This window comes from Mesocricetus auratus, unplaced genomic scaffold (assembly GCF_017639785.1).
Source record: "Mesocricetus auratus isolate SY011 unplaced genomic scaffold, BCM_Maur_2.0 Super-Scaffold_100691, whole genome shotgun sequence".
In the NCBI taxonomy this organism is placed as follows: domain Eukaryota; kingdom Metazoa; phylum Chordata; class Mammalia; order Rodentia; family Cricetidae; genus Mesocricetus; species Mesocricetus auratus.
In genome coordinates, this window is record NW_024429267.1 from 51,569,243 (window position 1) to 51,639,918 (window position 70,676).

General features: G+C 46.1%; 2 protein-coding genes across 2 annotated transcripts; both read left to right on the forward strand.

The window, feature by feature from the left end:
- Positions 1–5,591: 5,591 nt before the first annotated feature.
- Dync1li1 (dynein cytoplasmic 1 light intermediate chain 1) lies at positions 5,592–41,737 on the forward strand. The gene is made up of 13 exons (XM_005075030.4): positions 5,592–5,755; positions 5,939–6,012; positions 25,203–25,319; positions 25,967–26,197; positions 28,470–28,639; positions 31,699–31,792; positions 33,212–33,347; positions 33,842–33,953; positions 35,468–35,527; positions 36,825–36,869; positions 37,478–37,598; positions 38,863–39,015; positions 40,807–41,737. The coding sequence occupies exons 1-13, from the start codon at positions 5,610–5,612 to the stop codon at positions 40,917–40,919; spliced, it is 1,572 nt and encodes a 523-aa protein (XP_005075087.1). The 5' UTR covers positions 5,592–5,609; the 3' UTR covers positions 40,920–41,737.
- Positions 41,738–51,371: 9,634 nt separating this feature from the next.
- Positions 51,372–68,775, forward strand: Cmtm6 (CKLF like MARVEL transmembrane domain containing 6). The gene is made up of 4 exons (XM_005075032.4): positions 51,372–51,574; positions 58,491–58,667; positions 59,450–59,548; positions 65,796–68,775. Exons 1-4 carry the CDS (start codon positions 51,437–51,439, stop codon positions 65,931–65,933), a joined length of 552 nt encoding a protein of 183 aa, XP_005075089.1. The 5' UTR covers positions 51,372–51,436; the 3' UTR covers positions 65,934–68,775.
- The last annotated feature ends 1,901 nt before the right edge of the window (positions 68,776–70,676 follow it).

Sequence of the window (70,676 nt, forward strand, 5' to 3'; positions counted from 1 at the left end):
GTACAGTGCTTGCTAGGCAAGCATGAGGACCCACAGTGAAGCATGGCAGGTGGCCCAGCCCTGGTAGGTGGAGACTTGCTGATCACACATTCTAGTCAACTGGTAGGGTCCAGGTTCACCTAGAGACCCATCTCAACAAGTAGAGAGCAACTGAACAAAAGACATTGGCACCACACATGAATGCATGTGTGAACATGTCTGCATACATGCACACACACACAAAGAAAAATGAGGAGTCATTGCAGTGTTTTGGGCAAAAAAGTGATACCGTCTATATAATGTTAAAAGATCACTTTATTGTGCTATTTTTGAGCAAGGTCTCTGGCTCAGGCTGCCCTTGAACTCCCTATGTAACTGAGGATGACCTTGAACTTCTAATCATCCTGTATCCACCTATAGAGTGCTGGAATTACAGGTGAACATGTCTGGCTGACGCAATGCTGGGGGTCAAACCCAGGGCCTTCTGCATACTAGGCAAGTGTTCTACCAACTAAGCTACATCCCCATCCAAAGATCATTTTAGATGCCATATTGGAGACTTTATAATTGAGACAAGAGATTAGAAGTGGTCCACACTTGTTATACAAACACCTGATACAGAGGCAGATCACATCAGGCCAAGGGTAGCCTTGGCTACATAGCTACATAGTAAGTGTAAAGCTAGCCTGTGCTACACGAGAAGCTGTCTCAAAAACCACTGCCAATAAAACACCCCTCCACTCATGCTCAATCAAGCAACTGTAACTAAACTCAGTGGGTAGCAAAAAACAGTAACAAGACAGGAAAGCCGGAGGGGGGGACTTTCTGGGGAGAGCACTTCAGCAGAAGAGGGAGAGAATCAAAGAGGGGAAGAGTTTTGTGAAAATGGCCAAATCCCATTATAAACGTGTATGAGATCAAAGAACTAAAAAAGGGACGACAGCTCAGACCAAGCGGCTACAGCAGATGAGTGGTAAGAAGTTGTATTGTGAGCCCAGTGGTGGTGATGCACCACTTTAATACTACCACTCGGGATGCAGAAGCAGGCAGATCTTTGTGAGTTCAAGGCCAGCCTCATCTACTGAGCGTGTTCCAGGATATTCAGGGCTACACAGAGAAACCCTGTCTTGGAAAAAAAGAAACCACTAAACAAAAACCAACCAACCAAACAAACAAACAAAACCCAACCAACCAACCAACCAACCAACCAACCAACCAATCAAACAAAAACAACCAACCCACCAAAAAGTTGCACTGTGGGGTTGTCGAGTTGCTCCGGGTGGGGGTGGGGAGTAAAAATGCTTGCCATGCCAGCCCAAAAAGTAGAAGAAGAGAACCAACTCCATCCACAAAGCTGTTCTCTGATCTCCATATAGGTGATCACACACACACACACACACACACACACACGCACGCACTCACACACAGAGTTATTGTGGGTATTTGTTGAAGGTAGGTAGGCACAATAAGATTCCTCATAGTTTCAACTTTCAGTTTGAGGTTTGAGAGAAATAGAGAAGTTAAAAATGACTCAGGTTTTGGGCCTGAGCCCAACAAAGGGCTGCTCTATAATGGAGAAGCGGGGTAATGAAGCTTTTGTGGGAAAAGGCTAGTTTCATTTGGGGTACGTTGAGTTTGAAATGCCTATTAAACATCCGAGTGGAGATGTGAAGTTGGCAGGTGGGTATATTAATCTGAATTCCAGAAGCTCTGGACTGGAGAGAGAAATGTAGAAGCCTGTATCGAATGCAGATGTCCGTGGTACCTGTATGGTGTGAGTGAGGGTTGGTTCCAGGACCCCCTGTGAATACCATCATCTGATGATGCCAAAGTCCCTGACATAAATACCGTATTTACATATAATCTCTGCGCCGGGCGTTGGTGGCTCACACCTTTAATCCCAGCACTTGGGAGGCAGAGGCAGGCGGATCTCTGTGAGTTAGAGGCCAGCCTGGTCTACAGGAGTTAGTTCCAGGACAGCCTCCAAAGCCACAGAAACCCTGTCTCGAAAAAAAAACAACAACAACAACAAAAAAAAACATATAATCTCTGCATATGCTCTCACATACGTTTTTTTGCTTTTACACAGAGCCTTGCTTATGCTGGCCTTGGCCTTTCAGTCTACCTTGCCTGTCTCAGCCTTCCTACGGCTGGGATTACAGGCATGTGCCGCCACATGCAGCCCATATTCTTTAAATCTCAGCCTCTTCCGTTGTGGAATGTGATCCTACATAGGATCTCATAACTGAATTGGGATTTTGAAAAATTTGGCAACAATGAAGGGATTCTGAACAGGCAACTCCAAATTAATAAAAAGTCAAATGCATAAAGAGTAAACCAAGCCGGGTTTTGGTGGCACACGCCTTTAATCCCAGCACTCGGGAGGCAGAGGCAGGTGGATCTCTGTGAGTTCGAGGCCAGCCCGGTCTACAGAGGGAGTTCCAGGACAGCCTCCAAAGCAATACAGAGAAACCCTGTTTCGAAAAAAAGAGTAAACCAGGCTGCACAGGCGCAGTACCACGGACCTGGACTTCCTAGAGTGCTCGCAGCAGCGTTCTGCTCCTTCCGCAGCCCCGCCCCCTAGGCCCACTCACCTGTGTAGTACCCAAGGACTCCACCACAGCCATGGTTTTGAACACACATGTACTCTGCTTGGTGCATGCTGTTATACTATGTAAAGCTAATGGAAGCTGCCTAAAACACCTCAGAAGATATACTCAAAGAAGTGGGTGTGTGAGTGTGAGTGCACACATACACAATCTTTTGAAAAATCACTAAAGGAGGGGTTGGAGAGATGGCTGCTCTTCCTGGGAACCCGTGCTTAATTCCCAGCACCCACATGGTGGCTTACAACCATGTGACTCCAGTCCCAGGTGATCCAACACCTTCTGGCTTTAGAGGCACCAGGTACTCATATGGTATAGATACAAATATGTAGCAAACATTTATATACATAAAAAAATCTTAAAAACAAAGGTGAAGACGGAAGATCACTACATAGCATGCAGCTTGGTACATGCTAGGCATTTGTAAGTAATTTTTTTTTTTTTTTTTTTTTTTTTGGTTTTTACGAGACAGGGTTTCTCTGTATTGTTTTGGAGGCTGTCGGTCCAGCCCGGCCTCGAACTCAGAGATCTGCCCGCCTCTGCCTCCCGAGTGCTGGGATTAAAGGTGTGTGCCACCACCACCCGGCTCTGTAAGTAATCATTTTTATCAGGTGTCTTAATAGAAGAATGCTACAAAATCACAGGAATACAACTTCCCTTTTTGTTTTTCATTTTCTTTTGGAAGTGAGGTCACATGTATTCCAGGCTGCCCTTGAGTTGACTCCATAGCTGAGGATGACCTTGAACTTCCCATCCTAGCCTCTACCTCCTAAATGCTGGGATTATGGGCCTACACCACCACCCCTGCTGTATTCGGTGCTGGGGATTGAACTGGGGGCTTCATGCATGGGAGACTGGTACTCTACCAACTGAGCTACATGCCCAGCACTATAGGAATACAACTTTGATCTCATCTTAAGTCTTAGCCATCTGAAGGTTCGACGTTGTTATGAAAATAAACTCTTAGACTAAGTAAATCCGAAATGGAAACCACAACTCTGCATAAACACCGTTGAGAAGATGCTGTGAGGAAAATGAGTGAAGCAATATGGTAGAGCAGAAGGTGAACCATCTATCTCTTGGAGGGGCCACCGCGCTGCAGAGTTTCCCACTGCAGCTGTGACTTGGGAGGCCCCAGGTTGTTTGGTGTCCCTGGAAACCCGGGATGCATGGGAGGGCTCTGGTTCCTTCTCTAATCACGATGACATGAATTTTAGCTCCAGGAGTTCAGCAGGGCCACCTTTACCAGGCGTTGGCAAGATATGGTTTGAAAGGCTACGACGATTATTAATAATAATTAACTAGGAGAGGTGGTTTTCTTTCTTTTTTTTTTATGAGACAGGGTTTCTCTGTATTCTTTTGGAGGCTGTCGGTCCAGCCCGGCCTCGAACTCACAGAGATCCACCTGCCTCTGCCTCCCGAGTGCTGGGATTAAAGGCATGCGCCACCAACGCCAGGCCGAGAGGTGGTTTTCACCTGTGACCCAGCACTTGAGAGGCAGGAAGATCAGTGGCTCCGGATCATCATCATTCACACAACAGAGCCAAAGCCAGACTCGGTCTCACACATCGGGAAAATGGGTTGGAGAGGGCTCTGTGGGTGAAGTGCTTGCAGCTTGAGGGCGTGAGTGAAGAGGCCCAGCACCCACATAAAGCCAGGGGAGCAGTGTTTCTGCCCCCAGTGGGAGGCAAAGGCTGAAGAATCCTTAGAAGCGTCAGGGTCAACTAGCCTGGCAGATGTGCAGTGGCAAATCACAAATAAACCAACCGCACGAGACCCTGTCTCAAACAAGATGGGGGAGTGGTCCACGATCAACGTTGTTTTCTTGAGAATGCCGCGTGTCCGCGCGCACCCGGGGCTGGAGAGATGGTTCAGTCGTTAGGAGCACTGGCTAATCCCCATAGAGGACCCTGGTTCAATTCCCAGCACCCACATGGAAGCTCACAAACTGCCTTTAACTCCGGGATCTGACACCCTCACACAGACATGCAGGCAGGCAAAACACCAATGCGCATAAAACAAAAGTAATAATTGAAAAAAGTTCTAACAAAGAATTACCTGGGTGCTAGTTTAGGTTCTCCGTGCTTGCTGTATTACCTATGGTGATGGAAAGACGACTCGTGTCGGGGCGGGGAGGGGGAGGGTACTCTTTTCAAATCTCACAGGGGACATTTCTGACATCAAGATCAGAAGTGGACACGGTGATGTGCACCTGGTAACCTAAGCGCTTGGGACAAGCAGGCAGGAAGATCAGTTAGAGTCCAGCCTGGGCGATATGAGAGCCTCACATGAAAACAACAAACAAAACAAAACCAAGACACAAATCCATCAAGACCACTAATTTTAGAAGTGCTGACAACATTTATCTGTCAAGCAGCTTCATAGAAACTGGAAGAACCGGCTCCACATGCGCGGGTCCAGCTTGAGGTACTCATCGTCCCTTGAGACTGCATAGAGGAAAGGCCGGAAATCCAGGACGTCAGGGCGACTCCAGCCCGGCGGCGGGGACAGGGACAGCCGGTTTGTACCTGGGCGCGGTTAACGCTGCGGATCCCGCTTGGACCGACTGAATGGTGGGCAGCGCAGGGTTCACGCCGGTCCCAGGTAACCGCCCCGCTGAAGGGTGGGCGGCTGTGCCGCTCACCCGACCCATCCTGCCCGCCCTGCCTCGGCAGCCGGGGAGACAGGTGATGCACGTAGGGCAGCGTTTCAGCTCGGGGAGACCCAGGGAAAAAGCCTCGCCGCCACAAAGCAAAGGAGTAAACCAGGCTGCGCACGCGCAGTTCCGCGGACCTGGACTTCCGAGCATGCGCAGCGGCGTCCCGCTCCTCCGGCAGCCCCGTCTTAGACCCGGCCCCCGGGCTTGGTCCCCGCCCCCGCAGGCGCGGTCAGCGCCAGAACCCCGAACGCCCATATCCGGGTTCCCTCCTCCTCCTCCTCCTCCTCCGCCGCCGCCGCCGCCGCCGCCGCCGCCGCCGCCCCGCTCTCTCAGCCCTGTCGGGAGTGGTGTGATTCCCGACCAAGATGGCGGCCGTGGGGCGAGTCGGCTCGTTCGGTTCTTCTCCACCCGGGCTAGCCTCCACTTACGCCAGCGGGCCCCTGGCCCACGAGCTGGCGTCGGGCAGCGGCGGCCCCGCGCCGGGCGACGACGAGGACGGACAGAACCTCTGGTAACGACCGCACCCCTCTCTGGTCCCCCGCGGGTTATCGCCTCGCCGGGGCGGACGCCTCCGGGATCCCTGAGCCCCGCGGGAGCAGGGGAGTCGGGCGGGGCCTCCCGGGAGCCCGGGCCGGCGGTTCCCGTCCTCGCCCGGGCCCGGCCTCAGCTTGCGCCTTGCTCTCCTCCCCGTTAGGTCCTGCATCCTCAGCGAGGTCTCCACGCGCTCGCGCTCCAAGCTCCCGGCCGGGAAGAACGTGCTGCTGCTGGGTAAGTGGTCTCCGCCGGAGCCGGGGATGCCGGCTCACCCATCCGCTCGCCCACTCCCTTTGTGCGGACAGCGGGCCCGGCCGCGCCCCGCCTCCCGGCCTGCGGCTGACAGCTGGGGGACAAGGGGACTCCGGTCCTCCAGGCTTGGACCCTCCCGTCTTTTCTCCTCCCTGGGTTGTGGGGTGGCCCTGTCATCTCCCCCTGGGAGAGACCGGATGAACAGAACTAGGATCCGAGGGAATCCTAGTGGTCTGAGGGTCTACATAGACGAACCGGGACAGTTTTTCCTTTCATAACAGAGATTGGTAGCAGGAGGGCTCCAGCGCAAATGCATGCCATTAATATTTAATAGCTGACTCTTTTGTTTAACTGACAGGAGCCAGAGACTGGGTCGTGATGGGTGTTATTTGAATCAACATTCTCCCGGCACTGTGTACTCGGGTTGCAGTTGCCTTTTTAACTGTCACCTAATAACTCTGAAATTTGTAAAGGGCAGTAGAACAGCCTTCCCATTTAGTCCCTTCAGCCGAATGGCTAGAATAAGGGAGGCATGTCTCTCCCCTTCTCTTAGGTATTTTTATCTCTACTGGCTGGAAATGGGGATAGAGGACCGAAGGGCAGCAAGACAATCCCAGCCTCACAGTTTTGCAAGTTTTTTTTTCTAGCTCCGGGAGAAATTTCTCGCTTTTTTTAAATATGCAAGATATTGGAGTGTATAATAAGATTACAGCTATATTGTAAAACGTCGATGTGGGTGTCTCAAGACTCTTGAATTTTAGACTGAAGAGTTTTTGTTATGTGTGCCTAGGGATTGCTACCTGCGAGGCTCCACAGTTGACTGTGAATGGGTAGGTAGGAAGAAATGACTCGTTTTCTATGACCTCCTGTCTTTGTGTTGAATAAAGCTGTGGTCCAGCTAGTTGGAAAGATGAGCTTTGTACCTTACCTTGGTTTTCGTGTTATTGAAGGCGTCATGTGGAGATAGCTCCTGCCACATACAAACCGTGTGATCTTAGGCAAGTCGATAGAAGTCTGTAAACCTGGCTTCCTTCATCTTTCAAATGAGAGCCGTGGAAATAACTGTGGCTGCCTCCTGGAATTGTGGGAGGGTCAAATGAGGCACGGTGGGAAGCCAGGCCGGGAAGACTAAGCTATGGCTTGACTGGATAACTAAACACTCCCGAGAAGACTTTAACAAGTGAATTAGAGTTGCTGTTGTGTCTGCTGCTCCCATTGGGGTGTGCCCAGTTAAAAACAAGACAGCATCACTGCCTACATAAGTAATATCGATAGGGCAGAGATAAAGTAGGGTCCCAAAGCAGCGAAACCAAACCAGTTCCAGAGAAAGTCTTTAATTGCTAATGTAGACAGATTACTACTAATTGCTACAGGAACTTAAGACTGTATGACCACCTTGAAGTGGATTCTGTTTTAGCTATGTGTTAGATAGATTTCTTTTCGTTCCAATCTCATCAATAAAAAGCGTTAGTCTTGTTCCTGTCCGGTGTTTTCTGGATCATAAGACGTGGTGGACTTGGAGGATCCACTCTGCATCACCTCTACCTAGGCTAGGTTTTCTTTCTTACGAACTTACTAGTTCAGAAAGCTCCGTCTGGTGTCGTTATATAAGCTTGAATGTCATGTTTTTCTTTCAGTACTATTAGCGTTTTCCTGAGTCCTTTTCAGCTTTGGGAAAAGCAATCATTGATTTTTAGACACTTTATGCAAAAATACAGTTACTTTTCCAAAATTCCTCTAAAGAGTTCTTAGAGCTATTTAATTATCAACTATTACGGCAGTGTTCAATCTGTGGCGGTTGAGGAAGGAAATACAGTAGGTGTCCAGTTGTCTTTGTTAGGAGTTGGAGGCTGTCAGGCAGGCCAGGAGGTAGGCGCTTGGCTCTAATACGTCATTCCTGAGTGAGGTGCTGTTTTGGAGTCTCTGTTCAAAGAAAAGAGAAATCTGAGTCTGCTAACAAGGCTTTGTATTTCAGAAACAGTCCAGTAAGAGGGCTGCTACAGGCCTTTGCCTGAACCCCTGGAATAGCTACCCTGCATACATAGCCACAGCTTAATCCTGAGCTCAGTACTTGACCTTTCCTGCAGTAGGATGAGAGTCCCAGCTACATGTCAAGGATTATCAAAAGTATTTGCTTTGTGTGTGTGTGTGCGTGTGTGTGTGTGTGTGTGTGTGTGTGTGTGTGTGTGTGTGTGTGTGTGTGTGGTGGGAGGGTTATATACATATGCATGCAGAGGTATCAGATTCCCCTGGAGCTGGGGTTACAGGCAGTTGTAAGCTGCCTGATGTGGATGCTGTGATTCGAACTCAGGTCCTCAGCAAGAGCACTGTGCTCTCTCTCTCTCTCTCTCTCTCTCTTGCTTTTAAAGATTTATTTATTATGCATATGGTGTTCTGTCTGCATATATTCCCAGATGACAGAAGAGGGCACAAAATCTCATTACAGATGGTTGTGAGCCACCATGTGGTTGCTGGGAATTGAACTCAGGGCCTCTCTCTGGAAGAGCAGTCAGTGCTCTTAACCTCTGAGCCACCTCTCCAGCCCCACTGTGTGCTCTTTTTTTTTTTTTTTTAATGATACAGGGTTTCTCTGTATTGTTTTGGAGGCTGTCGGACCAGCCTGGCCTCGAACTCACAGAGATCCGCCTGCCTCTGCCTCCCGAGTGCTGGGATTAAAGGCGTGCGCCACCACCGCCCGGCCCACTGTGTGCTCTTAACCACTGAGATATCTCAAAAACATTTTCATACACATCTCATCTACAGTTCTGTCGCCTGATCTGGAGGGTAGATGGTAGCACCAATTTATAGACGAGGTGATGGGATTTAGATACAGTTGAGTAGGTTCTCCAAGCTCATACTATTGTTAAGGGTCCTGTGGTGTGGCACTGGTATAACTTTCCAACTGGATTGAAGTCCCTTCAAGGAAGACAATGCCATATACAAAACTCTTTTTTTTTTTTTTTTTTTTTTTTTTTTGGTTTTTTCGAGACAGGGTTTCTCTGTGGCTTTGGTGGCTGTCCTGGAACTAGCTCTTGTAGACCAGGCTGGCCTCGAACTCACAGAGATCCACATGCCTCTGCCTCCCGAGTGCTGGGATTAAAGGTGTGCGCCACCAACGCCCGGCTATATACAAAACTCTTACTACTCAATGGTTATTTATGACCCAAAATACCAGTAATTATTTAAAGGAAAAAATGTGGTCTTAATGGCTAAAGGCTACAGCGCGAGAAACACAAATTCAGGAGCTGTATAGGGAGACCTGTCTTTAAACAGAAGCTGGATGATAGGTGATAAGTGCCTGTTGTCCCAGTATTTGGAGATTCAGGCAGGAGTGAAAGCAAAGCCATTCCCAGTTACAAAGTAAGACACAACAACAATCCAGAAACAAAGCAAACTGAGAGCAAGGGGCTGCAGAGCTGGCTCAGCAGTCAAGAGCATTTGCTCTTGCAGAGGGCCCAGGACCACATGGTGGCTCACAACCTGTAATTCCAGGTCCAGGAGATCTGATGCCCTCTTCTGGCTCCTCACCAGGCACACAAGTGGGGCACATACACATGTGCAGGCTAAAAGCTCATAAACATAAACAAAACATAAACAAACAAACAAAAACAACTCATAAAAACAGCAACAAACAACCTAGCGGGAAAAGATGAAGAAAACCCAAGTACTTATTGGGCTTTGGGATGTGGCTCATTGAGGGATATAACTGGCCATGACACTTGTGGATAGGCAACCTTTAGTCTAGCTGGGCCTGGCTCACAGTGAAGTCCAGAAAGACTGACAGCACTGGATCGTCCTTCCTGTGTCTGTGTCTTTCTCCTCCCCTAGTGGGTGAGGTGGGTAGTAGGGATTGAACTGGAGCTTCACGAGTAATAGGTAGGCACTTAGCACTGAGGTGATCCTGAGCCCCTGACTCTTTTTTTTTTTTTTTTTTTTTGGTTTTTTACGAGACAGGGTTTCGCTGTATCGTTTTGGAGGCTATCGGTCCATCCTGACCTCGAACTCACAGAGATCCGCCTGCCTCTGCCTCCCGAGTGCTGGGATTAAAGGCGTGTGCCACCAACGCCCAGCGATTAGCATAAAATTATGTGTTTCGTATGTTACTATTGAAAAATACACCAAATTCAAAATGTTATGAGGATCAAATGGCATATTGTTATCTTAAAATAGTCAGGGCTGGTGGTGGTGCACGCCTTTAATTCCAGCACTAGGAGGCAGAGGCAGGTGGATCTTTGTGAGTTCAAGACCACCCTGGTCTATAAAGTGAGTTCTAGGAAAGCTAGGGCTACACAGAGAAACCCTGTCTTGGGAAAGAAACAAAAAGTCAGGGCCAGTCAAGTTTTCTGTATAGGATCAGATACTAAGTGATGTGTGCTTTGTGAGCTGTGTAGTCTCTTGCAACTCCTCAGTTCTGCTCTTTAGTCCCCAAACAGCCACAGATAATACATGCACGAATGAAACAAAGTAGTGTTTCAATAAATCTTTATTTGTAGAAATAGGCAACAGGCTAGTTTTGGTCTATGATCTGAAATTGGTAAGTTCCTATAATCCCTTTGTTGCCATAGTTTTATCCCTAAGCAAAGATGACAGTTAATGGAGGTTTTATTGAATGGGTTATGGTATTTGACATAGTAGATACTCAGTGAGTATGTGTTGCATGAATGATGAATTAACTCTCAGTATGGTTGAGTAGAGACTTAAGAATTAAGAGTAAGCCAGGCGTTGGTGGCGCACACCTTTAATCCCAGCACTTGGGAGGCAGAGGCAGGCGGATCTCTGTGAGTTCGAGGCCAGCCTGGTCTACAAAGTGAGTTCCAGGACAGCCTCCAAAGCCACAGAGAAACCCTGTCTCGAAAAAACCAAAAAAAAAAAAATTAAGAGTAGTAGATACATTTTCCCCAGTGCTATTGTCAGAAACAGAAAGCAGAGCTTCAATAGTGATAGATATAGACTGGTAAAATGGCTTTTCAGCTGGAGTGAAGTCCACCGAAAGAGAATTCCAGCCAAAGCACTTTGAACATTCAGGAAAGTAGCTGGACATGGTGGCACATAACCCCAGTACTTGGTGGTGGAGGCAAGAGAATTGGGAATTTAGAGTCATCCCCATTACATAGTGAGTTAGAGTTCAGCCTGGACTACATGGGGCTTGTTTCAAAGAAACTTTAAAAAGCCAAACAAAAAAGCCCTGCATTGATGGGCAAGCCTGTCTTCTCTTGCTTAATAGAATACCTCTGTATTCATTTCTTCAGCAGTTTTAGAGTTACACTGTGCAGAATCATCCAAGGAAAACTGGGCTGAGATTCCCCCCTTCTGCCCTCCAGGAGCTTGTAAAGTCCTATGGGGGGACGACAGAGTAACACAAGTCCATGAAATGTCTGCGTGAAGCAGCACCCGTGAGAAACTGTTGCTGGAAGCGACTGGGGAGGAGGTTCTGGGTGAAGGACAGTGGACAGGTGTGAGTACTTGCTGAGAAACGCTGAGGTATCTCAGGTCTGGTGGAAGGAGTCCCCCTCGAGGCCAGGCAGCTGGGAGTAGATTCCCTTCCTGCCTTTGGAAGCTGAAGCATTGTGGACACTACCTCCTGACCTATACATTGAGATAATTTCATACTTCATGGTATTAAAAGAACCAGAAGACATTGTCTAAAAACCTTTGAAGTTGGAAGTCACTAACTTAAAAGTTGTGCATGTTTCATGCCAGAGAAAGAAAAATAAAATGTTAAAAAAAATGAAGCCAACTGCCAGGCATGGTGGCACATTCCTTTAAATCCCAGCACTTGGAAGGCAGAGGCAGGCAGATCTCTGTGACTGAGGCCAACCTGGTCTACAGAGTGAGTTTCAGGGCAACAGAGTGAGGTCTTATCGGAAACAAAACAATACACCTCCCCAAAACTATATGTCATATAAATTATTTATATGAATATGCATTTAAATATGTATTATGTGTGTGGTGTGGAGTGAGGACAACTTTGTTGAGTTAGTTTCGCCTTACACTTTTCAGTTTGAAAATTGACAACCTTTTTTATTATTATTTGTTAAAAGATGTTACATCACAACCAAGTTTTGTGTTTCCTATTTATGATCTTAGCATTTTGTAGACTAAGGAGTTTAGTTTGAGATAAAAAATAATGAAGAAATGAGTTAAAACAATAGGAACAACATAAGAAACAGGCTATGACATGTTTTTCTACAAAACATTTCTAAACTGCATGGAAGGAGGTATTTGTTGGAAGTACTAGTCATTAAATGAAGCCCTTGAATTAGTTCATGTATGCTAACGTATTTGCACATCTCTGTGATGACCGAAGGCCTAGCAGAGCGCTATGCTTGAGCATGCGACATCAGTCTGGTTGATAATGAAGCTAAAGCTCCCAGAAAGTCTGCAGGGGTCTCCACATGGGAAACCCCTCCAGTACTGTGTGGGTCCAGAGATCAAACTCGGCTACCTCACCATCCCACCTTTTATCTTCCTTATTGAATAATGGTATATTTGATTGTATTGTAATTATGCTTGATTATAGGTCATTGTTACATGTTACTTTCCATGTACCCAGTATTATCTTTGGGATAAACTCCTACGAGTGGCACTGCTAAGTGCATACCATAGCTGCTGATAAAGTCCTTTAGTTCAGTGGGACTTTGACCTGTGGAGCAGAGGAGCTGGTGAGCCATTGGGACCAGCATTTATTGGCCTTAGTGTTTATTGAATTAAACTGATTTCTAATTCTCTTTTAATCAGTCTGTGAGAGTCAGAAAAATAACTGAGAATAATAGGTTCTACTGTTTTCATGTGATGGGGATTGCTAAGTGGTGGGAACTACCCTGTTAAACCAGCTGCTTGTGCTGAAGTTCTCCCAGAGATGTGTTGTGTAGTGTTTCTGCTGTTTTACAGACAAGGGCTTTGTGTCTCAGGATTCACAGTTTCCTCAGTGTTCAGAATTGGCTTTGTCATTTTGCTCTGAGGAGGATACTCCTTGATGCTTCTGAACATTTAGTCTGAACAGGTGTGCATAAAAGTTTCCTCATGGCACCAAGTCTGCTGGGAACAACCTGTTCCCACTGTACCTCACCAACAAGGGAGATGCCCACTGAGAGACGGGAGCAGGTCAGAGGCATCCCTCTGGACCCTCCACGTAATCTGTGGAGGGCTAAGTGGAAGATCTGAGCCAAAAGTAGCTGCATGAAGATCCCCTGTGAGGCTGTGCGTGGAGGTGCACACCAGCCCTTAGGATGCAGAAGCAGGTAGATCTCTGTGAGTTCAAGGTCAGCCTGGTTACATAAGGAGTTCCCAGATAGTCTCTTGTCACTAGAACTTTCAGGTGAAACGTGCTGGTTTATGTTATATCATGCAAGATCAAATAAAGTTGAATCTTGTTTTTATATGGCAGGTTGTGTGCCCTGATGTATCTATCAGTGGTGTGGAGATACCAGTCAAAGCTCTGCAGAGAAGGTGTGTAGCACCAAACCTATGCTAAGCAGGAGTAGTGTCTCGGCAAAAGAGATGACAGAGAAAAAAGAATTCAGTACTGTCCACTTTCTAGCTTTGTGAGCGTGGTGTGCAGTAACTTCTGTGAAACCCTGGAACAGTGCTATGCTTTAGTGTTTGGGATAGCAGTTACATCACATGCTGTGTGTGGCTTCTCACTGTCACCTGCTTCATGTTTTCATAATGTTCTTTTTAAAGTACTGCTGGTGGTCCTACAGGAGTTTCATTCATTCTTTTTTTGTTTTTTGTTTTTTTGTTTTTGTTTTTCAGACAGGGTTTCTCTGTATTGTTTTGGAGGCTGTCCTGGAACTCTCTCTGTAGACCAGGCTGGCCTGGAACTCACAGAGATCCACTGCCTCTGCCTCCCAAGTGCTGGGATAAAAGGCGTGTGCCACCAACGCCCGGCTAGGAGTTTCATTCTTAAAATGTCACGGATACAGCGAATAATAATAGTAGCAGAATTTTAGTCCACCACTGTGGACATGGTCCCTGAAAGTTCAGATTCACACAGCTGGTGATGGGATGTCACAGAGGTCACATTCAAATCTTCACATTCTTCATCTGTAAATTGATGTTACAAAGTATCTTAATATGTGCCGGTGAGAAGGCTCAGTGTGTAAAAGCTCCTGTTGTCAAGCCTGATGATGACCTGGGTTAGATCCCTGGCATCCACATGGTGGAAGGAAAGAACCAAGTCCCTGACACCACACACACGCCACGGCACATGCATCCTCCCCCTCTACAATAAACTAATATATACTAAGAGTAATTTTAGTACCACATCTCTTTGTTGATTAGAGATCATCTTTCAGGAACTTTATAAAGCACCAACAGCACACATTTGTCCTCACACACTTCTGGTGATCTTGTAGATCTTGAGAGATCTTTGTGAGCCCTTTGGTTTTTCTGTTTTTTTTTTTTTTTAAAGATTTATTTATTCATGTATATAGTATTCTGCCTGCATGTATGCCTGAAGGCCAGAAGAGGGCACCACATGTCATTATAGATGGTTGTGAGCCACCATGTAGTTGTTAGGAATTGAACTCCAGACCTCTGGAAGAGCAGCCAGTGCTCTTAACCTCTGAGCCATCTCTCCAGCCCCTCCCCCTCTTTGTGTTTTACATTTGCACTGAGGTATAAGAAGTGATAGCTGTGGTTGCTTTAGAGGAAACTGAAGTCTGGTAGGTGCTGGGTCTTGTGAGTGGCTTATGTGAGCAGCGTGTGGACAGACAACATGGAATGCAGGCTTACTCACATGGAGAGAGAGTGTCACTGTAGTCTGTAGCAGTGACCAACAAGCCCCAGCACCTTTGCTCATGTGTGGTCAGACAAGGCTCTTCCCTCCCTCAGGCTCTTAAACTTGGCTAGGGCGAAGCAGTTCCCAGCCCAGCTGACATTTGGGGATTGTCCATGGCGATTTTGAATGGCCAACAACCTAAGAATGACTTTTGTTTCTGTTTTTTTTTTTTTTTTTGGTTTTAAAGCTACAGGGGGAGGGGCAGTGAGGCGGCTCAGCTTGTAACAAGGCTGATGCTTTGAGTTTGGTCTTCAGGACATGCAAAGTGGAAGCAGAGAAGCAGCCTCCCTGCACACTACATGTGATTAGACTTTTATAAAAGACTATGTGTGGGACCTATGTGGCCTGTAGCTTCAATTGATTTTCTAGCCATTTACATTAAAAGTTTCCAGCATCCATCTGTATGTGGACATGAAAATAACTATTATAATAGTATTCATCCAGGCACACTTTCTTCTTTTCCCGTCCCCACCTTGGAAGACAGAGCCTCCATATGTAGTCCAGGCTGACGTCAAACTTGGGACCCTCTTGCTTTTGTCTCCAGAGGAATTACAGGGGAGTGGGACCACACCCAGCTTTCTTTTGTTTTAAAGAAAGTTTAAAGTATGCCTCCTAGGACTAAGGATGTAGCTCAGTGGCAGAGTGCTTGCCTACCTAGAGTATATGAGGTCCTTGGTCAGTTCCCAATGCTGCAGGAAAAGGAAAAGTGAAATCATGTTCTCCTTAAGAAAATCTAGTTTATAAAGATGTACATTTAGATAAACTTATTTTAACATCATCCCTGTAGGATTCTTGACTTTACAGGGCTTTCACCTTGGTTTGCCTACATAGGAACTCTACTATGAAGAACAGGCTGGCCTCACACTCAGAGGGATCCTCCTGCTTCTGCTGGGATAAAAGGAGTGTGCCTCCACGCCCAGCATATGGCCTCAAGTTTTGTAAGCATGAGTCACGGGCAGTTTTAATAGATGTGGTAAAGGCCCAGGACAAGCAGGTACAGATGAGACACGTTATGAACAGAGAATGTGGTGGTGAGTAATTGGCATGAATGCTGGTAAAGGAAGGGTCTCCAGTGCCTAAGACAGGGTTTCTGTTTTGGTGAGCAAGTAGCTAGTTCTGCCCGAGAAGAATGGGGTAATTTCTTGTCTGGGACCTCTGCAGAAGCAAGTCCTTTATGTCCTGTGTATGGTAAGGAGCACCTGCCTACGGAGGCTTTGTCGTCTTTGTTGTTTGAGACAAGGCAACCTAGACTGGCTTGGGACTCAGTGTGAGTCCCTAAACTCCAGATCTCCTGCCTCCTGTACCTTCTCAGTTCTGGGATTGTGGTGCACTCCACTGTGTACTGCTTGGACCATTAAGATTTAATTACAGGAGGCTGTGAGATGGCTCAGTGGTTAAGAACACTGACTGCTCTTCCAGAAGACCCGGGTTCAATTCCCAACACCTACATAGTGACTCAGAACTATCTGTAACTTCAGTTCCAGGAAACCTGACACTCTCACATAGACATACTCGAAGGCCAAACACCAATGCACATTTAAAAAAAAAAAAGGATTTCATTACAAAGCCCGAGAGATGGCTCAGTGGGCACAGGTACTTGCCCTCAAGTCTAATGACCTGTGTTTAACCCTGGGACCACAGGTTGAAGGAGAGAACCAACTCCTGCAAGTTGTCCTCTGACTTCCACATGTACACCTTTGCATATATGCCTATATACACACACAGAAAATAAGTAAGTGTAAAGCGCAATTTTAAAAAAGATGGAACTACATTTGTTTCTCTTTCTGTTGCTGGAAATCAAACCCAGTGCCTTGTGCACTTGAGGCAAACTCTCTGCCATTGAGTCATATCCCAACTCTGCCTCTATAACGAGGCTATATAGGGAAAAAACAATATATTTATTTATCAGGGAGAGAGAGAGTCGCACATACCAGGAGTTAGAAGCGTGGCTGGCTTCCAGGAGAAAAAAGGGAGGCCCCTTTTCCTTTTACTACCTTTTATCTCTACCTTGACCCCGCCCTGTTGGGCGGGTAGCTTTGTGGGGTTCACTCCTACATGCCTCATTAGTGTCTGTCTGTCTGTCTGTCTGTCTATCTGTCTATCTATCTATCTATCTATCTATCTATCTATCTATCTATCTAGGCAGGGTTTCCCTGTGTAGCCCTGGCTGTCCTGAAACTTGCTCTATAGACCAGGCTGGCCTTGAACTCACAGAGATCCACCTGCCTCTGCCACTAGAATATTGGGATTAAAAATGTGCCACCACCACCCAGCATAAGTTTACTTATTTTATGTGTGTGTGTATGTGCTTCAGTATGTGATGGATGCCCTTGGAGGCCTCAAGAAAATGTTGGATCCCTGGTGCTGGAGTTACAGGTGGTTGAAGCCTCCTACGTGCATGCTGGGAGCTGAACTCTAGTCCTCTGCAAGATCATTAAGTGCTCTTAACTGCCTACCCATCTCTCTCATCTCATTTCCCGGTTTTTTTTTTTTTTTTTTTTTTCCCCGAGGCAGGGTTTCTCTGTGGCTTTGGAGGCTGTCCTGGAACTCACTTTGTAGACCAGGCTGGCCTCGAACTCACTTGTGAGATCCACCTGCCTCTGCCTCCCGAGTGCTGGGATTAAAGGTGTGTGCCACCAACGCCCAGCTCCTCATTTCCCAGTTTTATAGAGTCTGTTTACCTACTTTAAGATTAGTATTTTAAGCCGGGCGGTGGTGGCACAAGCCTTTAATCCCAGCACTCGGGAGGCAGAAGCAGGCGGATCTCTATGAGTTCGAGGCTGGGCTGGACCGATAGCCTCCAAAACAATACAGAGAAACCCTGTCTCGAAAAACCAAAAAAAAAAAAAAAAAAAGTATTTTAGGAAATGGAAGTATATGTGTTTTTTTTTTTTTTTTTTTTTTTTTGGTTTTTCGAGACAGGGTTTCTCTGTGGCTTTGGAGGCTGTCCCTGAACTCACTCTGTAGACCAGGCTGTCCTCGAACTCACAGAGATCCGCCTGCGGAAGTATATGTGTTAACATTCCCATCATGTCATCTTTTTGCCCTAGCTTCTCAATATTTTGGTTTTGAGACCAGTTAACAGTGAATTTTGTTTTTTTTTTTCAAGACAGGGTTTCTCTGTATAACAGCACTGGCTGTCCCAGGACTTGCTTTGTAGACCAGACTGGCCTCTCAAGAGCTGAAATTAAAGACATGCTGATGTCATCTAGCCTAAATGATTCTTTAAAATAGGAAAGGGGATTTGTGAAACTCACAAGAATCAGGGCCAGTACTGAGTTGATGGCACCTTTCAGTGGCCACTCTATGGAAGACTAGAGATGGCTAGATACTTTTGTCACACTTTTTAGGCAGTGGGGCAGTGAGCAAAACAGTCAAAATACTCAACCTTCTGTAACTTCCATTTGGAGATGAAGTACAGCACAGGTGTGCTAGTGAGTTCTGTGGAGAATTATTGTTGTCATTGTTACTGTAGAGGGTCCTCTTTTTTTTTTTTTTTTTTCTTGAGACGGTTTCTTGGAGTAGCTTTGTAGACCAGGCTGGCCTCGAATTCACAGAGATCCACCTGTCCACATGTCTCTGCCTCTTGAGGGCTGGGGTTTAAGGTGTGCACCGTCACTGCCCGACCCTCCTTTTGTTTTTAATTAATTTGTTTGGGGTTGGGGTGGGAGAGTGCGCTCATACGTATGTGTTTACCACACACACACATAAGTGTGCATGCCCTGGCATGGTGTGGAGGTCAGAGGACAACTGAGAGGAGTCAGTTGTCTTTTCCTTCCTCCTTGTGGTTCCCAGGCACTGAGCTCAGGTTGTTGGGCTTGGTAGCAAGTGCCTTTACTCCTGCTGGCCATTCTAGTTTTGTTTTTATTTTAGATAGGGTCTACAGTTGCCTGGGTTGATCTTAAACTCACTTTGTAATTAGGACAAGATTTGAACTTGAAATATTCCTGCCTTAGTCTCCTGAGTGGGTACAGACTTGTGCTACTAGGCCTGTCCCAGACGTAATCTTTTTTTTTTTTTTTTTTTTTTTTTTTGGTTTTTCGAGACAGGGTTTCTTTGTGGCTTTGGAGGCTGTCCTGGAACCAGCTCTTGTAGACCAGGCTGGCCTCGAACTCACAGAGATCTGCCTGCCTCTGCCTCCCAAGTGCTGGGATTAAAGAAAGGCGTGTGCCACCAACGCCCGGCCCAGACTTAATCTTATACACATCTGGCTTCTGCCACCAGGTCTTTCTAAAACATCTACACTGCTGGTGGCTCCCCATCATCATGAGGACAGTTTGTCTTTCTTAGCCTGTCATGCTGGCCTCAAGCCTCAAGCTTGCCCCCTTGATCTCCTTTTTTTTTTTTTTTTTTTGGTTTTTTGAGACAGGGTTTCTCTATGGCTTTGGAGGCTGTCCTTGAACTAGCTCTTGTAGACCAGGCTGGCCTCGAACTCACAGAGATCAGCCTGCCTCTGCCTCCCGAGTGCTGGGATTAAAGGCGTGCGCCACCAACGCCTGGCGATCTACTTTTTACGTAGCCCAAGCTGTTTTCAAATTTGGGATCCCACACACACAATGCTGGGATTGTAGGCTGTGCCACCGTGCCAAGTGTTTATTTGTCCTTGTTAGAAGGACACTTCCTTTGCCTTGGTCTCTGCACCCGTTTTCTCTTCCTGAAATGATTAACTCCATGGTTAATTAATCCTGCAAGGTTTGGCTGAAGTGTTGCCTTAGGTGCAAAGCTGTCTGACTCCAAGCATCACTAGTGTCCTTTCTTCTTAGGATAGTGACTGTGGCAGGTGGAGTTTTATATTTCTTTTCTTTTTCATCTTTTGAGACAAGTTTTTTTCTGTTTAGCCCTGGCTGTTCTAGAACTCACTTTGTAGCCCAGGCTAGTCTCGAACTCACAGAGATCCACCTGCCTTTGCAACCCCTCCCAAGTGCTGGAATTAAAGTTGTATACCACCACTGCCCCAGTGATTTTTTTTCTTTTTTCTTTTCCTTTATTTCTAGTTCATGGTTTATAGACAGGCACAGTTCTCTTAAGCTTTCCCATAGCTCCTCTTAACATGCTGATTCAAATTATTTTTAGTGTGAGAATCTACTCTAGCCTCCTGAGGTGATAGATAGAAATTTTCTTCCTTACAGCCCTCAAGCAATTTCAGAGCTATAAGTTAAATGCCGTAGTGCTATATAGAGCTGAGAGAATTCAAATTGCAAGACCGATACAGCAAACTCTTTTGACATATCCTACTTTGCAGCAGTTAGCTTTATTTCCAGCTTTTAAGCATGGTGGTTTATCATGGGAATTACTGTTATTAACATAGATATTACTGTTTTTAACCTAATCTGTTGTTTTGATGGCTAGTTTAATAGTATACCATAGAAGTAGCATGGAATAGTCATTTAATTGCCACATTCTTTTTCTTAATTAGGTAAAATTATGCATGCTTGCTGTGCACAACATACTGTACGGGACATATGCACCCTGGGCAATGGTTTGTCATGTCATATGTTGCCAGTCTTGTGATGAGACGCCTCGGTGTGCCCTGGGCAGTCCCCACACACTGCAAACTGCTGCAAATCCTGGTGCTTAGAGCAGTGCAGGAGACGACTGACACCACTTTCCCTTTCTACCTGCCTGTGGTCTGTGTGAGCTGTGCCCCATCAGTTCCCAGATCCTGGAACCAGCCCTGCACACTCGGTCTGTGGGCTTGTCTGTAGCTCCATATAGAGGGAATTCCTGGGGAAGTTGTCTTTTGTGCTTGGCTTATCTTACTTAACATTGTGTCCTCGAGTTCATTGTCTTCACAAATTCAGGGTTTCCTTTATGACTTTGTAGCAAGCTGCTGTGTATTTGTTTCTTCTTTCTTTCTTTCTTTCTTTCTTTCTTTCTTTCTTTCTTTCTTTCTTTCTTTCTTTCTTTCTTTCTCTCCTTCTTTTTGAGGCAGGCTGTCATGTAGCCTAAGCTGGCTTCAAACTCATAAAAGTTTAGGTAGGTTTTCCACTTCTGCCTCCAAATCCTAAATATTGATATTATAGATATGCACTACCATGCCTGGTTTCACTGAATTTTCTTTATCCATATCTGATAGTTGGGTTTCATATCTTGGCCTTGTGGATAATGCTGCAATGAACAATGGAGTGCAAATTCCTTTTCAACATACCCATCGGATTTATTATGTATATACGTATTATGTATGAAGTATGGATGTATATATGTATGTATATAATGTCAAACTTCTGATATTTATGGTTATATTACTAATAGTGAGATATTAAAAATGATTCATGAAAATAACCAGTCTTCAACTACAGGTGAAATATGGTAGTGAATGTTGTGAGGTGCCTTCTTTTGCTTATAGTATATATAGTCTGGTTTTGAATTAACTGTGTAGTCCAGGTTAGCTTCAAGCTCTCAATACATTGCCTCAGTCTAGTAAGTGCTGGGATTATAGGCATGTACCACCACTTGTGGTGTGTGTCAGTTAGGTTTTTTTTTTTTTTTTCCTGAGACAGGGTTTCTCTGTATTGTTTTGGGGGTTGTCCTGGAACTCACTCTGTAGATCAGGTTGGCCTCGAACTCACAGAGATCCTCCTGCCTCTGCCTCCCGAGTGCTGGGATTAAAGGTGTGTGCCACCAATGCCTGGCATCAGTTTTTTTCTCTACTTGACACAAGCTAGAGTCATCAGAGAAGAGGGAACTGCAACTGAGAAAATGCTTCCATCAGACTGTCCTGTAGACAAGTCTGTGGAATGCTTTTTTTTTTTTTTTTTTTTTGGTTTTACGAGACAGGGTTTCTCTGTTTTAGAGGCTGTCGGTCCAGCCTGGCCTCGAACTCACAGACATCTGCCTGCCTCTGCCTCCCGAGTGCTAGGATTAAAGGTGTGCTACCGCCGCCTGGCCTGTGGAATGCTTTTTTGATTGATGATTGATGTGGAAAAGCCCCGCCTACTGTGGACCATGCCTTCCGTGCACAGGTGGTCCTAGGCTGTAAGAGAGCAAAGAGGAATGGAGAGAAGGTTCAAAGGTTAAAAACACCGGCTGCTCTTTCAGGGGACCCGGCTTCAGTTCCCAGCACCCATACGGCTCACAGAAACCTGTAACTCCTGTTGCAGGGGGTCTGATATCCTCTTCAGACCTCCACAGGGCAGGCACACACATGGTGAACAGACATGCATTCGAGTAAAATATTCATACAATAAAATATAAAGATATGAAATGAAAAGAAAGAAAGCAGGAAGAACAGGCCAGTAAGTAGCACTAGTCCACGGTCCCTGCTTCAGCTCCTGCCTCCAGGTTCCTGCCCTGACTGCCTGCATGATGACTACTGTAAGCTGTTAGGTGAAATCCCGGCACGCACCAAAGTTGTTTTTGGTATTGATCTTTATTACAGCAATAGAAAGCTAACTAAGGCACTTGTCATCTGGGTTACTTTGCTTTTTAAAACTTTAATTAGGCCGGGCGTTGGTGGCGCACGCCTTTAATCCCAGCACTCGGGAGGCAGAGGCAGGCGGATCTCTGTCTGCCAAGTGAGTTCTAGGACAGCCTCCAAAGCCACAGAGAAACCCTGTCTCGAAAAAAAACAAACAAAAAAAACTTTAATTAGGTTTATTGTACGAGTGTGTGTGTGCGCGCACACACTGGTGCCTGTTGGATCACACTGGAGTTACAGATAGCTGTGAGCTGCTTGATGTGGGTGCTGAAAACCAAGCTCAGGTCATTTTAGCCACTGAGCGATCTCTCAAACCCCCAGAAATATTTGGTTTTGAGTTGGATATGCCTGTGTGTTCATTCTTGTCTCTTTTTCCTGTGTCACCTCTGTCTCCTCCTGACACCATGATTAGAAACACTAGTGGATAGGGCATGGGGATGCACACTTCTAACACCAGAACTTGGGAGATAGAAGCAGGTGGATCTCTTGAGTCTGAGGCCAACCTATTCTATAGTGTGAGTTCCAGGACAGCCAGAAGGAGGAGAGGAGGAGAAGGAGGGAGAGAGGGGGGAAGGAAGGAGGGAAGGAAGGAAGGAGGGAGAGAGGAAGGAAGGAAGGAAAGAAGGAAGGAAGGAAAAACAAATGAGCAGTAGGCAGGTGGCCACTGTGATCTTGCGGCAGCATTCAGGCAATAAAGGTGTCATTCAGAAGATCTGTGACATGGGCGTCTTCTTCATTGTCATCTTCTTCCTCCTCTTCCTCCTTCTCCTTCTTTCTTCTTCAACATGAAAATGAAAACAGGCTGGAGAGATGGTTAAGAGCACTGCTGCTATTCCAGAAGACCTCTCTTCAATTCCCATCACTTACATGGCAGCTCACAGCCAACCATGTGTAACTAGTTCCAGGGGCTCTGACAGCCTCATCTCATCTCCGTAGACGTGAACCTTGTGCACAGACATACACGCAGGCATAGTACCTGTATACATAAAATAATAAAAATGAGATGAAGAAAAATATTTAGACAAAACTTCCTGTAGCCTAGGGTGGCCTCAGACTCAGACTGTAGCTGAGGATGACCTTGAACTCCTGAACCTTTTGCTCTGCCTACTAAGTACCAGATTACACACACCATCATACCAAGTTTATATGGTTGTCTTAGGGTTTCTATTGCTGTGAAGAGACACAATGACCATGGCAACTCTTATAAGGGAAACATTTAATTGGGTTGGCTTACAGATTCAGAGGTTTAGTCCATTGTCATCGTAGTGGGATATGGTGGCATGCAGGCAGACATGGTTTCAGAGAAGTAGCTAAGAGCCCTACATCTTGACCCGCAGGCAACAGGAAGTGATCTGAGTATCACACTGAGCATAGCTCAAGCGTAAGAGGCCTCAAAACCCACTCCCATAGTGACACACTTTCTCCAACAAGGCCATACCTACTCCAACAAAGCCACACCTCCTAATAGTGCCATTCCCTATGAGATTATGGGGGCCAGTTACATTCAAATTATCACAGTGGTGCTGGAAGGAGACCCAGGGCTTTATTCATGCTGGGCAAGAGACTACCAACCAAGTCACATACCAGTCCTTAAACTTTCTATATTTGCTAATTTTAAATGATACACTTTTCCTGATATATAGTTTTTTTGTTTTGTTTTGTTTTTCGAGACAGGGTTTCTCTATGGCTTAGGAGGCTGTCCTGGAACTAGCTCTTGTAGACCAGGCTGGTGCTGTTAATATTTTATATTTTTAAGGATATTTCCTACTTTTGTCTGTTCTATCTTCCTTCTCTTCATTTCTCTTGCCCAGCTTACTATCTCTTCTATGCTCTCCCAACCCCATGTCTCATAGTTAATAATGGAACCCAGTTCCCTGTCCTGACCAGTCAAATAAGCCACTGTGGGCATGATCAGGCCACTCCCCAGGTCAAGAGTGGTAGCATTCCTGTAATCCCAGCTGAGACAAGCAGACTATCAGTTAGAGACCAACCTGGGCTATAAGTGAGATCTTTTTTCAGAAAGAAGGGATGGAGAGTACTAGAGAAATGGCTCAGTGGTTGAGAGTATATCTGCTCTTTTTTTCTTTTTCTTTTTTCTTTTGATTTTTCAAGACAGGGTTTCTCTGTATAGCTTTGGAGCCTATTCTGGCACTTGCTCTGTAGACCAGACTGGCCTCGAATTCATGGAGATCCCTTGGCCTCCCGAGGATCCCTCTCTGCTCTTGCTGAGAGTCTGTGTTTGTTTCCCAGGACCCATGTCGGTGGTTCACAACTATGTGTATCTCCATGTCCAGGGAGACAGATTCTTTGGCCTCTAGATACCATGCACACTCACACACATAATTTTTATTTTTTTTTATTTTTTATTTATTTATTTTTTTTGGTTACGAGACAGGGTTTCTCTGTTTTGGAGGCTGTCGGTCCAGCCTGGCCTCGAACTCACAAGAGATCCGCCTGCCTCTGCATCCCGAGTGCTGGGATTAAAGGCGTGCGCCACCAACGCCCGGCCACACATAATTTTTAAAGTAAATATTTTTTTAGAAATCGGAAAAGAGGGCGGTGGCTCTGTTGCCATCCCTGCCCTCTGCTGTTTGTGGTGTACTTTGTAAGCTTGCCTGTCCTCTCATCTTTAAACAAACAAAAAAGATGTCTCAGTGCAGCTGAGGTTCTTGAGATTGAGACTAAGCTAGGATGACGTATATGGGGCATTTCCTGAAGCCGTGACCTCCCACTTTGTCACTCTCCCCACAGAAGACACCATTTACTCGGAGTGGGACAAGACTTGGCAAGAATAGCATAGCAGCGGGGCTGGGAGCAGGGAGTCTGGTGTGGAGACTTTGTCTGCAGCGGCGCAGCTGCCCATCTCTTCTGCTGGGCCACTTTCGTGCCGATGCCGCTTGAGCTGTCTTTTCCCATGGTTCACATCATAATTAAAACAGACTTTTCCTTTTCCTTTTTGTTGTGTCTATCTAGGTGAAGATGGAGCTGGAAAGACAAGCTTAATCAGGAAAATTCAGGGGATTGAGGAGTACAAGAAAGGAAGAGGACTGGAGTATTTGTACTTAAATGTACACGATGAAGACAGGGATGGTAAGTGGGGCTTGTCTGTGACACTGGCCTCCTAAAGTCAACTCTGAGGGACCCTAGTGGTCTCCACCGCAGGTGGCTTCCCTCGGAGACCCGGGGTGTCACTTGGGCCAGTGAATAGTTACATATAACCATGTAATGATGTGAAGTTGGGTTTCAAGTTGTATGGTTTTAAGCATCTTACAGCATTCTCATGTGAAATGTTAGCCTTCTTGTCATCCTTAAAAAAAAAAGGCTCAGTTTTGAAGCTGGTTCTCCTGCAGTGTGGTGAAGTTTTGTCCACCCTCTTTTCACCTTTTCCTCAGTTTCCCATAATGTGATTATCCCCATAGTTGTTTTCATTTGCTCAGTCTGTTTTCCTTCTGTAGGCCACTGTCCTTTTTGTGTGTGTAATTCCTTGAGTATGTATAGTTCTATCTGCTGATGGTAAAATATGAACATGGTATTTATTGTCTTGGCCTTGATTAAGGAATAGGAAATGGAGAGGGGGTACTCTGTCCTGTAGTCACCTGTTACATAATTTTAGGCCTTCTGAATTGTCTTGACCCAAATAGTTGAACTTTACCAATGACAGCAGACACCTCTTGGGATAATTAAATGGCTTAATCGTGCTGCTGAAAGAAACTGTCTGGATTCTTTTGTCTTTGTAGATCAAACAAGATGTAATGTGTGGATCTTGGATGGAGACCTGTATCACAAAGGGCTACTCAAGTTCTCTCTGGACGCCCTTTCTCTGAAGGACACGCTGGTTATACTGGTTGTTGACATGTCAAAGCCTTGGACTGCTTTGGACTCCTTACAGAAATGGGCAAGCGTGGTGAGAGAACATGTTGACAAGCTGAAAATACCCCCTGAGGAGATGAAAGAAATGGAGCAGAAGTGTGAGTGGTCAAGAAATACTAACATGGGCTTCCGATCGAGCTATCTTAGCTGACTATAAAAATCATTCGATTGTCTTTTCTACAAACAAGAATTCAGTAAAGGAAATATGACTTTCATTTTGAAATTCAACTCGAATGATGCAAAGAGTTTTAATATTTAATATATATAATAGTAAATTATTTGGTAGAAGTGTGTTTTATTCTTGCCAAATGGCTGTGTATGTCCATTTTGAAAGGTCATTTTTATGGGTAAAAATGTGAGCCTTCCTTCAGTTACTCATGTCCAGTAGCTTTGTGACTAGTGGTCATATCAACTTTGTCAATGTGAAAAGATGTTAACAAAAATAAAAAGATGTTAAGTTGGTTTTGTTATTTACAGAGTACATTAGAGTGTGTGTGTTTTGCCTGTGGAGTTATTTCCCCTCCTCCCCGTAGTTCATGCTTGTGCTAGGACCATTGCTGTCTGTTTCTGGTTTGCACTCTATGTGTGTTATGTTTGCATTTTTATGTTATATATATGCTTGTTTGTTTTTGCTACAGTGTCTCCCTTTGTAGCCTAGGCTGGACTCAAACTTGAATTCTTCTGCTTGTCTTCCCCAATGCTGAGATTACAGGCCTGCGCCGTGCCACCTGACTGTCTTCAAAATTTTTAATCTGTGCTTTTTTTCATTGATGATCATTGCCTGTGGAGTCGTTTTCCTCCCCAACCCCCAACCCATGCTTATACTTGAACCATGTTTGCTTCTAGTTTACATTCCTCTGTGTGCTGTTTACATCTGTGTGGACATGTACATGTAGATCCCTTTATTTTTAATTTTGTGTATATGTTTTGGAAATGTGCACATGCGAATGTAGAGCCTTAGAGCGCCCAGGGGAATGTTTTGGGTCCCCTAGAGCTGGAGTCCAGCAGTGTGTGAGCTGCCCATGGTGCTGGGAACCAAATTCTGCAAGAGCAATATGTGCTTTTAAATGCTGAGCCATCTTCCCCGCCTCTCCACCCTATGTTTTGAGACAGGGTCTCTTGCTGAACCTGGAGCTCACGCCTTCAGTTTGACTAGCTTGCCAGTGAGCTGCGGACATTTGCTTGTCTCTGCATCCCCAGCCCTTGGATCACAAGAGTATACCAGTAGCTTTTATATGAGTGCTGGAGGTCTCAGCTCAAGGCCTCATGTTTGCCCAGCAAGTGTTTCTCCAACTTAGGCATCTCCCCAGCCTCTGTTGGAAACTCCTAAGTTGGCAAGGAATTGTGAACATGCTTAATTAAGATCTGTATCCATGCAGGGCATGGTTGCTCACCTATGATCACAGCACTCAGGAGGTTGAGGTAGGTTCCAGGCCAGCCTGAGCTACATAGGAAAAGCCTCTCGCAAGAGAAAGAAGTACCCGGCTCATGCATATAATCCCAGCACTCTGTCAGCTAAAGCAGGAGAATTTAAGGATGGTCTCAATTACTCCGGCCTCAGGCTATGCTAGGAAACAGGTGTATTCTCCATGCTCAGTAGGCACTGTCTGTTTATTCTGTTTTTTAATTTATTTTTGTTTTATGTGTATGGGTGTTGTGCATACCTTTGTGCCATGTGGGTGCAATGCCCATGGAGACCAGAAGAGGGCATCAGATCCCTGCAACTGAAGTTACAGATGATCGTCAGTCACCTTGTGAATGCTGGGAATTGAACCCTGGTGCTCTTACCCCACTGAGCCATCGCTCCAGCCCCAGCACTATGCTTAAGTTGTAGATTCCTTTTCTTCCATATTTAGTTTTCTCTAATTCCTGTGGTATTCTTCCTTTAGAGAAGGCAGAGGGCCAAAGCTCCAGGGTGTGTGTATGTGTGTGTGTGTGTGTGTGTGCGCGCACACTAAACACAATATGTTTTACTTGCACATGTGAATCCAGGGGCAACTGCACGTGAAGGTCAGGGAATAATTCTCAGGCTTTGGTTCTCTCCTTCCACTTCCTGTGTCCCAGGTATCAAATGCAGTCATCAGGCTTGGTCGCAGGTACCTTCACCACTGAGCCATGTCTGGCCCCCAGAGTCCTGTACAACTAACTGCACAGAGCCCCACTGTGTAGAGCCATCAGTGTGGGATTGTGCTGTAAAACAGTAACGTGGGCCCGCTTTGCGTCCTTTTCTTTTGTGTACATAGCTCTTCTAAAGTCATTTTTCCTAAGTAAGATGGTATCTAAGCCCAGAAAAAATAGACTTAGGCTGTGGCAGAAATCGTGGAGGCTCACATAGTACCGTTTCTAAACCATGTTTACTTGGATTTGCAGTGATTAGAGACTTCCAAGAGTATGTGGAGCCAGGAGAAGACTTCCCAGCTTCCCCGCAGCGAAGAGCTACAGGTGCCCAGGAGGACCGAGATGACAGTGTTGTCCTCCCCCTGGGTGCAGACACTCTCACACACAACCTGGGCCTCCCGGTGCTCGTGGTCTGCACAAAGGTTGGTTTGCTTCCTGGGAGAGCATGCAGCTGTTCTGCTTTTGGAGTGTTAGTGTTTGCTTCTGAGGCAGAGTCTCATGTCCATAGGCTGTCGTCAGATTTACTTTCCTCATGTCCTGGTCTTGGGGCGATGGAACCACAAACGTGCACTATTGTGCTAATGAAGTGTTTGGGGTCTGAAACAGTTTCTTTCAAAGAAAATGGAATTACAAATAGACCGTTTGTGGTTGAACTTCATTTTCATAGTTTCAGTTAGACCTTGCTGTACCTTTAATTCATTAGAAATAGTCATAAGCGAAATGATATTATTGTTGTAGTTTGTTTATTCTATTTTACATGTGTGGGTGTTTTTTTGCATGTGTGTATGCACCATGTGCATGCAGTGCCCTCGTGGGCCAGAAGAGGGTGTCAGGTCTCCTGAGACTGGGATTTTAGATGATTGTGAGCTGCCATGTGGGTACTGAGACCTGGATCTTCTGGAAGAGCAGCCAGTGCTCTTATTTGCTGGATCTTTTGTCCAGTTCCCAATAGCTTATTATTTTCATACAAAATATCTTTCTTTTTGTTTTTGTCCACTTGGGTTTTTTTGGTTTGTTTTTTTGAGACAGGGAGTAACTGTAGCTCACTTTGTAACTTTGGCTGCCCTGGTACTCTGCTTGCTCTGTCCCCAGTGCTGGGATTAAAGACATGAATCACTGTATGCAATTTAAAATAAAATGCCTTCCAACATTATCTTTTATTAAACTATGCTAGCTTCGTTTTTGCTTTTGTTTGCTTGCTTGTTTGTTTGAGACAAGGTTTCTCTGTGTAGCCCTGGTCCTTGCTCTGTAGACCAGGCTGGCCTCAAATTTACAGGTCCATCTACCTCTGCCTCCTGAGTGCTGGGGTTAAAGATGTGTACCACCACCACCTGGCTACAGCTGACTTTTAAGTTCCTTGTATCACCTGTAATATAATGTTGACATGCCATTATTAAGAACTTGTTATTTGTGTATTTATTAAAAGGTGCTGACAGAATCATGTTTTCAAAAATCTGTTGGCTTACTGGGCATGGTGGCACACTCCTAGATCCCAGCTTTCAGGGAAGTGGAAGCTCATGAGTTCCAGATCAGCCTGTGCTACACAACTAGACCTTACCTTGTACATACAAGATAAACAAATATTTTTGTTAACTTAGTTATTTTTACTGAATGTATTTTGTAATGAAAAGATACCTCTTTTGAAGCATAGCTTATCTGCTAAGCCCATTTTCTGTCCACTTGGTCATAAGTAATGTGTTTTTACCATTTGTCCATTGTGGAATGGCTGAGAAAGTGTCAGGACATAAACTGTTCTATTCCCTTCCATCAAAGCACAAGGCCTTGTATGTGCTAGGCAGATGCTCTGCCTTTGAGCCCCACTCCCAGAACTAATGTAACCGAAAGGCATAAAATTATTCCTGCTTTTTATATTATGGAAAAGGTGCTTGTAATGAGAAGAAAGTGCAGAAATCTGTTCATCTTTGGGGTAAAAATAATTAAAAACAAAACCAAACCCTAAAGACCCGGCTCAAGTTTTATTTTAAATTTTACCAAAACTATCAGTAACTAAGGAATAGGGTGGCAGTATTGAAATGAGTTCAAGCCTGCTATCTGCTTGTCAAGTGGTGACTTTGGTGTAATGCGTTGCTTTATCTTTTCTGTAGAACATTTTACTTACACTAGAATCTGTGTGTAGTTCATGTTTGTTGGACAGCTGGCTATTGGCAGATATGTCCGTGTTTTAGAACAACTTGTGTTTTATGTGTGTGTGAGCTTTCGTATAGTGACCAAGTGGAGGCCAGAGGACAGTTTGTGGGCAGTGGCTCTCTTCTACCATTTAGGACCTGGGATAGAAAGCCTGATGTCAGGCTTACTGGCAAGTGCCACCTACTGCGCCTTTTCACCAGCCTCTCCAGGGTTATGCTTTAAGCCGATGTAGCTGATTCACATTCCCGTCCCTTCAAGGACACGCTCTTGGTGCTCTTATACTTTCTGTTTTGTTTCTTTCCTCCTACACCTTTTTAAAGCTCCTACACTAAAGTATAACTACTGGTGGTGTCTTAAGATTTTATGAAATACAGTGCACCACCACCCTGCCTCAGTTAACCCTTTTTAAGAAGTGAGAGGATGCTTGGGATCTAAATCCAGGGCCTCACACATGCTCTACCTCTGAGCTACATGTCCAGTCCCATGTTTAGGTTAAAAGCTATTTACTGAACTGCACTACTTCACCAGCGTGTCAGCAGTACAATAAAGTGTCTTTAATGATTTGGGATGTCACTCAGTAGTGTATGAACTGGGCAAGCCAGTGTTCACGGTCACCTAGGAGGACTGTTCTGTAATGTATGTGTGTAACAAACCTGTATATGAAATTTGATCCCAGACTATCATTGTATATAATAATTAACAATATATAGTGCTTATATATTCTACACTTTCAATTTGGAAGAGTTTCAGCAAAATTATTTGGATGTCATGGTGTTTGAACATGCATTGTCCTTAGTGTTTTTGTAAGCAAGGAAGCATAATCTTGTTGACTGCGCAGGCGGTGCTTGGTGCGGCAGAGGCTGCTCTGTGGTGACTGGAGCACAGGGGAGACGTGGGCCTCAGGTGGAGGGAATCCCAGCTGTTCTGTAGAGCTGAAATAGGACTAGATGAATCCGCTCCTTTTAGGAGCTTGGTGGCTGAGTGGCAAATGTGATCACTGGACACAAGTCTGTTGGTCTTCATTTTTCCATGTACTGAAATGTCTGGAGCATGCTGGCCAGGTGGAGGGTAACACAGAAGCATGTCTCTGTTGATGGTCCAGGTCTTGCTAGTCAGTCACCATAGTGTAATGGTAACTTGTTATGTCCTCTTATCAAAAATTGAACTGTTGGGTTGTTTAATTCTCCTCTTGGGATACAGTTTAAAGTTACGACAGTGCTGTCTTATGATTGTCCTCTTATCAAAAATTGAACTGTCGGGTTGTTTAATTCTCTTCTTGGGATACAGTTTAAAGTTACTACAGTGTTGTCTTATGATTTCTTTGTCTCCACAGTGTGATGCCATTAGCGTACTGGAGAAAGAGCATGACTACAGAGACGAACACTTTGATTTTATCCAGTCACACATCCGCAAGTTCTGTTTACAGTGTATCCTTTAACAGTGCCCCCACCAAGCTGGAAGTCTGTGAGTATCATATCAGTCCAGCTGTCCGCTTGCCCAGCCACTCACTGTGGGTGTTCTGAGGCCTGTGACTAGAGCGTTAGGTTTGTGCTGCTCTCTCTGCTCTGTTGGAAACATGGGAGATGGACAGAAGTAAATGGGGGAAAACAGACTTATTCAAGGCTGGTCCTGAGCAGGTTTGTTCTCAAGTCTCTGTCTTGGGAGAAGGGCACAGAGATACAAAGGGCTTTTATAGGATACAAAGGGTGTCCATCCAGAAAGCGAGCAGGAGATCCCCAGGCCAGGGTCAGGGGTTGGGGGGCCTGGCTGACTGCTTTTCTCTGGAGTTTTGGGGTGTGTGTGTGTTCTGAGGCAAACTGTGTAGCCTAGGCTACCCTAGAACGCAGTAGCCTAGTGTGTCAGCCTCTTAAGTGTTGGTATTATGGGCTGTACCTCTACAGTCAGCTCTGGGTGGGACCTTTTCAGAAAGGGCAACTTGCTGTGCAAACCATCTGGGTCAGCATGTACAGTTTTTGTTTTTTTAACAGACACATTGATTTTTTGAAGTCAGTTCATGTGAGCTGAAGAAAAGAAGGTCATTAAAGAAGCCCCTTTATTTATAGTAGCACAGTACAGGGATGGTTCATTAAAAAAATCAGGGAAGACTTCCAGGATAGCCTCCAAAACAATTCAGAGAAAAACCAAAAAACAAAACAAAACAAAAAATTGGGGAAAAGATTGGGAAGAGGGGCACAACTAATGACTCTTGCCTGCTGTGTTACACGTGAAGGCAAGGATTGGATATGCAGTGCTTATTTACCACGTTTAAAGAATTGTGCTTAAAGGCTGAATGGTGGTGGCTCACACCTTTAATCCCAGCACTCGGGAGGCAGAGGCAGGCAGATCTCTGTGAGTTCGAGGCCAGCCTGGTCTACAGAGCGAGTTCGAGGCCAGCCTCCAAAACGATACAGAGAAACCCTGTCTCAAAAAAAAAAAAAAAAACCAAAAAAAAATATGATAGTGGTATCATTATTGTTAAATTTACTTATCCTTAGCCTAATGAAGTATCTACCCTCCAAAAACTAAATTCTATAAAATCACTCTATTTTCCTTGTAGTTCGTGAGTATTTTTTACTTTTGAAATTCTTTTTTTTTTTTTTTTGAGACAGAGTCTCATATCACTGACCTTAAAGTCTCTGTGTAGCTGAAGATGACTTTGAACTTTTGATCCTCCTTCTCCTTCCTGAGTGCTGGGCAACTCAGAAATTCTTGCTAACTGTCGTCACATTAGATACCCTGGATGCTCCCTCCTAAGCCACTGTGCATAGCGTGTGCATGTTAAGGTGAGCACATGGTTTGTGGGACCTTCATGCATCTCATACTTCCTTCCTTAACGAGAGGACTAGATGGTGCAGCGCTTATTTACACGTCAGTAAAAGAGAACAAGAACATAGACTTAGTTTATAAGTACATCGTCCAGAAGCTGTACGGGTTCCCCTACAAGATCCCTGCGGTGGTGGTGGAAAAGGATGCGGTGTTCATGTAAGTGTGTGCAACTCGGGGTTTGCCCTGTGCTCTTGCTCAGTCTCTCTCCGTGGGCTGCGTTGAGGTTGACTCCGGGGCCTGGGTGGCAAGCGGGTGGGCATAGTTTGTTTGTGACCTGCCTGGACCTGCATCTCATTGCCTCTCAGTCTTTCTGTCTGCCTGACTTTTGCAAGTTCTGTGCTGTTTTAGTTAGATTGTCTTTGAGCTGCCTTATTATTGTGTCTACTTTAGCTGTTATGGTGTATGACGACCAAAACGGAGTGTGGGCTTGGTTTTACATTTTTCCTGGGTGGGGCTGGTGGAATGCTTCCCTCGCATTCGTTTGGTCCCGGGGCTGCAGCTCAGTGGTAGAGTTCATCACTAATGCATGAAGCCACCACACGTTCAATTCTTAGTGCAGTGCTCCCTCAACTCCCCAAAATCGTTCCATAGGTTAAGTGGAAAGAATGATGGTGTAAATGCTTGATAGTTTTCTGTGCATTTCTCTCCAGTCCAGCAGGGTGGGATAATGATAAGAAAATCGGAATATTACATGAAAATTTTCAAACTTTGAAAATAGAAGATAATTTTGAAGACATCATAACCAAACCTCCTGTCCGAAAGGTAAGTTTTAGAAATGGTCTTGCTATGTAGACCTAAGATGAGAGTAAGAAGACGGTCTCTTTAGCTGTCATGAGATGCTGAGAGTGCTTCACATACATCTATCACAGCAAATGTCCGCTGACTACATTAGTCTTTCCGTCGTGACATTTGCAGACTAGCACTGAATGGCTTTCTGACATACTTTGGAGCCACGTGAGTGGACATGTGTCTCGTGAGCACTTAGAGTATATGGAGACTGTGGAGTTCTGAGGCTGCTGCTCTTCCCAGAGCCAAGACAACAACGTATAGTAGTTTCCTCCACTCTACTCATTGAGGCATATCTTGGATTTTGACCATACTCACTGACTACCTGTGTGGGCTCATAACTATCTGAAACTTCTTATTTTGTTTTAGTCTCAGCTAAGGTTTTGCTTTAGGACTGTTAAATCAGGTTCCAGAAGGTACTTTTTGTATATGTACATCATGACTTTGTATTTAGCTGTACATACATAATGTTCAGTAGATAAATACAAATATAGATGTTTCTGGAAAAGACATAAAATGAATATTTACATGTAATCCTCCTCAAAGATTTAGTACAGAATTTTAGGAAAAAATAATATTACTGTAATATATTATAACCCTTATTGAACTGAAGCATTCAGTGTAGGCATCTGTCTTATGTGAAAAATGAATCATTTTGGATCGCTAACAAAGAAAACCATACAAAATTGCTCCCTTTTTTATTTGTGTATGGGCATGTGTTTTGGTGTGGGTGTATGTATGCAGGAGCATAGTTGCCTATAGAGGTCAGGAGAGGGCAGCTGAGTTACAGTGAGTTGTGAGCTGCCCAATGTTGGAGTTAGAAGGCTAACCCAGATCCTTTGCGGGATCAGTACACATTCTTAACTGCCTCGTCATCTCCCCCGACACCCTCCTTCTTAGCCAGCATGAGTAAGCTTTATGGTGTCCTTTTCTTCCATTCATTGCGCTCAGGCACTGTTCAGCTCCAGAGTGCTAGGAAGGAGAAGGATACACATAGGATAAATAATAAACTGACATATCGCTGGACCTGGTGGTCAACCTGTAATCCCAGCTCTGTGGAAACAGATCTGGGAGGATTGCCACAAGTTCGAGGTCAGCCTGATCTACATGATAAGTCCTAAGCCAGCATGGACTGCAGAGTGAGAACCTATCTTAAAACAACAGCGTGAGCTCCAACACGTGGGTCACCTAGCAAGTGCTGATGAAACTGTGTGGTGAGGGACTAAGAAGACTGGGTCTGAGGGGCGGTTGTAGGTTGGCCACTCTGACAGGAGGGAGAATGTCAGAGCTGGGGTACAGCTCGGTGGTGGTCATTGCTCCTGTATAAAGCTAACAGAATCACACAGCCGCACTAGGGCGTGCGTCACTTAAGTAAGGGGAGGTGAAGTTCAAGCTCTTGAACGTTTTCAATTAGCCTAAGCTACACAGTTACTGGTGGTGTTAGCAAAATGCATCCAACTCACTCCTTTCATCCAACTCACTCCTTTCAGTTTGTGCATGAGAAGGAGATCATGGCAGAAGACGACCAAGTGTTTCTCATGAAGTTACAGGTATGAAGTCATTCTAGAGGTGGTCTTTGTAGAATTAATTATGCAAAGATGATTTCATTTGCCTTCAAGCCCTGTGCGTATCTATATAACTATCGTATACTTCCATTTTTATTACACTATTCACTTATTTAATGTGCGAGAGGTGGGTTGAGGTGTACATGCATGCCACTGCTCCTGTGTTGTTAGAGAACTGCTTTTGGGAGTTGGTCCTCCTGGGAATTGACTTCAGTTCATCAGGCTAGATGGCAAATGTCTTTACCCTTTTTAACTATCATGCTAGAGATTGCTTTTTTTGTTCTTTTTCTTTTTTCTTTTTTTTCTAATTTTTAGTTTTGCAAGACAGGGTTTCTCTGTGTAGCCCTGGCTGTCCTGGAACTCACTCTGTAGACCAGGCAAACCTTGAACTTACAGAAATCTGCCTCCTGAGTGCTGGGATTAAAGGCATGCAGCACCACCACCCTGGCTGTTTTTACTTTTTTAAAAATTAAATTGCTTTAATTAAAAAATATTTTCCATATACGAATGTTCTGCTTGCATGGGTATGTGTACCATGTGTGTGCCTGATGCCCAAGGAGGTCAGAAGAGAGCTGTAGGATCTCCCGAGACTGGAGTTTGGATGCTTGTGAGCTGCCATATGGGATCTGGGAATTGAACCCAGGTCCTCTGGAAGAGCAGCCAGTGCTCCTAACAGCTGAACCATCTTTCCAGCCCCTCATTTACTTATTTATGGATTGATTGGTTGATTGGTTGGTTGGCTTTTTGAGGCAGGGTTTCTCTGTGTAACAGCCCTCACTGTCCTGGGACTTGCTCTATAGACCAGGCTGACCTTGAACTCTCAGAGATCTACCTGCCTCTGCCTCCCAAGTGCTGGGATTAAAGGCGTGTGCCACCACCACTCGGGTAATTTACTTATTTTTGACACTAGGTCTCACTGTGTAGTCCCAGCTGGCCTGGAACTCACAGGGATCCACCTGCCTCTTCCTCTTGGGTGCTGGAATTAAAGGTGTACATCACTGTGCCTGGACTATGGTTTCTTTGAAGGTTAATGTGCATACAGATGTAAAAGTTAAGCTGTGACCAGATACTGGTGATGCACGCCTTTAATCCCAGTACTTAGGAGGTAGAGGCAGGCAGATCTTTTGAGTTTGAGGCCAGCCTGGTCTGCAGAGTAACTTCCAGGATAGCCAGGGATATGCAGAGAAACACTGACTTTAAAAAATAAAAACCTGTATATTTTCTTTAAAAAGACAGTAATGTAGACTATAAATGTCTAAACTAGAATTCTTTTTTCCTCCAGTCCCTTTTAGCAAAGCAACCACCAACTGCAGCTGGAAGACCTGTGGTCAGTATTATAGACTTTGACAAAACTATTAATGTCCAACACCTGCTGTTACAGTTCTCTCTCTGTCTCTGTCTCCCTCCCTCCCTCCCTCCCTCCCTCCCTCCCTCCCTCCCTCCCTCCCTCCCTCCCTCTCTGTCTCACACACACACACACACACACACACACACACACACACACACACACACACACACACACCCTCACACACACGGTATGCTTCAGTATAAACTTCAGTTGATAATTCTGTACAGTTGATAATTCTGTATTCCTTTCTAGAACACTGAAATGTTAAGATCTCTTCAGTGCTTATTTTATACCTGTATGTCACTACACAAACTATGTGTGTGTGATTTTACAAACCCTCAAGACAGTCTTACAAGGAGACCTGGTACATAATAATTCCATGTTGTAGACAGGTAAGGGGGACTAGAGAGGACATTGTGACACTCCAGATAATACAGCTGGGAAATCAGCTGTAATGAGGATGGGATTCTTAGCATTTTTATCAATGAGTGTAAAAGCTAGCAGAATAGGTGGGGATAGTGGCAGAATGTTTTTTTAATATTGTGAAGGTTTTAATTTTTAATATTTGTGCTTTTTTTTTTAACTAGGATGCATCTCCAAGAGTCCCTGGAGGGTCCCCTCGAACACCAAACAGATCTGTATCATCCAATGTTGCTAGCGTGTCTCCCATCCCTGCAGGATCAAAAAAAATTGATCCAAACATGAAAGGTATAGTCTTGTCTCTTGGAGAAAGCAGTGCAGTACATATAATGAATCTACTGAAATGCTCTCCTTTTCTGCCCCCTGCTCCTGAGCTTTGTTTTGTAGATAGATCGGAGCTCATAATCAGGCTGTGAACACCACTCACTGCACAGTGTCTTCTCGGTGCACCACTGTGCTCATGGTAAAACTTTAATTGTTCTCCTGTGGGAGACCACTGGAGAAGTTAATTTTAATAAATAGTAGGTAACCTACGGTTGGCAAAATGCTTTAGCTAGTAAAGGCACTTGCCTGACAACCTGAGTTCAATCCCTTGAGCTACCCACATGGTGGAAGGAGAGAACCATTCTGCAGGTTGTCCTGTAACCTACACACACACACACACACACACACACACACACACACAATTAATGTAAAAAAGGATTATGAAGCTCTTGTAAAAGAGAGAGGTAGCTGGGCAGTGGTGGCACATACCTTTAATTTCAGCACTCAGGATGCAGAGGCAGGTGGATCTCTGAGTTCGAGACCAGCTTTGTCTACAAAGCTAGTTCCAGGACAGCCAGGACTACGCAGAGAAACCCTGTCTTGAAAAATAAATAAATGAATGAATGAATAAGTAAATAAAAATTTAAAAAGTTGTGTGTGTGTGTGTAGAGAGAGAGAGAGAGAGAGAGAGAGAGAGAGAGAGAGAGAGAGAGAGAGAGAGAGAGAGAGAGAGAGAGAGAGAGAGAGAGAGAGAGAAATTAGCATCTAACATGTATGTCTAAAATACTTTTGGCCCAAGGCTGCCTTGATGGCTCAGTGGTTTAGAGCACTGGCTGCTTTTGCAAACGACCTGGGTTCAGTTCCCAAAACCTACATGACTGCTCAGCCTTATGTACTGCAGGTCTAGGGGATCTGATGCCTCTTCTGATTTCTGTGGGCTCCTACACACATGTAGTCCACATGTATATATACACACACACAATAATATAAATAAGATAAATAATACCTTTGGCCCTTTAAAATACTGCTGTAGGACTGTCAGAATGACTTAGCAAGTGAAGTGCTTGTGGAGGTCGCAGATGACTTGGTGGAGTTGGTTCTCCTTCCCGCGCATTCAGTGGAGCCTGTGCTCCACTGCAGTGTGCTGCCACACCCACTGCCACCTACATGCCCACACAGACCACACACTCACTAGTAACGAATGAGCCTTTCGGGTGTTTTATGTGTGAGTGGACTAAAGTATAAGTAGTCTTTGTTCTAAAACACTCTTTGTTTGTTTGTTTTAAAGCTGGAGCGACCAGCGAAGGTGTCCTGGCAAACTTCTTCAACAGTCTGTTGAGTAAGAAGACCGGCTCCCCTGGAGGCCCCGGGGTCGGGGGCAGTCCTGGAGGAGGGGCTGCAGGGGGAAGCAGCGGCTTGCCACCCTCCGCCAAGAAGTCAGGTAGAGCCTCCTGAGCAGGGCACTGCTCTTGGAATGTAACCTTCCTGGGTGTGATGTAAGGTGAAGTCACATGCGGCTTTAGACACTGTCACAGAATCTAGTTAGAGATCATGTTTGTCTCTCAAAAGAGAGTCAAACATTCCTTGCCTTCCAGTGTCTGGGCCACTGGTCTCCTTGTCTGGGGCCTGCCTAACTGGCCTTCCCTCAGCTGCGGTCTTAGAGCGAGTCTCGCTTCCTGTGCTCTCAGGCTCCTTCATGTAGTAGTCTGGGCTGCGGCCCCCTCTTTCCCTGGGTCAGTGACATGTCCTTGTGTGGACAAGACACGTTACATTTCACTATCCTCCCTCCCTCCCTCCTTCCCTCCTTCCCTCCCTCCCTCCCTCCTCCCTCCCCCTCCCCTCTCCCTCTCCCTCCCTTCCCCTTCTCTCCCTCTCTCCTCCCCCCTCCCTCTTTTTCTTTCTCTTTTTTGGCTATTTTGAATAATGCTGCTATGAATGTTAATTGTTGTCAACTTACATTTTTAATAAGTTGGGGCAATATTTGAGATTGGAGTTCTGGGTCATGTCATGATTCTGTATTGAATTTGTGTGGGGAGGTCAGAAGACAACTTTCTGGCTTTAGTTTTCTTCTACCTTGGGGGTCTCAGGGATTAAACTCAGGTCATCAGCAAGTGCCCTTACCTGCTGAGCCATCACCCCAGCTCCTCCATTTAAAGATGGGAGAATGGCTGGAGTTTCAGAGCATTGAACCATGTTACCCCTCAGCAGGTTAGGAGGGCTCTGGGGGCCCTGTCACCTGTATCAACTGCTCCTTTAGAGGCGGTTCTCACCCTCTCTAGATCTCCTTTAGAGGCGGTTCTCACTCCATCTCTAGATCTCCTTTAGAGGCGGTTCTCACCCTCTCTAGATCTCCTTTAGAGGCGGTTCTCACCCCATCTCTAGATCTCCTTTAGAGGCGGTTCTCACCCCATCTCTAGATCTCCTTTAGAGGCGGTTCTCACCATCTCTAGATCTCCTTTAGAGGCGGTTCTCACCCTCTCTAGATCTCCTTTAGAGGCGGTTCTCACCCCATCTCTAGATCTCCTTTAGAGGCGGTTCTCACCATCTCTAGATCTCCTTTAGAGGCGGTTCTCACTCCATCTCTAGATCTCCTTTAGAGGCGGTTCTCACCCCATCTCTAGATCTCCTTTAGAGGCGGTTCTCACCATCTCTAGATCTCCTTTAGAGGCGGTTCTCACTCCATCTCTAGATCGCCTTTAGAGGCGGTTCTCACTCCATCTCTAGATCTCCTTTAGAGGCGGTTCTCACCCCTCTAGATCTCCAGCTCTACTGTTTGCTGGACTGCTCATTGCCCTGTACCCTAAAATAGAAACGACAAAAGCAACATCTGAGAGGTTAAATGATAGGTACCGGTGCACTGCCTCTTGGATTAAAACAAGGACCTGTGTTTTTAAGGATGTTTATATGACTTAGTAGACTACATAGAGTTTTTTTGAGATACAGCCTCAGACTTACTATGTAGCTCAGGTTAGCCATGATCTCACGGCAGTCGGCCTGTCTCGCCTCCTGAGTGCTGCAGTTCTAGGCACTGACCACCCCGCCTAGCTATTGTTTTCACCCCCAATGCAGGGTCTTGACATGTCGTAGCCTACACAGCCTTGAGCTAACAATCAGTCGTCTGCCGTAGCCATCGTGGGCAGTGTAGGAAGTGTAAAGTTAGTGGAAATATTGGCCAGTTTTAAGTAGAAGATTATGTCTAATGCTTGCTCTTTCTTTTTGAAATGCATTGTAGGCCAAAAGCCTGTGCTCTCAGACGTTCATGCAGAGCTAGACAGAATCACAAGGAAACCTGCTTCCGTTTCTCCTACGACACCTACGTCTCCCACAGAAGGCGAAGCCTCCTGAAGATACCAAACAAAGCCATTTGTTCATTCTCCTGGGGAACGTCAGCTTGCCTCTGCCTTTTCCTTCCAAGTTGGAATTAGGGGGCTGGAAGCTTTTACAGACAGACAAAGTTTATGTCTTTTTTTTTTTTTTTTTTTTTTTTTTGTGGCTGCCCATTTTTAAAAGAGGAGCTACACAGAAGAAAGACAATTTTACATTATGTAGAATAATTGTTTGCATTGCCGTTCTGCATAAGGAAGTAATTTCGGATTTGAAAAAACAAATCTCAGACTGTATAAGACTGCAATAGAACCAGGTGATCCTGTTCTCCAGGCTGTATAGGTCACACCGGAACATTTAGGGAAGGGCAGAAAAATATGGAATTTGGGCAGTTGATTGACTCAGAAGTCTAAATTGTTTTAGGTAAGACTATTGAAATCATTTTTAAAGATACCGTATGTTTTTCAGAAGAACGCTGATCAGTTGTCAGATTTCACACCAACAACAGTGTAGTCACACCTGAGGCATAGTTGTCTCATTCCGTGATGCCGTAAGTTACCACCAAAAGGGTTAGAACCATTGCCCAATATGCTCCTCTAATCAAGAAAGCAAGCACATCACCTGAGTGTAAGAGATACAGAAGTTATGAACATGTAAAGAGAGAATGGGCTTTGCAGCTGTCTATACACATATATATACATATATGTGTGTGTGTGTGTATGTGTATATATATATATGTGTGTATATATATATATATATATATGGCTCTGCCTTAATATACTCCTTTTTTGTTCGTGACTTTCAACTGTAATCAGTTAATAAAGTATTTATTCTCTGCATTCAGGGTCAAAAAATGTGTTGCCTTTTCTTGTAAAAGGAGTTCCCCTACAGGTGGTTCTTAAAATATGTATTACATATTCTTTCCTTGGTAGAAATTCTATCATTCCTTAGGTTTGTTTTACATTTTTTATTTTATGTATATGAGTGAGTGCTCTATCTGCATGTACTACTTTATTATGCCAGAAGAGGGCATCAAATCCCACTATAGATGGTTGTGAGCCACCAAGTGGTTGCTGGAAATCGACCTCTGGAAGAATAGTCAGTACTCTAAACCACTGAACCATCTCTCCAGCCCCTCTTTCCTTAGTTTTTATAAAGACAAGACATTGTACTAGTATTGTACAGAAGAAAAGAGATTTCCAGCCTTACGAACTGAATAACTACTAGATTCTTGTTCTTTCTATTGGAAGACAGCCATCACTGAACTGGCTGAACTTATAAACCACTCTAATAAATCCTCTTTTTATATACATGGATTCTGTCAGTTCTATCCTCTAAAGAACCCTAACACACACCAAGAAAGGCATATACTGGATTACATGGTAGATCTATTTTTGGCTTTTTGAGGATGTCCACAAGATGAAACCCATACCTAGCCCATTATTGGGCCAAGAGACTGCAGATAGATCCAGATGTGTCATAGGCCCTAAAAGAGAACCTACTACTCTCAGTCTATTGAAGGACATAGTATAAAACCAACTCTAATGACATATTGTTAAACCCTCATCAGAGAGGGTTCTGTTTGCAGTAAATGGTGATTAACATAAACCCACACACCGACTGGTCAAGGTGTCGAGAATGAACCAGCAGAGGGCTCAGCCTTAAAGGGGGCAGACATACATCCTGCCCCCTTCCAAGGGGTAGACATTGTGGAAAGAATGCAGAAGCTGGAGGTGGTGGCTGACTACAAAGAAACACTCTTACGGACACAGCAGAAGATGCGCTTCTGAACCTGGAATGGTTGTGACAGTACATGTAAGACCTGTGCAAGCCCAGGCCAGACCAAATACCAGCAAGTAGATGATGGGTAAGGAAGAAGGAGTGGACTTGGGAAAAACGGGGAAAGCATGAATAAAATTAAAATGTATTATATAAAACTCGCAAAGAGTAAAAATTTAAAAATAAAAAGTGAAATCTATCAAATAAAGGATACAGGTAGCAAATGATCTAGAAAATTCTCTCTGGGATAGTTGGTCTCAAATCTCAGAGTTGTGTTTTGAAGAGATAGTCCAAGAACCAAGAATTGTATCTGAGGTCACTAGTTGTTAGGGAAGACTACAAATGCATTTCAAACTCTCTTGCTTGATAAAGTTCAGTGAACCTATGACAATATACTTATAACTCTACACAGAATAAACGGTTTCTTTCCATAATCAACATAAGAACTTACCTCTCATAATCAAAGAATATCTAGAAAACTAAATTCTCTTAAATCTGATTAAAAGCCATCTGAAGCAAAAATACAGATATCAAGAGTCCTGGGATTCTATTTAAAAAAAAAAAAAGGAAGGAAGGAAGGAAGGAAGAAAGTGTTGCCTTTTACATTCTGGTCTGATTTGTCAGCTAAGGAATGAAATTTGTTAGTAATTTTAAATGATTGACTTAATAGGATTACTAAACATTCTGATCTTTGTCAGAGGCAAAGGTACAGGTGAAATTCATTCACGAGAGTTTTCTTCATTTGGGAGTTCTTGATCAGTACTTTCTCCCACAGGCCTGTGGAGTTGCAGGTTTTTTGTTTTTTTTTAAACAGGATGCCATTTATCTCATTTTTACCTTTATTTTACTATTGTTAAGAGAAGCTTTTTCTTTGCTAGCCATTTTGGTTTATCCCCCGCCAGCCGCCTGGGCTCTGCCACATTGTAGTCCCCAAATAAACACACAAGACGCTGTATTAATTATGAAGCTGTTGGCCTTGCTTGTCTCTTTTTTTTTTTTTTTTTCGAGACAGGGTTTCCCTGTGGCTTTGGAGGCTGTCCTGGAACTCACTTTGTAAACCAGGCTGGCCTCGAACTCACAGTGATCCGCCTGCCTCTGCCTCCCGAGTGCTGGGATTAAAGGCGTGCGCCACCAACGCCCGGCTGGCCTTGCTTGTCTCTTACTGGCTAGCTCTGCTTTAAGTAATTACCCCATAATTGTTAATCTAAGTATGTTTCTTACCGGAGAATAGTTCCGGGCTTCCTACCCCATGACGTTACATGTCAACTCTCTTGTTTCTCCTCCCCAGAATCCTCCTGGACTCCTAGTCCCACCCATCTAGATTCCTATTGGCCAACAGTGCTTTATTAACAAATGTACAGGACTTCCCCCATCACACTATGTAGTCTAATTTTTCCCCACCCCTTTGTTTTTTGGGGGAGATGTTTGAGACAGACTCATGTAACCAAGGCTGGCCTTGAACGCCTGATCCTTCTGTCTCTACCTCCCCAGTGTTGGGATTGTGAATGTTCACCCATTGTCTTTCTTCTGCGGCACTAAAGATTGAATGTAGGGCTTTGTGCATGTTAGGCAAGCGTGCTACCCACTGAGCTGTGCCCCGGCCAGGACAGTTTCCTTTTTCTTTTTCCCCCGAGACAGGGGTAACAACTCTGGCTGTCCTGGAACTTGCTCTGTAGACCAGGCTGGCCTCAAACTCACAGAGATCTGCCTGCTGTGCCTCCTGAGTGCTGGGATTAAAGGCGTGTGCCCACACTGTTCAACCAGGACAATTTCTTATACCAGCATTGCTATGAATAAAAATAGAACCTTAAAGAACCAAAACTTTGGTGTGTTGTGTCCTGGTACATGTACGCATTTAGAGGTCAGAGGACAACTGTACCCTATGAGCTGTCTCACCAGCCCTGTAGACTCTTAGTTAATGGGTGTACTTGGGATTTTCTGGTTTTGGTATTTTGGTATGATTCTTTTTATTCTTCGAGAACATATGTACACAAATATACAATGTCTTCTGATCATATTCACTTCTAACTCTGCCAAGCCTCCTCCAACACATCCCCTTCCCAGCATGTGTCTTCTTTTGCATTTTTTATAGCCCTCTGAGTTCAGTTAATACTGCTTGTATGCGCACGGGTTTGGGGGCAATCCAGTGAGCAGCATGGGCAACCTGGTAGCGGCCACATCCCTCAAGGAACATGACTCTTTTTCCCACCCCAGCGAAAGCAGCCGAACTCGTGAGCTAGGGGCACTTGTGAGCCCCTTTTCCATTTCTGCTGGGATGTTGCCTGATGGCCTTGTGCAGGTACAGCTGCTGTGAACTGAAGTGTGACAGCCATGTCATATCCAGAAGACAGCCTTTCCTGGCACTCCTGCCCAGTGTTTACATTGTCTCTGTCCCTCCTTTGGTGATCGTCTCTGAGCTCGAGGAGCAGATGTTGATCTAGATGTCCCAGTCAGGGCTGAACACTCAACAGTCACTTTTACCCTTTGATAAGGTGCAAGTCTCTGAATTAAGCATTCCTCGCTGCAAACTGAAACTTTTCTGACTAAAGTTGACAGCAGCACAAATCTACAGCCATAAATACAAGTACTAAGTTAGATGGCCATTGGATCCATTGGACAACATGATTATCTTGCAGAACCATAGTGGGTTCCCCTCTAAAGCATGACTTCCGTGACCAAGGGCTTTTGGCCAGTTTTTTAGAACCAGGCTTGGACATCATCTTGTAGAGTAGGGCCTCAAATTCAATCAAAAAGTGGTTGGTTATGCTCTTAACACTCATACCACTGTTGGATTAGTTGGTACATCTTGCCTAACATTGAAACCATGTCCTACTATGTAGCTCAGCCTGGCCTAGAATTTGGGATTGTCCTGCCTATGATTTCCAAATGCTGGGATTACAAACATTCACCTTCCTGCTCCCATCCTAAACTAGACACTATTCTTAAAACTTGGTAATCGCACGAGAGCAGTGAATAGGTAAAGCAAGTGTGACCAGTTCTGCCTTTCTAATGAACTCAGTTTTCAGGGCTTGTTTGAGAGTGTCCTTAATAAGGTGGTATTTTTACTAAAACTCTGTGGAGAAAAGACATCCACATTTGACCTATTAGTCATTTCAGATGAACTTGTCTGCTCTTCCAGAGGTCCTGAGTTCAATTCCCAGCAACCACATGGTGGCTCACAACCATCTGTAGTGAGATCTGATGCCCTCTTCTGGCCTGAAGGCATATGTGCAGGCAGAACATTGAATACAAAATAAATAAATACATCTTTAAATTAAAAAAAAAAAAGCTGATCCAGGCAGTGGTGGCGCATACCTTTAATCCCAGCACTAGGGAGACAGAAACACACGAACCTCTGTAAGTTCGAAGCCATCCTGGTCTACAAAGATGCACAGAGAAATCTTGTCTCAAAAAATCAAAAGAAAAAAGCTGTTAAAATGGGATATGGTACACATCCGTAACCCCAGCTCCTGGGGAGACTCAGGCAGAAGGATGGAATGTTTAAGGCCTGTCTAGGCAATTTAGTGAGGTTCGTCTTAAAGTAAATGGGCTGGGGATGTTTAACTCAATGAGAACATGTGCAACACACAGATTAAATACTCAGTATTGTGTTGACATGGGAGTCTACACCAGAAAGAATGCTGCAATTTTATCAATATAGGGGTTAAAATTTTATTATAATTATTGTGAGGGCATGTATGTGAGGGGTTCAGCATGTGTGGAGGCCAGAGGACAGCTTTCAGGATTTGGCTCTCTTGTGCTGGAGGATCTGGGGATCCAAGTCAGACTGGCTTGGCAAATGCTTGTGTGTGTGTGTGTGTATGTGTGTGTGTGTGTGTGTGTGTGTGTGTGTGTGTGTGTGTGTGTGTTTGAGACAGGGTTTCTCTGTATTGTTTTGGAGGGCTGTCCTGGAACTAGCTCTGTAGACCAGGCTGACCTCGAGCTCACAGAGATCTGCCTGCCTCTGCCTCCCAAGTGCTGGGATTAAAGGCATGTGCCACCAACACCCAGCCTGGCAAATGCTTTTATCTGTAGAGCTGTCTCCTTGGCCCTGGAATTATGCTTTAAAACTGGGTTGTTTCTGGCTTTGGGTTTTGTTGTTGAGACAAGGGACAAGGTTGCACGTAGCCCTGACTGTTCTCTACAACTTGCTAGGAGCAAAGAATGACCATGAACAACATCTGATCCTCCTACCTCTGCCTCCCATGTGCTGGGTTTACAGACACGGGCTACCACGCTCAGCTAACTTCATTGTTTTTTTTCAGCAGATTGTTGAAGTGTGCAAATAAACAGAAAAGTGTATGCCACAATTATGATTTGAAATATCACAAAATGACCATATGTAACCAGCACCAAAGCTTCTGATGCACTTCTCAGCCCACGTGTGTACTCACGCCAATGAACACACATTTCTGAATCTGCCTCTTTCTATTAGAGGAACACAAGAAAGGTGTCTGGAGAGAGACTTCAGTGGTTATGAGTGTCTACTGTTCTTACAGAGGACCTCAGTTTGGTTCCCAAAACCCACACTGGGCAGTTCACAACCGCCCATAACTCCAGTTCCTGCCCTCTACTGGCCTCTATAGGTACTTGCATGCACATGGTTCACATAAACGTACATATATACACAACTAAAAAAAGAAATACAAGGAAGATAACCAGAAACTAACAAATTTGACCATCTGTGGAAGAGGCTGGGCAGGCAGGAATGCAGCAGAAAGGATTTAGACTCACATTTTTCATTGTTGGAGATGCTTCCTTTTGTGGGGGTAGTGCATGTCAGACAGGGTCTCATGTAAACCAGGCTGGCCTCAAACAGAGATCTGCCTGTCTCTGCTTCCAGACTGCTAGGACTAAAGGAATGCACCACCACCTAGCCAGTGTTGCTTTGGTTTTTCTGTTTTGAAATGGTTTCATGCACCCCAGGCTGGCCTGGAACTCACTGTGGAGCTGAGGGTGACTCTGAACTTGGGATTCTCCTGCCTCTACCTCTAGAGTGCTGGGGTTACAGGCATACTCCACACCTGGCCTTGCTTTTTCACTTGCTATATGAGTGGTTTGCAGTAGGATGCTTATGTACGGTGTGTGTGTGTGTGTGTGTGTGTACACTACAGCATTCATGTAGAGGGCAGAGTTGCGCCAGCCTCAGGCATGGGTCTTCACCTTCCGTTTGGCTGCAGACAGGGTCGCCCTGTCCACCGCTTTGGCGGGGCCGTGAGTTTGTGGCTTGTCTGTCTGCGCCTCCCCCCTTCCCGTAGCAGTCGGTAGGTAGTTCAGATGCAAGCACTACCGCATCTTTCCAGCTTGTGTGTGGGCGCTGGGGATCTGAACTCCCTTGGCCAGGTTTGTACAACAGACACCTTTACCTGCGGAGCCATCCCCTGGCCTCGTTTACACTTCATTCATTCATTCATTCATTCATTCATTCAGAGACAGCATTTCTCTGTGTAACAGCCTTGTGTGTCATGGGACTTGTTAGACCCAGGCTGGCCTCAAACTCACCGAGACCAACCTGTCTCTGCCTCCCAAGACTGGGATTAAAGGCGTGCCCCTACACCTGGTTATTTTCACCTCTTAACCTTTCACATTTTCATGACCTGAATTTTTTCTTATGAATTTATTTAATGTGTGTGGGTGTTCAGCCTGCATGAATCTGTGCACCACTGTGTGCCTGGTGTCCTCACAGGCCCGAGGACAGGGCATCAGAACCCCCAGAACCGGAATTACGAGTGTGAACCACCACGTGGGTACTGAGATGAGAACCTGGACCCTCTGGGGAGAGGCGACAGTGCTCTTAACCATTGAACCTCCTTTCTGTCCCCTAAGAACTGAAATGCAACCAGCAGGGAAAGAAAGAAAACTAGCAAACCACCCTACGACGGATTTCTAGCTACCTGGGGTGGAGGTTGTGCGAGACAAGGCGTCCTGTTAATAGTGACGAAATAGTGCCCAAACTCCCTCTAGTCCAGACTCCAGACTGGATCCCACCCTGTCCAGCCCCAGGTTGAGTAGAGGTTTACACCTCTTTCCCCGCCCCAGCGTGATCAAACTGCTTTGCGCTAAAGTTCTCACAGGAGGCGACGGACCCCTCAGCTTTTTCTTCCCCCCAAACCACCCTCTGGCTTTCACCCTGCATAGCGATGAACACACCAGCCCCAAGGCCTCCTTAGCATTCCTTTGCCTTTTACCGCCCTCTGCTGGTGGAAATGGAACACGCAGATTGGGAATGTAGCTGGAGTTAGGCTCCATTCGGATGTCTGATCCATTTAAAGGGCTCCTTCATCCACTCTATGGAATTAAACCCCAGAGTCCTTTGCCTTTCCTCACTCTGTTTTTTGTGTTCTTCCCAAACTCCTTTAAACGTTTATGTATTTATTGTTCTGTGTATTTGCCTGGCTGCTCTTTGGTTATGTCCCGCTCTGAAGTGTAAATCTGAGGGCCTCGCCGTTTGCTGGATCTTCTTCAACACAAATACAGTGGCACTCAGAGGCGCTCTCCCCACCCCCAGTTATGAGGGGTACTCAGAGTGGCACTCAGAGGCGCTCTCCCCACCCCCCAGTTATGAGGGGTACTCAGAGTGGCACTCAGAGGCGCTCTCCCCACCCCCCAGTTATGAGGGGACGCTTTCCTGTGCAGGTGCGTGTTCTTCACTGTATCACCAGTGCAGGGGCTCTGTAAACCCATCAGGAATTAAAACATCGAACTTTTACAATGAAAATGTATTCTTATTGGTGTGTGTGTGTGTGTGTGTGTGTGTGTGTGTGTGTGTGTGTGTACATGGAGGACTGTTGTGTAACCTTTTCATCAGGACTGTCGGCTCCCCCGTAATGACACAGAGACTTATTTTTAATACGAAAGCTTGGCCGACAGCTTAGGCTTGTTTCCAACTAGCTCTTATAATTTAAATTAACCTATTAATTTGCTTCCTACCTCCTGGCTTTATTACCTCATCTCTGTAGTGCCATCCTGCTTGTGCTGTGTCTCCTGGCATCTCTGCCACCCTCTTCCCTGCATCCTCTCTGCCCGGAAATCCTGCCTAGCTATTGGACACTTAGTTCTTTTTTTTTTTTTTTGAACAAGGTTTCTCTTGGAGCCTGACCTGGAACTTGATCTTGTAGACCAGGCTGGCCTAGAATTCAGAAATCCACCTGCCTCTGCCTCCCAAGTGTTGGGATTAAAGTCGTGCACCGTCACCACCTGACTCCCAATTCTTATTAAGCCAATCAGGGTGACACATTTTCACAGTGTACAAAAAGATTATACTACAACAGAGGACAGAGGACAACTTTCAGAAGTCATTTCTCTCCTTCCACCGTGAGTTCCAAGGATCCAACTCAGGTCCACTGGCTTGTGAGGTAAGCACCTTTACTGGCTGAGTCATCTTGCTGGGCTACATTGATTTTTTTCTTTTTGAGACCAAGTCTCATGTAGTTCACACTAGCCTCAAACTCTGTTACTGCGTAGCCAAAGGTAACCTTGAACTTCTGGTCCTCCTGCCTCCACCTCCAGGGCACTGGGATTAGTGGTGTGTGACTTCTGATCTCCACACTTGCACACACGTGAGCCTACACCTTCATACACATGTGCACCACCCCCCATGAATGGAAAGATGACGGTCTGAAAAGTGGACCATAATGGGATGTAATGAGTCCTCTGCCCCGACAGCCAGCTCCCAAATAATGACAGGGAGACTTCTGATTAGTTATGAAAGTTTGACCTTAGCTTAGGCTTGTTTTTAACTAGCTCTTATAACTTAAATTAACCCATTCCTATTCATCTTCATTCTGTCATTTGCTGCCCATCCTGCTTCCTCCATGTCTCCTGCATCTCCTGTGCACCTCGATTCTCCTCTTCTTCCTCTCCCTGGGGATCCCACCCACACCCCCTGTCTAGCTATTGGGCGGTCTGCTTTCCATTTCAACCATCCCAGCAAATACATCTTCACACAGTGCACCAGCGTCCCCCAACAGCAGGGAGTGAGAAATAAAACTCCATGGGAGGAGTCTGGGGGTGCAGCTCAACAGGGGTGTTGGGTTTTAGCATGCCGGAGGCCCTGAGTTCGATCCCTGGCACCTTTTAAGAGCAAAACAGCTTGGGCATGGAGGGGAGCATTCCTGTGATCCCAGCACTTCAGAGATCAAGTCTGGAGGATTAGCACAAGTTCCAGGTGCTGCAACTGAGTTCTCGGTTAGTCTGGGCGGGTGAGATCTTGTTTCCAAATTAAAAAAAAAAATCAGACAGACAAAACCAAACTAAAAGTCCGGGCGGGCGGGGAGGTGGCTCAGTAGGTAAAGACACCAGCCGCCACTCCTAAAGATGATTCAGTCCTCAGACCCACACGAAGGGATAGGAGAACTGACTCCTTGAATAGTCTTCTGACCTCTACACGGTGCCCCTCCCTAGACAGGTAGATTAAAAAATAAATGTAATAAAAAACCACCCCCAAACCAACACAAACCAAAACAGAAGTCCACAGAAATCATGGAACTCTGTCAATTACTTCAAGAGTTGACAAGCGAGCCGCAAAGGTGGAGGGGGGCGTGGCCAACATGAGGCTCAGCGAAGCGAGGAGGCGTGGCAAGGACGGGAAGGATGCGAGGGGCGTGGCGAACGAAGGGGCTGTCTTGGGCTGGGGCGTGGCGAGGGCGTGAGGAGGGCGGAGTTGACCGGAAGCGGGGGCGGAGCCCCAGGAAGTGACGCCCCCTGCTGCGCCGCGGAGACTTTGGCTAGGCGAGCGAGCGAGCGACTTTTAGCCGGCGATGGACAACGGAGCGGTGTACAGTCCCACCACCGAGGCGGCCCCGGGCGCCGGCAGGGGCGCGCGCAGCGGCCTGGCCGCCTACTTCTTCCTGGGCCGGCTCCCCTGGTCTCGGCGCGTCCTCAAAGTCTTGCAGCTGGTGAGGCCAACGGCGGCGGAGGACGAGCGGGAGCCGGGTCGGGGGTCGGGTCAGGGCCGGGGCCAGGGCGGGGGCCTGTGGACTGGGGAGGCTGCTGCTCGGCCTTCTCGTTCGGGAAGCAGCCGTTTCCACACCCCAGTTCCTTCCCTGCCCACTAGGGAAGGGGGCGTTGCCGTCCGCCTCCTTCCCGTGGCCCCGCCGCAGTCCATCTATCTCTCCCTGAGCCACCGAAAGCTCTTTTCCTTCCCTTCCCTCGGCTAACAGTCTTTGATTATCGCCCTGAATGCTTGTGTTCTAGACAACGAAGTGCTTTCTGTTTATCTTTTCTGGCTTTTGCGGTTTTCCGGGTGCAAGCGCAGTTTAACTTGTCTGACAATTTGGGTATGGGTTTAACTTGCGCGGTGGGTTCGAAGTAGAGCCGAAGGGCATCTTTCAAGTTCGTGTGTGCGGGTGAGAGGACTAGATCACGGCCTGACTCTCTATTTTTGGCAATTAGGTACCATAAGTTTGGGCGTGAAAACATAGACACTTTTGATATTTAAATTATGATCTAATTGATACTCGTGTTGCGTCTCAGCTGCCAACGGATATTACTTTTTTCCAAGAAGACAATTTTAGGGAAAACCAGACTGTTTAGAATGTTTATGGTTCTTGCTTTGTTTTGTGAACCTTTTTAAAAATATTTTTGTAAAAGCAGCCCATGGGTCTCCTTGGGAAGATTTTAAAATTCCTAAAACTCTGATAACCAGAACTTAGCATTCTTGGAACTCAGCTGACCTACTTTCCTGGAGTAGAAAAAAAGCAGTTAGGAAGCTGGCGCTGCTCTTCGTTGCTAGAGGAAGCTGGGGATGAAGAAATCATTTGGAGACAAGTTAGATAAAGTGGTGTGTGCAGCCGTAGGCGATCTGGTCCTGTGTGCCCCTCCACACCCTCTTGGCATGGCCACAGTGGGCACTTTTAGGTTCTTAGGCCCCGGGGTTCCCTCCTGTCATCGCTCCTTTACAGAAACCGTTCCTTTTACAGTGGTTTGCCCCCTCCCTCCCATCCCTTCCCCCTTTGCCCCTTTCTCCCTCCCCTCACTCCCTCTCCCCCCTTTTCCCTTCTCCCTCCCCCTTCCCCTTCTTCCTCCCCCCACTCCCTCTCTCCCCTTTCCCCTTCTCCCTCCCCCCACTCCCTCTCCCCCCTTTTCCCTTTTCCCTCCCCCCACTCCCTCTCCCCCCTTCCCCTCCTCCCTCCCCCCACTCCATCTCCCCCCCTTTCCCCTCCTCCCTGTCTTCCTCCTCCTCCCTCTCTCCGTGCTCCCTCCCTCTTTCCACTCCAGCTCTTTCTTCACAGGGTCTCTGTGGTCCAGATTAGCTTCCAACTCGTTACTGTGCTGTAGAGGGTGACGAGCTTCTGATGGATCTTCCCCCAGCGCTGGGATTAATGGGGTGCTCCACCATGCAGTTTATCTGGTGCCCATGCAGACCCAGAGCCTTGTGCGCTAGGCAAGCACTCTGCCAGCTGAGCTGTACCCACAGATCCAGATCCGCCCTCTTTTGCTCTTCTCTACCTAGTCCTCACGTGTTTCCTAGACACGTGGCTCTGCTTCCCTGCAGGAAAACACTGTTTCTAACAGGACTTTTTGAACAGAGAGAGATTGCCATACAACCGAAGAGTTCTTGCTACTCCAAGGAAACCATCACTATTGGGCTGCTACTCATTAAATCTCTTATTTGCAGTTGGTTTTATTTTTCTTTCTAATAAGAAATGCTAAAGCCAAAGTGAAAGTTCCCCTCGCTTTATTATAACTCGGCAGGCCTTAGTTCTTTGTCTTCAGAAGAGAACCGACCAGAAGTTTCGCTTGTGCTTTACAGTTGGACCAAAATGGTCAGTTTGCCTTGGAAAGGTTGTTAGCTGTTGTGTGTGTTTGCCTTCATTCCTAAGGAGAAAGGGGACTAGAACAAAACACTGTCTCTATGAAATTCACTTGTTACGGGACACTTGTAATGTTACAGGCATGCTTGCTTCCTTCCTTCCTTCCTTCCTTCCTTCCTTCCTTCCTTTCTTTCTTTCTTTTATGGTTTTTTGAGACAGGGTTTCTCTGTGGCTTTGGAGGCTGTCCTGGAACTTACTCTGTAGACCAGGCTGGTCTCGAACTCACAGAGATCCGCCTGCCTCTGCTTCCCAAGTGCTGGGATTAAAGGCGAGCGCCACCACCACAGGCATGCTTTCTTTAACACGGAATTTTGAAACAGACTTTCATTTTCATGGTTGCCTGTTTGTTTCTGCTTTTTCTGTTTTAATAATGTCTTACCTGGTAACAATAAAAATATACTACGGTTATTCAAAAAGTCTCCAGAAAGTTATAGATGAGAGCTGTAGGCAAGACTTTCTTCACCTTATGCTCTGTCACTCTCAGCCTCTTTAGTCCATTTAAAGTCTATAGAATTGCAGAGCTCTGATAAGAACACAGGGTGTGGAGACACCGGAATCAGAAGAGGAGGCACAGTTGTTACCCTCCAAACCCTGAGAAATGTATGTGTGTGATTTGTTATTCTGGGTCCATAAATCTTAATAGATTCTCAGATTCGGAAGAGAAAAGAAGCCTGCTGTGAAACATGGGGCTTGGGGGATTCTCCATCAGAGCCCTGGGAGGTGGGGCCGGGTCATCTCTAGGTTCTTTCTATCCATAGATCTCCCAGGCTGCTCTGGACTTGCAGGGGGCCCAGGGTGAAGCTGCCAGCCCGGGAGATGAGGATAAAGGCAGAGCTTGTCTACTCTGGGGATTGTGCTGCTGTGCTTCACTGAGATCTGACCTGTGCTTTGTCGGAGGCTTGCCAGAAATGTGACGGCCGGTCTCAGGATCTCATACCTTTCCAGAGCTGAGCACGAGTGAGTGGTTTAACATTGTTGTCAGGAGCTACCGGGATCTTCTTTTTTCTGAGATAAGGTTTCTTTGTATAAGCTGACATGGTACTAGCTCTGTAGTCCATGCTGACCTCGAACTCACAGAGGTCTGACCGCCTCTGCCTCCTTAGTGCTAGGACTAAAAATGTGTACCACCACTGCTGGGCTAGAATCTTAAATTTTATGCAACTGACTGGATTTTTGTTTTTTTCTATTTGTAGATTTGCCCTTATGTTCCTATTTTGTTACTTTTTACTCTCGTGTGTGTCTTTTTGTCTTTTGTGAAGCTGTGCACATTTGAGTGAAGATGCCTGCAGAGGCCAGAGATGTCAGATCCCCTGAGACTGGGGTTGCAGGTGATTGTAGACCACCCTGCATGGGTGCTGGGAACTGAACTCAGATCCTTAGCAAGAGCAGTAAGTGCTCTTAACCCCTGAGCCATCTTTCCAGCTTCTTAAATCTGTTTTTAATAGTGTGCTCTTCTCTAAGTACATGTAATTTTATAGAGGATGATGCCTTCTAACTAATGCCAGGCAGTTTTTCAGATGTCTAAGGGGACAAACTTTCATACCTCGTAGGACTAGCTCAGGTTCATCTGTAAACTCAGATGGCAAACTGCTCTCCAGATGATCCCCGCTCTAAATGCTCGATTTCCCCGTCATGTCCAGGTAGACACACTCAGAGATCTGACTGCATCAGCGCTGTGTGCAGTGCTCACTAACAGTTTCTAGTATAAGTTTTTCCTGTTAATAGTGTGTTTATCGAAAAAACAGTGAGGAGCCTTTGATCGAATTCATTTCTTTGTGTATAGGGGACTCTTGTTTCCTGCCCTTGACCACTTGTGAAATACTGATGACTACTATTTCTTGAAATTCTTTTTTTTTTCAAAAGATTTATTTGTGTATTATGAATACAGCATCCTGTCTCCATGTACATCTACACATCAGAAGATGTCACCAGATCTCATTAGGGATGGTTGTGAGCCACCATGTGGTTGCTGGAATTGAACTCAGGACCTCTGGAAGAACAGTCAGTGCTCTTAATCTCTGAGCCATCTCTCCAGCCCCTTGAAATTCTTTGTCTTTATTTAATACAGAAAATATCTGTTTACCAAGACAACTAAAGTATGACTAAAGTAAAATACCTCCCCCATCACACTCTCTTAGGCATCACTGTTGAATAAATTGTTTGAAGTCTTTTTACTTGTTTTAAAACTTTCCCTTTTTATTTTAAAACCAAAATCAACATATCCTGACTTACTTAGTCTGTACTCTTCAGTTCTTTTACCTCCTACTCTATTTTTGTTTGTTTGTTTTGTTTTTTGAGACAGGGTTTCTCTGTAGCCCTGGCTGTCCTGGACTCGCTTCGTAGACCAGGCTGGCCTTGAACTCAAGGAGTAAATGTATGCCCCAGCATCACCCGGTTTACCTCTGCTCTTGAACTGGGGAACTCCCTTAATTCCCTGTCCTGAGTCCTGAGTTTCTCGTCACACAGGCACACCTGCTCCTTCCGCATTTCTTCCCGTTGCCATCCAGTCAGGGCGGGACCCTTTGGACTCGCCTGGCAGGTTCTTACCCTCATGAGTCTGTCCTTTCTCTTTTGACTGGGATGTCCTCTCCTGCCCATGTGTGTCTTAACCCTGGTTTCAGTTCTGTGTGTCCATCCATCCTTCTCTAGCTACTCTGGGTATTTCCCTGAAATTTCCTCCATTTCCACGAGGACTGCTCAGTTGTGTGGCCCAAAAGCCTTGTTGCTTATTGTTTCTTGTGCGTCAGTCATATTGCTCTGTCATTGTGTGCTCATACACACGCCATTGTTGTTGCATATTAAAGCACACTCAGCACTAGAGGGGGAATAATGCTGAGGGTGATTATAAAAGACCTGTTGAGGATGGAGAGAGTTTCTTATCGACAGTAGTGTGTGATGTTAAGTTCTTGTCACTTAAAGCCCAGAGATCAAACTAGTAAGTGTTCAGCCTGGATGCTAACCCTTCTTTCTTCTACGATGGCCAGGGGGAGCCTGCCTCTTGACCGCACCACTGACTTTTGTTAGTACAGAGAGCAGGGCTGCTGGTGGCCTGGGGCCCTCTGCTTCTGGAGAGCAGTCCTGCCCTTCTTACCAGATAGGCGGCCTGTGTCTGTGCTGGAGGCCAGGCGTTGGCGTCTCGCAGCTCTCACAGGAGTGTGTCACAAGCAGCCAGACAGAATCCTCAACTGAAAGTTTTTTCACTCTAGCCAAGAATTACCTGCAAGTCTTGGTTTTCCTGCCTCTGCTTCTCAAGTGCTGGGATTACAGGAATGCCCACCACAGTCGGCTTCAACTGACTTTCATAGGTGCATTTTTATTTTATGTGTATGAGTTTTTTGTCTGCATATATTGTCTGTACTTTTTGCATGCTTGGTACCAGGGCAGCCAGAAGGGGGTGTTGGGTCCCCTGGAACTGGAGTTACAGACAGTTGTGAGCCTAAGTATGGGTGCTGAGAGACAGGGTTTCTCTGTGGCTTTGGAGGCTGTCCTGGAACTAGCTCTTATAGACCAGGCTGGCCTCGAACTCACAGAGATCCGCCTGTCTCTGCCTCCCAAGTGCTGGGATTAAAGGCGTGCGCCACCAACACCCGGCCCCTGGTGCTGTCTGTTGACACTGGTCATGGAAGTGTGTGGAGACGGTCACTGTGCAGCGAGAAATGCAGCTCTTGATTTCCTTTTTCTTCTTTTGTTTTATTCGTTTGTTTGTTTTGTTTGTTGTTGTTTTTTGCAGGGCTGGAAATTGAACCCAAGGCTTCCTGAATGTCAGTCATGCATAGTACCACTGAGCTACATTCCTAACTCCTAGGTGGTTTTGGAGATAAGGTCTCACACTATAGCCCAGGTTGGCCTGAGACTCCAGTGGATCCCGAGCCCTCAGCCTGCTGAGGGCTGATGTATCGGTGTGCACCCGACTCTAGTGTGCTTTGTTGTTTCTTTGTAGCAGTGTATGCTCCTCTTGTGTCTGGCTGTTTCTCCTGCCCTCTGGGGTGAGGTGGAATTTCCCTCTGGCTTTCACTTTGGGTCATCAGTCCTTTTGATGGGTTGGACACTCAGAAGATCATTCCCCAAGCTTTCACAAAACCTATTCTCACGAACAGTCTTCCACTTTCTATAAAGAGTTAACCCCCTGAGTGGGTGCCAGCTCCTCCCTGTCCAGAGCTACTCCCTGCCTGTCTCCGGTCCCTCCCAGCACACGGTCTCTGCTAAGGCAGTAAAGAGTGCTTCCTGCCTTCGTCTTGAGCTTCCCTTCCTGTGACTTCATCCGATGCACCCCTGACTTGACGTGGCTTTTCTAGGCCACCGCAGTGTCTCCCCACCCCCACCCGAAAGCACAGAGTTATCTGACTTCTCTGCCGGGGTCACCGATACATCTGCAGCCCTCTGTCGTGCAGTCTAGTGCAGGCGCCCCGGTGTTGTTGACCTCTGAACGGCAGCAGCATGCTTGCCGCCTTCTTCCGGTGGCCACATTCGTCTGTTACCCCGTAGGATTCCTGCTCCCTCCCGGTCTGTGTGTAGCCACATCTCCTGAGCTCCAGACTCAGCGTTTGCCTCCACTACACCTCGCTAACTCTCCCGCTGACTCCTTCATTACAGCACATGAAGAAACAGAAGATTTGCCGTGTGGGGTGGCACTCAGCTCTCTCTCCTTTGGGCTGTTTCACCACTCATTTCTGCGTCTCTCTGTCTGACACACAGACTAGTTTCCCTTTAGGGCAAGCAGACTGTAAGTTCTATTGATCGAGTTTGTTCACTAATCTTATTTACCCCAGTCTCTACTTTGAAAATATTTGAGTAAACAGATAGTGGTTTTAATTAAAAAATTTTTTTAGTAGGGGGGTGTTCTCACAGTCTTAGCAAGGCTGGTCTTGAACTTTTGGTCCTCCTGTGTCAGCCTCCCAAGTGTCTGGTCTACAGGCATGTGCCACCAGGCATAGCCTGCATGTAGTTTTGCATGTCATGGGTTCTCTGAGTCACTAAGGTCTATGGTTTCCTTCTGTAGCTGCTGTCTCTGCTGGCCTTCATCTGTGAAGAGGTTGTGTCCGAGTGCACGTTGTGTGGAGGCTTGTACTTCTTTGAATTTGTGAGCTGTAGTGCCTTTCTCCTGAGCCTCCTCCTGCTGATCGTATACTGCACACCAGTGCACGACAGGGTGGACCCTGGAAAAGTCAAGTCGTCGGTAAGTGTCGGCCGCTGCTGTCTGGGAGTCAGCCCGGTTTATTGTTACAGCAGGAGCGCATTTGGAGCTAAGCACCAGCTCCGCTTCAAAGGTGGAAGGGGAATGAGTCTGAATGAGAGGGAGAAACCACCAGCCCTGTGTGGTTATCGGTGGCTTCACCTGATTCACACTAGGCATTTGTACTTTGTTGTTGTTTGCTTTGAGACAGGGTCTCACTATCCCAGATTGGCCTTGAACTTGTGATCCTCCTGCCTCAGCTTCCTGAGTGCTGGCATATATATATATATATATATATATATATATATATATATATATATATATATATATGGTACTGCCTTACCTAAAATAAACATTTTTTAAAGAAGATTTTAATTTTATGTGCATTGGTATGAGAGTGTCAAGAAGCCCTGGAATTGGAATTACAGACAATTGTGAGCTGACATGTAGGTGCTGGGAATTGAACCTGGATCCTCTGGAAGAGCAGTCAGTGTTCCTAACTGCTGAACCAACTCTCCAGCCCTAGAAGTTGATTTCTTACATTTAGAGTGTCACTCATTGGCTGTATAGTTAGGAATTATGTGCCTCCTCCCTACCAGACATAGTGGACATACAGTGATAAGTAACATGAATACTACAGGCTTGTTGAAAAGGTACCAGGCTAGCATGCTTACATTAGGTTGCACCAAGAAAATGTAAGTCATTCAGGCGTTTTGAAACTAGAAATGTTGAACTTGGTTCTGCTTACCTGACCTACTGTGTCCCTGTTCTCTCTGCATGTGTAGGATTTTTACATCACTCTGGGAACAGGCTGTGTATTTCTGTTGGCATCTATCATTTTTGTTTCTACCCATGCTGGGACCTCAGCTGAAATTGCTGCAATTGTAAGTACTTTGCATTTTTAACCTTATTTAATTTTGTTTCCTTAGAAATAGAGAATTTAGCCAGGCGGTGGTGGCACACACCTTTAATCCTAGCACTTGGGAGGCAGAGGCAGCTGGATCTCTGAGTTCGAGGTCAGCCAGATCTACAGAGCAAGTGCCAGGACAGACTCCAAAGCTACACAGAGAAACTCTGTCTAGAAAAACCAATAAGTAAATAAACAAACAAACAAATAATTCAGAAAGTCCTTGATAAGTTATATGTAAGAGTAGTAACTATTACTTGTTTGTATTAGTGATGTATGTGCTTGTGTGGGGTAGACACCTGTACACCATGGTCTATGTGGAGGTAAGGGAAGATCCTTAGTTTGCTCCTGTCTTTTTTCACTGCTGTGTAGCCAGGCCAACCAGCCCACTGGTTCCCACCCCTCCTTTTTGAGGTAGGATCTTTCTGTGCAGCCCTGTCTGGCCTAGAATCCCCAGAGACTTGGGTGCTGGGGTCAGGGGCATGAGACATCTCACCTGGCCCCATTAGCTTCTTGGAATGTCATGTTTCCACTTCCTGTAGGTATTCTGGGATCTGCTTTTCATACTGTGTCTGACTCTTTCTTGGGCTCTGGGATCTGAACTCAGATCTTCAGGCTTGTGTGCCAAGTGCTTTTCCCCACTGAGTCATCTCCCCAGCCCGAGAGAAGTTTTCCTTCTACTTTTAAATGTAATATTGAGTGGAAGACCTAAAAGTAAACAGATATGGTAGACGTAAGAGCCTGGGAACCTGTCTGCTTTTGACTGAGTTGCGTTTCCAAAGTTTTCTTTATGCTGCAGTGAGCAAGTGTCTGCTAATGCAAGTGGCACGATGGCCTTTGTCATCATACCCTTTTTTTTGCCTTTTTTTGGTTTTTCAAGACAGGGTTTCTCTGTATTGTTTTGGAGCCTGTTCTGGAACTCGCTTGGTAGACCAGGCTGGCCTCGAACTCACAGAGATCCGCCAAGTGCTGGGATTAAGGGCGAGCGCCACCAACGCCCGGCCTTTTCTGCCCTTTAGTACTGCTTTAGGAGCAGAGGCACTCAGGAGAAAGGGCTTGGGTTAGCCAGGCAAGCATTGATGGTGTTTGAGTGAGCCAACAGTGCTGAAATTGCTCAGCATCCAGAGCTGCTGCTGCTTGTGCAACAGACGCAGGTGCAGTTCCCAGCGCCCACGTGACGGCTCAAAGCCACCCGTAACACCAGCGCCAGGGGGCCCAACTCCTTATAGCACCGGGCATCCATATGGTATGCAGACATACATGTAGGCAAAATACTCAGACACAGAAAAGAAAAAGGTAAAATCGTTAAAAACAAAGTGTCCAGAGAGTTGCAGATGGTGCTGGGCCGGCCTGGTTTGTAAGGAATGAGTGGATAGACAGATGCAATCAAGCCACAGCAGACTCCAAAAGGTAATGAGTTTATAGATTAGTTTGTGTTGGCTGTGCTGGGGACATCCAGGTAAATGAATAACAGAGCTCAGTTTGCTGTGGGTGAGATGAAACTGTCTTCTTGAGGGTGGACGAGGAATTGAGGAAAGGAAGAAGCCAGAGACTGCCAGAGGTCACCTCAGGCACGGAAGTGTAAGCCAGGTGTGGCACTGCCTTCAGTCCTAGCATTCTGGAAACTGAGGCAGGAGATTTAGTCTGAGGCCAGCTACTTAGGACACCCCTCCACTCTGCACCCCACACTCACACACACAGCACAAAGTCATGGAGAAGGTGGATGGAGTTGTAAGACACTTGGTGCTGTTTTCTTTCTGTTTTGGTCTTCATCAACTTCCTCAAGGTTTTGCTAGTGAGGAAGCTAAATTTGAAGCATGGTCTTTTGTCTCTTGACAGAATTCTCAGAATGTTTGGTCATATGTTAGAATAATACAATGAGGAAGTGATTTAAGGAAGAGGAAGTAGGTAGTGGCATCATGTCCCTGTGTTAAAGTGTGGCAAGTAACTGGAAAAATGTACTTTAGGTAATGTAACTTCATCCGTCTTCACCTCACCTGAGTTGCAAGTCACATGCTTCCCTTATCACATTTGTGGGTCAGTGACACCATTGCAAATGAACATGTGTTTGATCCCTTTTGTGGAATTTCATTTATCTGCTGATCCAAGTCTTATTGATTCCACCCACACAGACTCCTGCACACATGTTAGTATAGCGGAGGCTGGGACATTTCAGCTAGTAATGCTGGCCACCAGGACAGGGACTCAGAGACTTGACTTTGAAACCACTGAAGAGATGGGAAACAGGGTATTTTGGGGTGGGCTACTCTAAGGTAAAATATGGCTCCACTGGAGAAATGTGGCTTTGTAGGACATAGATAAGAAGACCATACCTCAAGGCTAGCTTGGGCTGGCAGGGCTGCAGGCTGGTGTGTGTAGATCCCTTCTGGGCTACCTTGACTCCTAAAGTGGCCAGGTCTTAAAGCAACTGGTCCAAGATGTAGTCATAAAGACACAGCTTTACAGGTCATGAGGTGGAGGAGTTGGGGTGCTGGGAATTGAGATGTTGCTTAGGGTCTGTTCTTCGGCGACCTTGTATACGCACTAGGGCTGAGACCTCTTGAGAGCATAGGAAGGGTTGATGTGTCTGTGGATAATAAGATGAGGGGGCTTCTGTTGTGTGTGCGTGTTTTATTTTTTGTTTGTTTTTTAGTTTTTTCAGGCAGTGTTTCTTTGGTAGCTTATGTAGCCCATCTCTGTAAACCAGGTTGGTCTTAAACTCAGAGATCTACCTCACCTGCCTCTGCCTCTTGAGTGCTGGGACTAAAGGCGTGCACCACCACACCCAGCAAGGGTGGCCTTCTTACTAGCTAGATGGACTTCTCATCTTGAGGCCGCCATAGAAAGAGACAGGTGTGTGATTTTGGGTATCCCTGACGGTATGGTGACCGGCTAGCCTCTGAGCCTGAAGATGGTGTTTTTATTCTGCCTGGTCCCACAGCTATTGGTCCCAATTAAAATACACTAGGGCTTATATTAATTCTAAACTGTTTGGCCGCCGACTCAGGCTTCTTACTGGTTAGCTGTCTCTTAATTACTAACCCATTTCTATTAACTATGTATTGCCATGAGACTGTGGCTTACCCGTAATGCTCTGGCATGTTACTCCGTTGGTGGCTGCATGGCGTCTCTCAGGCGGCCCTTTTCTGCCTTTCTCTTCTCAGGGGTCTCCTAGTCTAGTAGCTCCGCCTACACTTCCTGCCTGGCTACTGACCAGTCAGCATTTATTCACCAACCAATAAGAAAAATATAAGGAAAGAGGAGGTAGATATTTAGTCCAGGGGGGAAGGGAGACTTGGTCAAAGGACTGTCTTGCAGCCAGTGAAATGTTCAGAGTTTTGGTAAGCTTGCATAGTAGGGATCTAGATGTCCTGCCTTGGTGCCCCTTGAAGGCTTCTCTGGTAAAGTAGAGGGTACATGGGGAGAAGTATTGTGATAGAAGGGTCTGACAGTGGGGACTCTTGAGGTGTAAGTCTGGGAAATTAGGACATGTTTTGGATATATGTATCCTGTAAGTCTGAGGCCTCCTGTCAGAATAGCAGTGTCTGGAACCAGAGTGAATCTTCCCAGGTCAGTCCCGGGGCAGGATAAGAGAGGGACCTCTTTAAGGAGACTGAACAGGCATGGGAGCAGAGAGAAAAGGGGGAGGCGACCTTGTTTGTGAGAGTAGGCCAAGGTTACAACAAAGAACACAGCCTCATCTGGTGAAGCCGTAAAGTTAGTCCGCAGTCAGCTATGCCGAGGACACCAGTCTTTGTGGTCAGTGGGGCTGTCACCAGAGCACAGTGAGGAGAGTTTGGAGGAACTCTCCCTGTGTTGCAGAGGCAGGAAATGGCTTCATCTAGTTGATTTTTGAATAAGAGTTCGAGGTCTTCCAGCAGGTCAGGGGACTATCTGTGGGTGACTGAGAGCTATTCCTCAGGATGGAGCCAAGAGTTGGGCTGGTGTCTGGATTTAGCACAGGTTGTTTGTTTTTGTGGTCTCTGAGCCAGCTTTGACCTGGCAAAAGTTAAGATCTAAGATCCAGTAATCCAGCAGCAGTTGGGGTGAGAAGGGCCAAGCTGAGTAGGGGGCTTAGAGGTGAGGATTTTTAGGTAGGGTTCATTCCCCAGGTGGATGGGGAGAGATGGTGAGTCGGGAAGGCTTTGGTAGACGGTTGTTAGCAGTGTACCTTAGGAATGTCAGGTGTGTGACAGAGTGGATGTGATCACCTAGGGCTGTGTGGGGAGGGGAGAGTCACCTAGCTCAGGAGGCTTCCATATGCCAGTCAGAAAGGCCTTAGCCATGTGGAGCTGGGGTGCTGAGCATGCGTGGAGGAGGAAGCTGCTGCAGTCACGTCATCTTTGTGCTGTTAGTGCATGTGGCCATTCATCTCTGTTCTGCCTGATGATGGAGGCTCGCTGTCTGACGTGAGGTGTGTGCAGTCTGTATGGAGGCGAGAAGCCCGTTTGGGTACTATTTAAGATCCCCATAACAACGTCAGCTGCCTTGGATGTGTGTGGAAGAGCTTCTACCTGTTCAGAAGGGCCAGGACTGGTTCATGTGTGGTCTTTTTAATAGATGATGCCCTATGGGTAACAACCTGCCAGTCTGGACCAGAGGTTTGTTCTCTTGGAGCCCCTCCTCCTGAAAAGTTTCTGCACCCCCTAAGCCTCTCCGCACACACAGCAATCCAAATCAGACAAAATGAAACCAAATTAGAAAAAGCCCAGGTTTAATGGGTAAAATGCTCCTGCATTATTTTCCAGCCCCCCAGAGAGGAGACAGGGACATCCTGAAGGTCACACAGTTCTTGCCACACAAGAATCAGAGACAACTGAACTCTAAGCACATACTATGGACTATTGCCCACCCACGTGCATACATTCCTCCTTCTGAAACCTATGGGAGCCAGTCACACTGCCTTGTCGGACTCCCTCTGCTCAGAGCCCCGTCTTCCCGTGGCATCTTAACCCTTGTAATAAATCCACTTCACGGTCACCCTGGACCCCAGTGTCTGAGCCCTTCAGGCGGGTCTCCTCTTAGCAACTCTTCTTCAGGAGAGGATTCGAAAACAGAGCAACTAGGAAGGGAGAGGTGTGTGGATTGAAGCTGTCTTCACACCAGCCTTGGGATTTCCTAGGCTAACAGGGATTTTTAGTGTCTCTTGCTGGTGGAGGTGGAGGCAGCCTGCCTCAGTTAGGATTGGGGTCTTCTGAGTGACAGGTGACCTCTTGGCAGTTAGAAACTGCCCCTCCTTCCTGTCACATGGGAATTGTGTTTGGAGTCAGCTAGCTTATCTGTCATGCACCAGGGTTTAGCTGGGAAGCAGAGATGGAAAAGCTGATTTTTAAATAACTGCAGCAGGGACTAGTCCAAATCCCAACCGGAAATCTGGGGATGAAGGGAATTCCTTCCACAAGTTTCCAGAGGAGGTAGGTAGTATTCAAGGTGACTCCTGGCTTGTCCTACAGGGAATGTCACTTGGAGGTATCAGGTAGAGGGGTGGGACTGGGGACTTGCAGTAGCAGACAGAGGAGCAGGGGACTCTCTCTCTCCTGGGCTGTGTCTCTTCCAGCTGGGCCTCCGGCTCTGTGGTAAAGCGCTTGCTTAGCATGCAGTAGCACTGGCTTCTGTGCCTAGCACCACACGACAGGAGATCTGGTGTTTGTGTCTTGTGGGACTTTGAGTAGTACCTGTTATTCTGGAAAATTTCCTGTCCCTTCTTTTCCTCTCTTAATGACTTTTAAATTCTGTTAAAGAATAGTAAGTGTGGGGCTGGAGTTAGAACACTTACTGCTCTTCCAGGGGACCTGTGATCTCTTTAGGCCTCCAAAGGAACCCCCACACATTTGTTATTCATTCCCTCAGACAAACACATGCATGTAGGTAAAAACAAAACATCTCTTTAAGAAAGTAGTTATGTCAGGCGGTGGTGGTGGTGCACACCTTTAATCTCAGTACTTGGGAGGCAGAGGCAGGCAGATTTCTGTGAGTTCGAGACCAGCCTGGTCTACAAGAGCTAGTTCCAGGACAGCCTCCAAAGCCACAGAGAAACCCTGTCTTGAAAACAAAAAGAAAGAAAGAAAGAAAGAAAGAAAGAAAGAAAGGAAGGAAGGAAGAAAGGAAGGAAGAAAGAAAGAGAAAAGGGAAGTAGTGGTGAGGTGGAGTGGACTGGCAGGCCGAGTAGCACGTGTGACTATCCCCCTTGCGCTCCCTCAGCTAAACCCCCTTTTCTTCCCCAGGTGTTTGGGTTTATAGCAAGTCTGATGTTCCTGCTAGACTTTGTGGTCATGCTGTGTGAGAAACGGCAGGAGAGCCAGCTGAGAAAGCCTGAGAACCACGCCCGGGCTGAGGCCCTCACCGAGCCGCTCAATGCTTAGGCCAGGAGCAGACTGCGGACCAGAGGAGTACTCCTTCCCGTGGGACCTGTGTCATGTGTGCACCTCGTCTGTTGGAGAGAAGGGAAGGGGCAGGAGGGTGACTTCTCAGTGTGGGGTGGCAGCCCTGCAGTTAGCACAGAGGGTTTTTAATAACCTGGGAGCTTATCTCTAACGGAGGAGGTTTTGTTGCTTGTTTGTTTGTTGTTAAAGATGAGCACTGTTGTCTTTGATTGCATGTCTGTCATTTGCTACAGGCTACACCGGATTTAGCTTCCAGACCGTTCATTCTCCATCCTTTCAGGAACTGTTTCATTTTAAAGTTATTTGCTTTGCTGTTAGTTTTTGCTGGTTACATTCTGTTCTGTGGTTGGAGATTTCACTGTGTTTAAGGTGCTGGTGTAGGCTTCTTCCCTAATACATGATCCTTGTCTTTGTCTCCCTCACCTTACGCTTACGTGCTAACCCAAAGGGAGTTATCCTTGCTCTTTTTGATCCATGTATTGCCTAACGGAAAGTGCATAGTGCTGTTTATGTGTATAAAAGCAACAATATCAGCCGCCTTGTGGTTTGTACATTGCACTCTGGTTGTTAAAATTAAAAGAAAAAAGATTGTTACAGAATGCAGAAAGGTGAAGAAACTGATACTACATCTAAAGACCAAAGATAGAATGGACTCTGTGTACAGTGGACATAATTGCACAGATGGGCCCTGACCTCTCGGCAGAGATGTGAAGGGTCGTGCTACGCACACGGAATGGCAGTTGATGGTGTTCATCCTGTGAGTTGGGAGCTGTGGGCCTCCTTCCTGGCATACCGTCATCTCTGCTCAGGTGCACACGGCTCCGCAGCCTCTCTTTGGAGTCCCGCTGGGCTTGCTCACCCACCTGAGTCTGTCTCCTCCTCTCTGACGCTCTCAGTGTCCTTGGGCCACATCACCATCTTCAGAGGGAGCCTTCGCTCTTGCTCCGTCCCTCCCCTTCTCCCTCTAGTTCATCGTCCGCCATCTCCAGGCTGGCCAGACTTTTGTGCCCCCCTCCTTGTCAACCAAAGTCTGAGGCAGGAATGTCAGGTTCTTGTTCCCACAGGCCTCTGCTTGAGTTTCTCTCCAGGGGAGGTGTCTTGAGAAAGCCGATCCTGGAAGCCCTGCTAGTGAATACTGTTGGTGGTGTGAGGAGGCTACAGACTATCCCCACACTTTGCAAGGATTGCTTGTTGCTTCAAGGCTAACTTAGAGCCACTGAGACACCTGTGTGCCCAAAGGGGACCTTTCTTTCTTATCTTCATTCTGGGGTTTGCCTGAGACCGAAATATGTCAAGGCCTCTGTATTCTAGTGGAGGTTTCCCAGGCTGCGGTTTGTCTCTGAGGACGTGCGATCATGTTTCCAGGGATTTGGTGTAAAGTTCCCCTCGTTTTCAGTCTCTGTCTGTCATTGTGAGTGGTTTTGGTTACACGAGTGAGGCTCTTGTAGTTCTCAGAAGTGGGTGGATCCGGGCACGGAGCTTCTTCTGTCCCTGCCTCACTGACTGACCTGCTGGCGTCGGGCGGGTTAGCTGCTTGGGAGATCATGAAACCAATCATGGTGTTGCCTTACTGGGCATGCCATCTGAGAGAAAGGACAATATGTAGGCGCTGGAAACCAAGAACAGAATAACTCAAAAGGAACCAGTTTACAGCAGACAATTTAGAATTTTACATCAAGCATTGGAACTATCATCTAGACCTGTTAAGAATTAACAGCAAATCAGGGCAACGTTAGTGTAACCCACTGTTAGTCAGCTGTTTGGCATTGTAACAGAATACCTGTGACAGTCATCTTAAAAAGAGGAAAGGTTGAGGCTGGAGAGATGGGGCAGAGGTTGGTGCTTCTTCCTTCTCTTCAGAGGACCTGAGTTCTGTTCTCCAGCGCCGGCATAGGGTGACTCTCTACGGCCTGATACTCTACCACCAGGGGACCCAGTGTCTGGTCTCTGGCACACAAACATGAATGGCATACATAACTTTACATCTTAAAGTTAAAAAAAAGGAAAAAGAGGGTTTGTGTGGGCGTGCAGTTTTGTAAGCTTCAGCCGTGGTCAGTCCTGTTAGTCCTGCTCTGTTAGGAGGCAGCACATCATGGTAGGGCCTTGGTAGAGCAGGCAGCTCATCCTGTGCCTCCAGGAAGCGAGCAGTGAGCGGGAATGACTTGAGGTGCTGTGTTCCCTTTAGAGGGTTTGCCACCCTCACACCAGGTCCCACCTCTCAGTAATGCCACCCAGGAGTATACCTCTCTGCCAGCGTTAGGCTTGTTCAGGATGCACAGACACACTGTCTCACCCATGCAGCAACTTAGCATCCAGTTGTTTACCGTGAGTTTGCTTTGCTCCACAGTCGAGGGCTCCTTGGCTACTCCATTCCTTCCCTGTAAGAGGATAATTGGTCACTCTTAGAACTTCCTCTTTTGGGGGACCTGTGACCGGTTGACTTGTGCATCCTCTGGGGCTGGGGGGCAGGGAGGGGTGATGGGGTTAAAGACTGTCACCAAATCAGCTCAAGAAGAGCTGGGGCTGGGACTGTCAACGCAGAAAAGACGTCTTTATTAGCCGCTGTAGCAAATGTGATTTGCTGTATTTTATACAAACTGTTTAGAATGGTTTTTAAGACTTAGAAGGGAAATATACTTACAGCACAAGACTTTTATAATTACTATACTTAAATTATGCTTTATGCGGGGACTGGGAAATGTATTTTTACATTGCTTATATCCGATCACTTTTCTATTTGTTGATTTAAAACCTGTGGGTCTTTTTTTATCACTCTTAATATAACTTTTATAATCTTTTAAAATAAATCCTTTTAATTCCAGTGTGATGTCTTCACTGTTGTTCATTGCATAGACTTGTTTAGATAAGCCCCTCTGAGAGGACTACGTGTGTGTGTGTGTGTGTGTGTGTGTGTGTGTGTGTGTGTGTGTGTGTGTGTGTGTGTGTGGTTGGAGGGGTCTGGAGGAACAAACCTGCTCCCTATCCTCGGGCTGCCCTCGGGGGAGGGAGAGGACTTACTTAAATAGCAGGTTTGTCAGCTGTGGCAGGAAGATCACCACCTCAGGTCAACCTGGCCTATGCGGTAGTGAAAAATATTCTTAGGACCAGCTGTGGTGGAAGCAGATCTCTGTAAGTTCAAGGCCAATCTAAGCTACATAGTGAGTTCCAGGCCAGCCAGATAAACAAAAATATTTTTAGGGCATCACATGGGATGAGTTATAAAAGAATGTTCTACACTGATTGGCTTTAAATTACTTTCCTGCCTCTCTCCTCTTTCTCTTCCTTCCCCTCTCCTTTCCCTTCTGGTTTTTGTTTTGTTTTGTTATGTTTTTGTTTTTGTGATAGGGCCTCATGAAACCAGGCTGGTTTCAAGCTCACTATGTAGATGGGGATGGCTTTGAACTCCTGAGCCTTCTGTCTTCCATTCCCAAGTTCTGGTATCATAGATGTGTGCTGACTCCACTTAAGTAACTTGGAGAAATGAGTTTGAACTCCACTTCACATTCTAGATGTGACTCTGGAGCTACAGAGAGATGTATCTGTTTGGGACAGCTTTGGAGAAATGAGTTTGAACTCCACATTCTAGATGTGACTCTGGAGCTGCAGAGAGATGTATCTGTTTGGGACAGCTTTGGAGAAATGAGTTTGAACTCCACTTCACATTCTAGATGTGACTCTGGAGCTATAGAGAGATGTATCTGTTTAGGACAGCTTGATAGCTAGACAGTGGGAAGCAAACCCAGGAGGTTCTGCTGAGTCAGAACTATTTGTGGAGTTTGTAAAATTCCTGCCTCCAGTCCCTAGAGAATAACAGGACCTTTATAGTCATCAGGAACTCACTGGAATTTGTGCATTCTGCAGGCTTTTTTGTTTTATGTTGATAAAGAACATTGTATCTATATGCAGCCCAGCTGCGGAGAATAGAGAAAACCAATGGCAGGGTCCTCAACAGTAAGGTAGGTCTGGGGAAGGAAGGCGCCATGCCTGGTGGCGTGTCTTTAGTCCCTGAGGCTACCTGTGAGGCTGGGGAAGGGGGTCTCTTGGGCCCAGGAGTTGGAGACCAGCCTGGGAAATTAGTGGCTATATAGTATCACCCCAGACCAACCTGTGTCCAGGGTTTTCTACCTAGACACCATTGCTCACAGGAAAGGGTTATTCTCCTGCCTCCAAGTGCTCTTTTCCCTCCAGCCCTTAGTGGGCCCGGCTCATCATCTCACTGATGACTATGGCGAATGCACTGTGACTGGATTAACGTAATCCAGCCCTCCCCCACCCCCATTCTATCCCAGCATGGTGTGAAAATACCCGGCCTCAAAGCTCCTCAGTTTCCAGTGTGTAAAAATTGGTCCTGGTAGCAGAGGAAGGGATTATCAATCAGAGTGAGGAGAAAACCTCAGGGTGCACTAGGGAGAAACCAAACCCCCAGTTTATAAAACACTTGTTAAGGGCTTGAAAGGTCTTGAGTTTGAACCCAGAACCCATACAGAGCTGGGTGTGGTGGCATCTGGAGCATCGGGGAGGCAGAGGGAGGAGAATTCCTGAGGTTTCTGCCCAGCCAGTGTCACCTGCTCGGTGAGCTCCAGGGAGGAGAGAAGGTGGATGGGTCTCAAGGAACACGGGTTCCTTCTGGGGTCCACACCCATGTGGGTATGCACACTCATGCACATGTACGCACGTGTGTCAGCACACATTTGTAGTACCGGCTGTCCTGAGATGCCCACA

What these genes read in the sequence shown, in the direction of transcription:
- Cmtm6 (XM_005075032.4), top strand. Translation starts at nt 51,437, where the DNA reads ATGGACAACGGAGCGGTGTACAGTCCCACCACCGAGGCGGCCCCGGGC. An exon ending in CTGGAAAAGTCAAGTCGTCG is followed by an intron (nt 58,668 to 59,449) that starts GTAAGTGTCGGC and finishes CTGCATGTGTAG; the next exon opens with GATTTTTACATCACTCTGGG. An exon ending in CAGCTGAAATTGCTGCAATT is followed by an intron (nt 59,549 to 65,795) that starts GTAAGTACTTTG and finishes TTTCTTCCCCAG; the next exon opens with GTGTTTGGGTTTATAGCAAG.
- Dync1li1 (XM_005075030.4), top strand. Translation starts at nt 5,610, where the DNA reads ATGGCGGCCGTGGGGCGAGTCGGCTCGTTCGGTTCTTCTCCACCCGGG. An exon ending in CCAAACCTCCTGTCCGAAAG is followed by an intron (nt 33,954 to 35,467) that starts GTAAGTTTTAGA and finishes CACTCCTTTCAG; the next exon opens with TTTGTGCATGAGAAGGAGAT. An exon ending in ACCCTCCGCCAAGAAGTCAG is followed by an intron (nt 39,016 to 40,806) that starts GTAGAGCCTCCT and finishes AATGCATTGTAG; the next exon opens with GCCAAAAGCCTGTGCTCTCA.